The 61,564-nt window shown below is 42.4% G+C and overlaps 1 protein-coding gene and 3 pseudogenes across 1 annotated transcript; all 4 read left to right on the plus strand.

Annotated features, from left to right (window-relative positions):
- The first annotated feature begins 769 nt into the window (after positions 1-769).
- LOC115675712 (putative receptor protein kinase ZmPK1) lies at positions 770-13,749 on the plus strand (annotated as a pseudogene).
- Positions 13,750-24,455: 10,706 nt separating this feature from the next.
- LOC130139774 (putative receptor protein kinase ZmPK1) lies at positions 24,456-27,670 on the plus strand. Its single transcript, XM_056317463.1, has one exon. The coding sequence runs from the start codon at positions 24,719-24,721 to the stop codon at positions 27,158-27,160; it is 2,442 nt and encodes an 813-aa protein (XP_056173438.1). The 5' UTR covers positions 24,456-24,718; the 3' UTR covers positions 27,161-27,670.
- A 21,759-nt stretch (positions 27,671-49,429) lies between these two features.
- On the plus strand, positions 49,430-50,332 carry LOC130139748 (senescence associated gene 20-like; annotated as a pseudogene).
- Positions 50,333-51,275: 943 nt separating this feature from the next.
- Positions 51,276-53,781, plus strand: LOC130139730 (putative receptor protein kinase ZmPK1; annotated as a pseudogene).
- The last annotated feature ends 7,783 nt before the right edge of the window (positions 53,782-61,564 follow it).

Below are 61,564 nucleotides of genomic sequence, written 5' to 3' on the forward strand. Positions count from 1 at the left end.
GTCTCCATCCCCGTCCGCCGTTGATTGCCGTTTCCCACCTCAGCACCAGATTAGGTGGGATTTGAGCTGAGTATGGCGAGATCTAGCATTATGTAGACACATGTCGCGATCTCAAGATGGAGATAACAAATGGATGCACGATAGAAAATGATGAATATGCATCCTTGGCAAAACACTATTTATCTATATGGTTCAACTAAACTGCAATGGTGTAATTAAAACTTAATGTTGAACTACTTATTATAAAAGAAAGTTAATTACATGTTATAGAAGTTGTAACGCCGAGCAATTTGTTAAGCTACCATGCGAGTTCACTAGTTATTTGTCAATGTCATGCAAGTTGCCACATCAATTTTTTTGCGACACTCTATCAAAGCGAGTTGGTTGAAAACAAAATCAAAATCGAACTATCCATCGATAAGTTTAATCGCCAATTTAACAACGAGCATGGGTCTCCGGACATTTTTTTTTTTGGTCGCAAGGGTCTTCTCTTTGGACGTTTTTTTTGGTCGGGAGGGTCTTCTCTTCGGACATTGAACATTCACCATGTGGACAATACAATCACACGCAATGATTCGTTGGGTGAGATACTGTGCTTGGAATAACGATGGACGCCATGGTCAACGTTTATCGTAAAGGCGACGACAAACCTTTCTATTCTAGATGCGGAACCGTCGATACATCTGCATTTTCACACACTATCCATTCAACTGTATATATACCTCGTCCTTGGCCAGATGCACTGCACTCGTCTTCCGCCCGCCGCCGAGTCCTATGGCTCCTCCACCATTCTCGCTCCTCGTCCCCCTCTTCGTCTTCCTCTTCCTCCAATCTTGTCGGCTCTCCACCTCGGCGCTGCCCAGCCTCACCAAACGCGCGTCCCTCTCCGTCGAGAACCCCGGCGACGTCCTCGTCTCCCCCTCTAGCGCCTTCTCCGCTGGCTTCTTCCCCGTCGGCCACAATGCGTACGGCTTTGCCGTCTGGTTCAGCGACCCCCCCTGCTCCGGCGCCAAATGCACCCTTGTCCCGATGGCCAACCGTCAGGCCCCTGTCAACGGCCAAGGCTCCACCTTCTCCCTCCTCAACTCAGGTAACCTCGTCCTCGCCGACGACGGCCACGCTGGCGGCGAAGTCTGGTCTTCCGGCACCAGCTCCCCCTCCACCGCTGAGCTCCGCCTCAACGACACCGGGAACCTCGTTCTCACCGACGACAACGGTGTCGTCCTATGGCAGAGCTTTGACTCGCCGACCGACACCCTCCTACCTCAGCGGCCACTCACCAGAAACATGTTCCTGATCTCCGCTCGGAGCCGGTACAACTGTTCGACTGGGTTCTACAAGCTCCACTTCGACAATGACAATGTCCTCCGCCTCGTCTCCGACGGCCCTTCGATCTCGAGCGTGTACTGGCGCTTCCCTGTTGAAATTTTTAATCAAATAAGCCTAGAAAAGAAGACACTCAAAACTGAAACTTGACTACTTCAACACCCTCCCTTATGTTGGGAATCGTGCACCGATTCCAGAAAAAAAAATCGAAACAAACGATCCTCACTAGCATAATATAATAATAAAAGAACAGAATCGAAAGAACACACCAGAAAATTTGTTATCGAAGTTCACCCAAACCTGGGCTACATCTCCGCGCAGAGGCACTCTGCGAATCCACTAGACTTCGAAGAAAGTAGGAATACAATTATGATCTTCTCTCAAGATCGGAGCACAAAGAGATTGAGAACACTCACAAAGAAAAAAACTCACTTTTTTCTTCTCTCTTTTCTTTTCTCTCTATTTTCTTCTCAGCGCTTGACGGCTAACTTCTATCAATAGCTGATATATAAAGCGTAGCTTTTAACCTAAAAGCAAAATTAATAGAAAAGACAAAAAAGCCCTTAATAACAATATTTGGCTTCATCCTCCAACAATGTCCCACTTGAAGACAAATACACCTGATGCACCAAGCAACTTTGCATCCATCTACTTCAAAAGCTAGTAACCTGAACTTGTGCCTCTGCGATACTCATCATCAATTAACATGGAGTAATACCAATGGTAGTAGTACAGAGAATAAGTTTCTCTCTGTCTACTACCTTGGTAAACATATCGGCTGGATTCTTCAGGCCATCAATCTTCTGTAACTTTAACTCATTATCTTTCAATGCTGGCCTGATGAAATGATAACGCTTCTTGATATGTCTAGTTCTTGAGTGATAAGCTGCATTCTTTGCTAAGTGTACTGCACTTTGACTATCACTCCACAGTGTGCTCATTGGCTGCTTTCGATGTAGCTCCTCCATGTAATCTTGTAACCACATGATTTCCTTGGAGGCTTCCGTGATCGCCACATACTCTACTTCTGTTGTCGATAGAGCCACTACTTTCTGTAGTTGAGATACCCAACTCACTGCTGTACCTGCAACTGTAAAGACATATCTAGTGGTACTTTTACCACTATCTCGATCACCCGAATGATCTGCATCCACATAACCCTGCAACTTTAGAGATGTCCCTCCATAACAAAGAGAGTAATTTGATGTACCTGCTAGATATCTCAATATCCATTTTACTACATTCCAATGCTCTTTGCCCGAGTTCTGCAAAAATCGACTCACAACTCCCACTGCCTATGCAATGTCTGGTCTCGTGCTCACCATGGCATACATTAAACTTCCCACTGCTGATGCATATGGGATTGCCGCCATCTCATCTTTCAAAGCCTGAGTACTCGGACACATATCCTTAGAAAGTTTGAAGTGACTCGCTAGAGGAGTGGCAACCGGTTTTGCCTTATCCATGTTAAATCTCTTTAACACCTTCTTCACATAGTCTTCTTGCGACAACCATAATTTCTTATTTTTCCTGTCTCTGATGATTTTCATGCCTAAGATATTCTTGGCCTCTCCCAAGTCTTTCATAGCAAACTGCGATGCCAACATCTTCTTCACTTCTGCGATTCTCTTCATATTGGAACTAGCCACCAGTATGTCATCCACATATAAAGAGAGATATATGATATCACCATCGCTATACTTGCGAAAATAAACACAATGATCAGCTTCACAGTGTGCAAAACCTTTTTCTTCCATGAAACCATCAAACTTTAAGTACCATTGCCGCGGAGCTTGCTTCAAGCCATACAAGCTTTTCTTCAAGTGACATACCATGTGCTCTTTACCTTTGACCTCAAAACCTTTAGGTTGCGCCATGTATAACTCTTCATCTAGGTCCCCATGTAAAAACGCCGCTTTCACATCCAATTGCTCGAGATGAAGATCCTCAACCGCAACTATACTCAGCAAAACTCTGATCGATGTCATCTTTACTACCGGTGAAAATATTTCGGAGTAGTCGATTCCTTCTTTTTGAGAAAAGCCCTTAACCAAAAGTCTCGCTTTGTATCTGATACTACCATCTGCTTTATTTTTTATCCTGTACAACCACTTATTTAACAAAGCCTTTTTACCTGCAGGCAACTCTGTTAACTCCCAAGTTTTGTTCTGAAGTAACGAGCTCATCTCGTCTTTCATAGCACGCTCCCACTGCATGTGAGATGTGTCTTTCTTTGCCTTATCATAAGTCTCCGGTTCTCCCGAATCTGTATATAAGACATGGTTCATAACAATATTAGCTGACAGATCAAAAATTACCTTTGGCTTTCTCACGCATGTAGGCCTCCTCAAGACAGGTACTTTAGGGTCGTTAGTATGTTTTGGATCACTGCGTTCCTCTTGAACTCCCTGTTCATTGATAATAGGTTCATCTTGAACCTCCCCTTCTGGTACATTTTGATTCGCCGAAACTATTTTCACAGGTATTGTGTCCAGCTCAATATATTCTGGTTCTACTGCCTTCTCATGCTCCGTCTGATGATCCTTGTACATCTTTTCTTCATGGAATACCACATTCCGACTGCGGATGACTTTGTTATTTTCATAATCCCAAAGCCTATAGCCATACTCATCACCACCATATCCGATGAAGACGCACTTCTGGGACTTAGCATCAAGCTTCTTCCTATCCTCCCTATCAATCAGAGCATATGCAATACAACCAAAAACTTTTAAATATGAATAATCAATCTTTTTACCTGACCACTGCTGTTGCGGTATTTCTCCATCAAGCGCACTAGATGGACTCCTATTAATCAGATAAACAGCTGCATCAACTGTAGCAGCCCATAAGTGTAGCGGAAGACCCGCATGTAGCCTCATGCATCTCGCACATTCCAGAATTGTTCTATTCATCCTCTCAGCTACACCATTCTCTTGAGGAGTTCTAGGAACAGTCTTCAACCCGTGTATACCTTCTCGGCTCAAGTATTCTGCAAATTCCTTACTCGCGTATTCACCACCATTATCAGATTTTAGAGCTTTAATTTGATAACCTGTCTCTTTTTCTACTATGGCCTTCCACATTTTGAACATCCCGAATACTTCTGATTTTTCTCTGAGAGCATAGACCCAAGTCTTCCTTGTTGCATCATCAATGAATGTGACAAAATATCTCTTACCACCATAAGAGAGTTCCTGAGCCGGTCCCCACACATCCGTATGAACCAACTCTAATTTTTTACCTTTATTCTTTCGCCCATTCAACTGAAAACTGACTGCCTTTTGTTTTCCATAAATGCAACTCTCACAGAAATCTAATTCAACTTTCTGCAAACCTGGAAGTAACTTCCTTGAGTGTAACTGCTTTACACCCTTTTCACCAAGATGTCCCAAACGATAATGCCAAAGAGTAGACAAATTACCTGTAACCACTGTAGTTGCAACCATATCACTGATATTGTCTCCCTGGAGAAGGTAAAGCGTACCTGTACGTTTTCCCTTTGCTGCTACTCTTGCCCCTGAGGTTATCTTCCACTCTCCGCATCCAAAGGTTGTTACCAAACCTTCTTGATCAAGTTTACTAGTTGAGATCAGATTTTTCTTTAATTCTGGGATATGTCTAGTTTCATGCAAAACTAGACGTCCTCCACCTGAGATGTTCACAATCACAGTTCCTCTTCCAACAATTGGACACATATGGCCGTTTCCCACAACCACTTGCCCAAAATCTCCACTAGCATAATCAACAAATATGTCTCTTTGCGAGGTGCAATGGAAAGAAGCACCGGAGTCAATAAACCACTTGTCTGTCGTCAAGTCATACCCTGCAGATAAACACAAGTTCTCTAGCGAAGGTTCATCGCTAACCACATTAGCTCCTTGATTCTCATCCCGCTGCTTCTTTTTATAGGCCTCACATTGAAACCTCCGATGTCCAGTCTGGTGACAAAACCAACACTCATCTTTTGCGACCTCTCTCTTTCCCCTTGACTGTGATCTACCGCGCCCGCTGAATTTTCCTTTGCTTTTACTTCTCCCACGGTTCTCCACTGCTAGTGCCGTGGAAGATGTAGATGGCGAAAAATTATTTCCACCTGAGACTTTTCTTCGCATCTCTTCATCCATGATACTATTCACAGCATCATCCAGAGTCAAATCATCCTTCATGGTGCTTGAAATTCCCTGCACTGCGGTGTTGTAGCTTTCTGGAAGAGAACATAAAAATAATAAAGCTTGAAGCTTCATATCCAGATTTATGCCTGCAGATTCCAACTGACCTGTGACTTGCGTGAAACTATTAATATGCTCTGCTACGGAATCTCTATCAGATAACTTCATATTAACTAACTTCTTCAGCAAAAATACCTGATTTGATGTGGATGGCTTCTCATATATATTCGTAAGAATATCCATGGCTTCTTTTGCAGTTTTTGCTTTTGCGATATGGTACCCTGTCTTTTTCGTCAACCCTAGACGAATCGCACCTAATGCCTTTCGATCAAGAATTTTCCATCCTGATTCTGCTGTCGGATCCACTTCCGCTATTTCAGGTTTCCAACCCTCAAGTGGTGCATAGAGATCTTTCTGATAAAGATAATCCTTGATTTGGAGTTTCCACCATCCGAAATCCTGCCCGTCGAACTTATCAATCCTGATTTTATCTTCTGCCATATCGTTTGCTTTCAATCAAAAATCACCGAAAAACCCCTCGATGTTCTCGATTAACCAACCAAGCTCTGATACCAGTTGTTGGCAATCGTGCACCGATTCCAGAAAAATAACCCAAACAAACGATCCTCACTAGCGGAATATAATAATAAAAGAACATAATCGAAAGAACACACCAAAGAATTTGTTATCGAAGTTCACCCAAACCTGGGCTACATCTCCGCGCAGAGGCACTTTGCGAATCCACTAGACTTCGAAGAAAGTAGGAATACAATTATGATCTTCTCTCAATATCGGAGCACAAAGAGATTGAGAACATTCACAAAGAAAAAAACTCACTTTTTTCTTCTCTCTTTTCTTTTCTCTCTATTTTCTTTTCGGCGCTTGACGGTTAACTTCTATCAATAGCTGATATATAAAGCATAGCTTTTAACCTAAAAGCAAAATTAATAGAAAAGACAAAAAAGCCCTTAATAACAATATTTGGCTTCATCCTCCAACACCTTAAACTGATAACATCAGTTTGAAGGAATAAGAACAAACCCTCCCTTAATCTGGAGCATCCAACGAACAAACACCAAGAAGCTTTCTCAGCTTCTGAAATGTAGTCAATTTCAGAGGCTTGGTGAATAAATCAGCAAGTTGATCTTCACTCCTGCAGAAAACAAGATCTATCACTTTATCTTTTGTGAGATCCCTCAAGAAATGATATTGCACATCTATATGTTTGCTCCTCTCATGTAGAACCGGATTCTTTGAAAGTTTAATGGCTGAGTTGTTGTCACAATAGATTGCTGTTGCTTCTTGTTGTTTAAATTGAAGTTCTCCAAGAATCTTCGTTAACTAAAGAGCTTGACAAGCACTTGAGGTGGCAGCTACAAACTCAGATTCAGTTGTTGATAGAGTAACAATTGGCGGAACAAGGACACTACAAGTGCCAAAACTTATGTACGGCGCTCACTTTAGTACAAAAAGTTTCGAAACGATCACTTAAGTGCTATACTTTTTTAAAAACGATCACTTAAGTACCAACTCACCGGAAATCCGACGTGGCATTTTTTTTATTAATTTCTGAAGCTGATGTGGCTCGCCGGAGGTTTAGTTAGTATGTACACACCAAAACGACGTAGTTTAGCATGTACACTTGGATTTTTTAAATTTTTTTCTGATTTTTTTCCTTCTTTTCTTTTTTTCTTCTCTTTCTTCTTCTTCTTCTACCTCTAGTGACCGGAGGCCGGCCACAACCAGCTGCCTGGCCTCGCCCGCCACAGGCGAGGCCCGGCCGACCCTCGCCTGGGCGAGGGCGGGCGAGCCCCGACGAGGGTCAACCTTGCCTCGAGTGGGCGAGGGCGAGCCCCGGCGGCCTCGCTGTGCGTTGCCTGGGGGAAGACATTGCTCGGCGACCCTCGCCAGATCTGGCGAGGCCGGCCGTCGCCCGGGCCACGACTTCGTCGGGCATCGCCTTCCCCCAGGCGACGCCCTGCGAGGCCGCCGGGGCTCGCCCTCGCCCACTCGAGGTGAGGTCGACCCTCGTCGGGGCTCGCCTGCCCTCGCCTAGGTGAGGGTCGGCCGAGCCTCGCCTGTGGCAGGCGACGGCGGCCTCGTCCGGGCGAAGCCAGGCGGCTGGCCATGGCCGGCCTCCGATCACCGCCGGTGACAAGAGGTAGAAGAAAAAGAAAGAGAAGAAAAAAAGAAAAGAACGAAAAAAATCAGAAAAAATATTTAAAAAATCTAAATGTACACATGAAAATGTCACGCAGACTTATTTTTTTAAAAAAAATCCAACTAAGATTAAGATTTTAATTATAAAAGTCACGTATTAATTTGGCATGAATTTCTCGCTGTTGGCACTTAAGTGATCGTTTTTCCTCCGATTTGGCATTTAAGTGAGCCGGCAAAAACTTTTGACATTAAAATGAGCGCCGTACACAAGTTTTGGCATTTCTAGTGTTCTTCTCTCTACACCAACAATTGGCTGCTTCTTTGAAGACCATGAGACAGCCCCTGAACCAAGCATAAACACATAGCCATAAGTGCTTTTTTGATCATCCATATCTCCTGCATAATCGCTATCGGTGAAGCCAAGCAATTCTGATCTTTCTCCCTTCTTGTAGAACAGCCCAAAAGTTACAGTCCCTTTCAAGTAGCAAAGAATTCGCTTTGCAGCTTGCAAATCTTTTTCGGTTGGATTTTCCATGTATATGCTAATAAGGCTTACGGCATGCATGATATCTGGCCTTGTTGCTATTAAATACAATAGACTCCCTATGATTTGCTTGTAGAGAGTGCTATTTACCTTTCTTCCATCAGGATCCTTTGACAGCTTCAATCCAACCTCAGTTGGTGTGGTCACTGAATTGCAATGCTTCATCTGAAATTTGTCTAAAATCTCTTGAACATACTTCTTTTGAGAAACAAAATTCTAGCTGCATATTGAATCACTTCAATACCCAAAAAATAATGCATCAATCCAAGATCAGTCATCTCAAATTCATCCATCATAGGCTTCTTAAATGTGTCAATCAAGACACTATCATTCCCTGTGAAGATAAGATCATCCACATACAAACATACCAGAAGCAATTTTCCAACATCACCAACTTTAATAAACAGTGTATGCTCATATGGACATTTTGTAAATCCTTCGTTCAAAAAATAAGCATAAATCCTACTGTACCAAGCTTGCGAAGCTTGTTTCAATCCATATAAAGCCTTTTACAATTTATATACTTTATATTCACTACCAGGCTTCACATATCCAGAAGGTTGATCAACAAATACCTGTTCTTGAAGATCACCATGGAAGAATGCTGACTTCACATCTAACTGGTAGATGGGCCACGAATTCTGTGCTGCTAATGCAATCACCAATCGGATTGTATCAAGTCTTGCCACGGGCGCAATCACCTCTTTGTAATCCACTCCAAATTCTTGCTTGTAACCTTTTGCCACCAAGAGTGCCTTGTTTTTGTCAATTTCACCATTCTTATTCAATTTTGTCTTGTACACCCACTTGACTTCTATTGTTTTTTGCCCTTTAGGAAGATCTGTCAATTCCCAAGTATTGTTCTTCTCAATCGCTTCAATTTCAGCATCCGTTGCAACTCTCCAGTTTTTATTTTGCACTGCTTCATCAAAAGTAGTTGGGTCACTATCTGCAAACAAAGCAAAATGGATCAAAGGGTCTTCGGATTGCTCAACTCCTGACACTTCATAATCTTCCATCCATGCTGGCCTTCATCGGACACATTGTGGTTGTTTTCCAAGTTTTGCAGCTGCTGCGGAATTTCCAGCATTTTCTGTGGTGATTTGGCTCGTAGTAGGTTGCTGTTCTAGTTCGGTATCTTCTTGAAAATTTGCTGGAATTTGTTCATCACCATCACCACCATCTTGCTCACTCCACGACCAGAATCTCTCTTCATCAAAAATCACATCTCAGCAGATGATGATTTTCTTGGTTTTAGGATCATAGAGCTTGTAGGCTTTTGATTGATCACTAATGCCAAGAAAAACACATCTTTCTCCTTTGTCGTCTAGCTTCTCCCTCTTCTGGTCTAGAACATGGGCATATCCAATACACCCAAAAATTCTGAAGTAATCTATTGTAGGTCTTCGTCTGCTCCAAGCTTCTTCAAGTGTCATATTTAAAATAGCAAGGGTGGGACTTCTGTTCGAGAGATGGACGCTCCAATTGATTGCCTCTAGCCAAAAGCTCTTTGGAACTCTACTTGACGTCAAAAGGCTTCGCACCATATTCAGAATGGTGCGATTCTTCCGTTCGCAGATGTCATTTTGTTGTGGTGAATAAGCTGTAGTGAGTTGTCTTTTAACCCCATGCTTCGCACAGAAATCTGCAAATGCAGTCGAGTTGTATTCGCCACCTCAATTTGTGCGAAAGACTTTTATTGGATTTCCACTGTCCTTTTTCAACAAGTGTTTTGAAGTTCTTGAATGCTTCAAAAGCTTCAGATTTTTCCTGCAAAAAATAAACCCAAATCTTCCGGCTGTAATCATCAATGAAGGTGATGATATACCGTTTACCTCCATTGGAAACTGGAGATATTGGCCCATAAATATCTGAATGGACCAGTGCCAATGGCTTCTTTGCTCTCCATGCTTTTTCTTGTGGAAATTGAGCACGGTGTTGTTTGCTAACAACACGTCTTCACATATTTCGGACAGAGCAGTGATTGGGAAGTCCCTTCACAATCTTCTTTTGATGTAATGTCCGCAGCTTCACCAAAGTTGAGATGTCCATATCTCAAATGCCATACCCAAGCTTCTCTTTAATCTTGCGTAAATAAGCATGATCGGGAAGTGCTATGAAGATGTAGTGGGAACATCCGATTGGCAGTCATTGTAACTTGAGCAATCAGACCCAATTTCGCATCATGGATTTTGCAAACACCTCCTTTGAGTGAAATTTCATAGCCCTTCACTTGTAATTAGCCAGCACTTAGGAGGTTGGTCTTTAATTTTGGAACATAAAACACTTCTTTGATGGTATGTACTGAAGTCCCTTTAGGAACAATTGCAACCGTCCCTTTCCCCATGACTGACATAGTAGGGTTGTCTCCAAATTTTACTGTGGTGCGGAACGACTCGTCTAGTGTAGAGAATGCTTTCTTGTCTCCACACATGTGGTTACTACAGCCAGTGTCGAGATACCACAAGTTTGATGAAGTTTTCTCTTTTTCTTGACACACCATTAGGAGAGTTTCTGCTTCTTCCTTTTCTACTGCAAAATTAGTCATGTCCATATTTTGTGTATTTAAATTGGTTCGACATTCAGATTTGTAATGCCCCAACCTGTGGCAGTTAAAGCACTCCACTTTGGATTTGTCTTCTGACCTTGGTCTGAAATCAGTTGAGTGTCGACCTCCATGTCCTCGTCCTCTGCCTTGAGAATCACGAGAAAAATAGCAGTCAGATTTTTGATTGAAATTGCAGTGATCATTGGTTCCCCTTCCTCTGCTTCTGCCACTATTCGTTCTTGCTGCTGACGAAAAGTGATCTGCAATTGAGGCCTTCAATGCCTTCTCTTTTGGCTCTTGCTGTAGGAAATTTTGTTCATGAACCAACAACGATCCTTGCAACTCATCAATTGAGAGTTCTTCAATGTCCTTGGCTTCTTGTATGGAACAAACAACAAAGTTGAACTTTGGTGTCAAGGAACGAAGAATCTTCTCAACTGTTGAGACGTCTTCCGTCTTGTCTCCATGGATTTGCATCTTATTGACAATCGCCATTGTCTGGGAAAAGAAATCTATGATTGTTTCTCCCGATTTCATTCTTAGCAATTCAAACTCCCCACGAAGCGTTTGAAGTTGCTTCCTTTTTGCTCTTGCAGTTCCTTGATATTTTTTCTTCATGGAATCCCATATATGCTTGGAGGTGTCCTTGCAGAGAATTGTCTCTAAGATGGATCTGTCAATAGCCTGAAACAGATAGTTTTTGGCTTTAAGATCCTTCAATTTTGCTGCTTCCAGAGCTGTTCGTTGTACTGCTGTCAACTGAGCTCCTTCCTCTGGTTCGGCAATACCAGAAGTAACAACGTCCCAATACTCCTTAGACTTGAGGAAATTTTCCATCAACATACTCCAGTGGTCATAATGACCATCAAAATGAGGAATAACAGGTTGAACAAAGGTTTCTATGGCCATCTCAACTGCTACAAGACAGGCTTCTGCTCATACACGCTCCTTGTGATTCACTCTTTTTGTATCTCACAATTACTCTCGAGTTTCAACCCTCAAGACTCTCTTTTGAACACTCACTTTTCTCCCCTGTTGTTGCTCTGAAACCACTGTTGAAATTTTTAATCAAATAAGCCCAGAAAAGAAGACACTTAAAACTGAAACTTGACTACTTCAACACGTGGGCCCTGAGCTCTCAGCCCGGCCGATTCCTCTACAACAGCAGCCGCATTGCTGTGCTCGACCCGCTCGGCCGCTTCCAGTCCTCCGACAACTACTCATTCTACACCTCCGACTACGGTGTCGCCGCTATGCAGAGAAGGATGACCCTCGACTCTGATGGCAACTTGCGGGTCTACAGCCGTGGGCCGGGCCCGACAAGCTGGACCGTGACGTGGGAGGCGATCAGTAGCATCCCCTGCTTCATCCACGGCGTGTGCGGCAACAACAGCCTCTGCAGCTACGACCCGACCAAGGGCCGGAGCTGCTCTTGCATGCCTGGGTACGTCCCCAAGGTCCGAGGCGACTGGTTGGCCGGTTGCGTGCCCGATTTCGCATTCTCCGACGGGTGCGTTGCCGACGAGATCCGGTTCGTGAAGCTCCTTTACGTCGATTTCTATGGCTACGACTACAACGCCATCTTCAATACCACCCTCGTGAAGTGCCGGCAGACTTGCCTGAGCCTTTGCGACTGCCGAGGATTCCAGTACAGCGAGTCAATCTCCAGTGGCACGTTCGATTGCTACCCGAAGATCAAGCTCCTGAATGGCCACAATCTGCCCAGCTTCACCAGCGAGTTCTTCATCAAGGTCCCCAAGAACAAGACCACCACCGAGGACCAGTTGGTGACGAGGACTCGGTACACTTGCTCTCCCACCCCGGAGGTGAAGGTCTTGGACAGGAGCAAAAACGGGGGGATGAGCTTCATGCTCTGGTTCACCTGTGTGGTCGGAGGGATTGAGATCGTGGTGGTGTTCTTGGTGTGGTTCTTCCGATTGGGAACCAGCAGGACGTCACTTCTGCGCACCAGAGCTACCTCCACGCCACGACCGGGTTCAAGTCCTATGATGAGCTCAAGAAGGCAACGAGGAATTTCAGCAAGGAGATCGGGAAAGGCACAGGCGGGATCGTGTACGAGGCCCTATTGCCGGATGATCGGGTCGCGGCAGTGAAGGTGCTCGGCAATGCCACAACTGGAGAGGCCGATTTTCTGGCCGAGGCTAGCACGATCGGGAGGGTGAACCACGTGAATTTGATCGAGATGTGGGGTTACTGTGCCGAGGGAAAGCACAGGCTATTGGGATACGAGTTCATGGAATACGGGTCGCTGGCACAGAACTTGTCGTCACCCGAGGTCCATTGGAAGAGGCGATTCGACATCGCGGTAGGTACTGCATAGGGTCTAGCTTATCTCCACGAGGAGTGCTTGGAGTGGGTTCTGCATTGCGACGTGAAGCCTCAGAACATACTCTTAAGACTCTAATTACCAACCCAAAGTTGCGGATTTTGGGCTTTCCAAGCTAATGGACCGAGGGAAGGTGGATTCCGATTTCTCGAGAATCAGAGGAACCGAGAGTACATGGCTCCCGACTGGGTCTCAAATCTGCCCATCACATCCAAGGTGGACGTCTATGGCTACGGTATTGTCATGTTAGAGATGGTGATTGGAATTAGCCCGACACGAGTGTCCAGTCATTGGAGAGTGGAGGGGACGCCAAGCAAATCCGGCTCATCCCATGGGCGAGGAATAAGATGAAGGAACCGGGGAGGATGGGGTCCCGTTTGGAAGAGATGGTGGATCCCGTGCTCAAGGCGATTACAACCCAAAGGAAATGGAGATCTTGATCGAGGTCGCGCTCAAGTGCGTGGAGGAAGATTAAAACGCCAGACCCACCATGAACCAAGTGGTGGAAATGCTTATGAGGCATGAGAATGATGGTTAGATTAGGGTACGAGTGAAGTGGGATTGATTCAGGTGCTATTTCTCTGGTCACACAGGATGATTGCTTCTTAAAATATTTAAATCTGCAATGGCTTGGCATCATCTTGTTGCTTGAAGATATGAAGTCCAATGTTAACTTAGCCAAGGTTTACATTCTTGAGAATAACAGATTCTGTCCCCTTTTGTTGGCTGGGTCACAGAGATCTCCAAGCGAAAGTGGGCCCAATACTCTTCTATTTGTCCTTTGAAAGCGATTCATCACTAGCAATTTGTCTTTATTTTCTGGACTTGAGTTCACATGATCCGGTCCATCATAGTCATGAACATGAGTTTAATATTGAGAGGTATCCGACCTAATTGAGTCGAATGGTGACAAGTTTTTGCCTGTGGTGATTGTGTACATACAATATGTGAACTCACTCAATGATAGGCTAGAACTAGCTTAAGTAAATTTTTAGAAAAGTTGTAGATCTAGTGGATGCTGGCAGCTCTCTCTCTCTCTCTCTCTCAAGTCGACATTGTTATGTTTATGTGATAAAAGAGATGGCAATGGGTCGACCTTGGAGAAAGTGATAAGAGTGTCTTGGGTTTCCCTTCAAGGTAAAGTAGAACATAGAGGGGGCAACTAACAATTGATTGAGAGCGGCATTTTTTTTTGTCAAGACAAGTTGACGTAGAATCATTCAAATGGCACCTCTATCATCAATTGCTCAATGCTCACGGTTTCTTTCCTACGAATTTTATGTTCAAAGGTACCGATGGAGTTGTCCGCACAAGTTGACAATAAGCTAAGATGGGGTAATCACAAGAGGATGCTACAGCTATTACGTGAATCCGAAGTGACCTTGAAAAAATGCAGGATTTCATCATTTAAACGGTCTTGAGTGAAGAATAAGTATGCTTCCGACCCGAACATCAGGTCCCCTTTCATTCAATGAACCGCTTGTGCTCTTCTGGGTCTATTTCAGCAACACCATTCGCCCTTTCCTCATTCTTTACACAGGTCAGTTTCATAGTTAGAACGAATGCTAACTGTATGAGCTATCTATTTGTCAATTTTCACTGGACTTTTTATAACCATATGTAGAGCATAGTATTGCTAATAGTACGAAATCACGGCATAGGTACTAAGTTGAGTAGAAGCGTAAGCATGAGCCAAAAAAGTAGATTGAAGTAAAGAAAAGTCGAGTAACATTCAGCCTCCACCTGAAACTTGCAAATGGACAGCTTTGACTCAGAGCAAGGAAATGAGTGTCAAAATTCATTTGTTCCATCAACTCTCGTTTGGGAACGGATTTCAACAAGCCATGGAAACTCAGTATGCGAGACCAACCATATCAAACTTACCGGTGCACCCATCCTCTTCGTCTCTCTCTGTCACTCTCTCTCCCTGTGCCCCTGCCCACGCTATACCCTAATTTGGGGCTGGATGTGCAAGTGAATGGAGCAACTTCCTACGCCCTATTGAGACGCTATAACTATGAAATATAGGTCAAACATCTTTTTAAAAACTAACACTCATTTTGACAACTGTAATTACTATGGAAAAAAATATATCAAACATCTTTGTTATGGCTTCGATTGTATATGTATTCATGCATGGAGGAACTCGCAACAAAGAAGCATCATCATCACTAACTAGCTTTTCAGCTAATTAGATAAAAAAAGTCAGCCCATTCCCAACTCATTGATGTCTCTTGTCTCCACTTTTTTATTACTTTTGCTCCGAAATTAACATCAATCACCGAACTCCACATTTGTCCTTTTATTATTTTCTAAGGCTACGTTTGGTCGTCTGGATTTCTAGTCAGGATATGACTGAATAAGATATAATATGAAATCCAAAGGATTTGCTATATCCTATCTCTTATTTGGTGAATCGCAATAATAAAACCAGAGATTTTCACATCTTACCATGTCCATTATTTACTATGAATATCATATTAGTGTAAATAAACCTAAAAATTGTACAAACGGAGATGATAAAAATCTCTCGCGACACTCTTACCTACTTCATTTTTATATGCTTATTTTTTATTATTTTTCCCTCTCTTTTTAAATTAATTTCTTTTTTTATTTCTTTTTCCCCTTCCATCATTCTCTAATAAAATTTTATTAAATAGTAAACTATACTAATATACCCAAAATTTTTAATAAATATAAATACTAAATGTATTTATTTATATATATGAAATCTATATCATAAGATAGAAAGAAATTTGAATATTTAAATAAAAATAAAAATAAAAATAACAAAATTATTTTTATGTTTTTGTTATTTTGAATTTTTTATATTAAAATTCAAATATTATTTATGTTCAAATATTATTTTAATTTTATTAATTTAACAGTTTGTTATTCGAGAAAAATAACTTTTATATTATGGAAATTAGAAATCATATCCACTCTTATCCCACCTCTCACATGGGATAATTTTATCCGGGTTATATTCTTCCTATATCCGACTTTATTCTGTTTTAGGCAGACACCAAACACAGGATATGATAAAATATATCATATCATGAATTTTATCTTGACTACTAAACATAGTCTAAGTGGATTACAACTAACAAAGTTCCCCAATTTAACTTGTCACATTAAATAAATTAGGTTAGGGAGAGAATGTTGAAGCGAACAAAGGTCTACATCTCATCTTATATTTATCCTCCTAGAATTCGTTTTCCTTTTTAAATTTGGGTTTGGGATTAAATAAAAGTTCCCCAATCTAAGTGGATTACAACTAACAAAAATTCCCCAATTTAACTCGTCGCATTAAATAAATTAGTTTAGGGAGTGAATGATTTGCTTTAAGCAAACTACGGTCAACATCTCATCTTATATTTATTATTCTAGAAAATTTCTTTTTTTAAATAAAAAATTGGGTTTGGCACATGATTAGACTCGGGTCACGTCAGGAGAAGTCTCAATGTTCCAAATCTCACTTAATGGTTAAGAGTTAGTGCCAACTGCCAATCGCGTGACGGTAACTGGAAAATCAAAAATTAGATGAATTCATGACCCAGTAATAAACTATGTTCATTTAAACTTCGAAGAGCATTAATTTTTTTTAATGGAAATTATGTAATTCGATTTTACACTACCCATTGCCAGCTATGTCGATATGTTGTATACTTATAGCTTTAGAAGTTAAGGGAATATCAAAATCAGTAATAATAAAGGTGGCTAGCTGGGAAAAAAATACATGACTTGTATATTATCTAGATGATGTAAATGTTACGTGCATTGGATAGAGATAAATGTATATTGATAATTGAAGAGATTAACTCCTGTTTAACTATAATGACAAATTGAGCCCTTGAGTTGAGTTTTTCAATAAATCATTAATTATCTCCTGGTGATTTAATAGGACTACTTCTAATGGGAATACTGAACAGTAGTAGATGTGATCAATGAAGAAACGAGAGATGGAGTTGGACTTGGAAAACTGTCTGGTGGGTCAAAATCAAATCAAACGGGCTAACCAAATCCGATCCATAAGTTGGTGGGTCCAAGTCAAGTCGGCCCAATTGAATGTTTCCTGCCAATGCCAACTATCGACAGAATTATTAAAGGATGGGGCGTAAGTATCGGTATATACGTTCGAACCATTGTAGGTCCAGATTCACTACGCTTGCACGCATAAATGGAGTCACGCGCTACACATGGAAAACCGGTTTCGTTGATCGATAACGTCACCAAATAAGTGTTTTGGCAACATTCTCGAAAACATCATGTGTGCTTAGGAAATTAACTTACAAATGACTCGTGACTTAACCAAAAGTAGGGCCGTGGCACCGAAAAGGCGTCATGGGATGTTAATCCGTCCCATGCATGACTGACTCCTGGACTTAAGATCTCTAGATTGCCTTTAACCAATTCCTTTACATGTGCAATCAATTAGTTTGATTTTCCCTACGCTGATTGAATCCAATCGATCTAGGTTTACCTCTACTAATTAGTAGCGACTCTAGTATGGTATTTAAGTTCGTAGCCATATTGGATTTTGGAAGATCTTAGGATCTGAGGCGCCCTAACTAGCGACTCCTGGTTTGCACAATATAAGGTGCTACGTACGATTGGAAGAGAGAAGAGCTAGGGTCTTTGGTGATGGCTTATTAGCTGCTATATACATTTATCATTACCAAAATGACATCTTATAAATTACACAAAGACTCGTATCTAAATTGATTTGCACTTTTTGCTCAATGAAAATATTATGGATTATGCAATTTGATTTTTTTTTTAATCCGAGACACCTGAAACTTTTGTAATATATAGAAATTGATATGTAGATCATTTATATTTTATATTTTTTCATGACTTTTCAGCTAAAAAAAAGTAGAAATGGAAATCAACTGAAAATATCTTATCAGTGTCATCTACTATCATATATCAAAGTATTATCATTAATATTAATTATTCATAATCTCTTTTGATTAATACATGATCGGCCCGTGTCTCAAGGCTCTTGCCTAGGCCTAGCCTGCCCAATGATTCGGGTATCGAAGTTTTTGTCCACGCCCACCTCAGGTCCTAAACATTCAGCGTAGCCCTTCCCATTTTGCAAGCGCGCCCTCAGATTACCCGCTCGTTTGACGAGGTCTACCAACAATAATTGTAATATATTTCCATTCGATGTGCGTGGACGAGAAAAAAAGAATTGTCGCAAGCAATGTTTAGAGAGTGACTTGTATAGTACAGAGTCCTTTTCAGGTGGCAATTGCTATCATTATAAATTTTGCATTCCAACTTTGAAAAGTTCTCGAGAAGAAGGGTCAATACCTTTTATATTGGTATGTCCTTCGAATTTTTGAAGCATTTAATAAATAAAATCCAAAGACCAAACGCCACAATTGAAAAGTCAAGAACAATGCCCATGTTGTATAATTGGTTCCTACGATCATGAAATGTTCAATAGTTGGGGGCTTGTTTGATAACCCCCCTAAAATGCTGAAAGTCTCAAACTTTCTAATGGAATTATCAATTGGATTTGCTAACATAGAGTAAGGCATGACTAAAATAAACAGTTTGGGTGAAAAATCACTCGAAAACCTTAATTCGGCCGAACATACTTATTGACAGCGACTAGAATTCACATAGACCATAAGAAAGTTTAGTATTCTCCTAAAGGCTTTTTGTTCATATCTTCGTGCTATTTTAAAATATTTATTTTGTATTTTTATTATTTGCTGATCGAGACATCTTGTATCTCAGAATCTACCCAAATTTTCATAAAATTTGAACCCCGAATGAGTATATACATTAACTCCACTTCGATTTTCCGATAAATAACTAACTTATTCTCAATTGTACAAATAATTGAACCTTAGAAAATATACATCAAAACTCCATGTACAAAAACCCATATTCACTTTCGTTGCGCACTCTGATCTAATCCTTAATAGTGATCTTCGGAAGCGTTTATCTAATTCTCTTGAATTCCTAACCTAACAAATCTGTAAAATATTGGGTGAGCCTAAGCTCAGTAAATGAACTCTCCAGGTTTAAGATAGAAGATCATCTTACCACTCGATCCGGAAGCATCACAACATAATACAATTAATATTTCATCACAATACACTTATATGAAGCACTATAATTCAAGGAATACCTTTTATCGTTTATATAAATGTAACCGATTCCTTAATCAATCTTGTATTCAAAACGGAATAATTCAAATACTCGAGAAGGACTAGATGCATCATAAATGATTCAAGCACTTATCATCCAATCCAAATTCGATATATCAAACATTTTAATCTTCTATGAGCATGTATCATCGTATACATCAAAATTTACATCTCTAACTACATATTCGAATTAGTCATCACTTTTCCTCTTTAATAGCAAGGATATCAACAAAATAGCGTGAACTCAAGACGAGTACAGGATAATTATGTTCGTCAAGTGATGAAGTAACTACAATGCCTTTTCTATCATGATACGCCAATGAAAGTCATTAACAACATTGCATAATGTCATTCACTCAAATGCAAGCAGATGACATATTATTTCATAATACCACATTGTATTTAATCAATTTACACACGAGTTCTCATTCGTCACTGGCCAAGACTATTTTTATTCACGAGACATCTCGACTAATGAGGCATCGTCACCACCAACTCATGGGGGATGGAATCATTCATACCCTTTGCCACGCCTTGGCCCATTCATCACGGGTGTCCTCTTCATTAATAAGGATAAATATACCACTATACATCCGTGTGATTATGGTCATTTCTTAACACCATACACATATCATGACTACAAGAGCCATGTCATACCATGACTACACGAGTCATGTCATCACAAGATTTCATATCATCTCAATCTTGTAGAGAATCGTCTCATACGGTAGAACATCTGACTAACTTCAGAGTATCATCCACATACTCATGCAAGGGAATTCGCTCCATGGCATCTAGGCCATGCCAAAGGTCTTAATCACGTGACATCATTCACATATATTTCATAACAACATAACAATTGACATTTCTCACGCAATTAATGATAGATAATTAATTATGTGCACTTCAACAAATATATCATCATTTTTTCCATGCTAAGCCTTCATCATATAATCGGAAGCCAAGATAGGTAATCGGTAACTTAGGAGCTTATGCTTATAAATTGACCACGTGAACATCGACAACGTGAACATCGACATTGTGAACATCGACAACGCAAATGATTGACCATGTGAACATCAACAACTCAAAGAATCAACAGTATGAACATCGACAACTCAAAGAATCGGCCACGTGATTAATAGACAACACTTAGTCGAATTACAAAAATATTATTATCAAATCTAGTTTCACCATTTTCACACTTTCACTTAATCAAGCCATATTAATTAAATTAAACACCAAAAGCCATTTATTTTTCATCTAAAACATACGAGTATTTTATTTACACTATGGGCATGACACATATTTTATAAAATTGCCAAAACAGCCCACTTCCAAATTAATTACACAATTAGGTCCAATTTTGTATAGTTAGATACTTTGTCTAGATTAAGCAATGAACTCTAAAAATAACTTAACCACTTATCATAATAAGGTTCCTCCAATGTGAACAGTCCCCAGAAATTTCAGTATTTACAGATTCACCCCTCAACTTGGTGAAATTACAAATTTACCCCTAAAGCTTATAAACTCATTTTTTAAAACCGGTTTGATTTCCTTGAATTAATATTACTTAAAAACCCACTAAAAGACACTAAAAATCATAAAATAACAATGTTCACAGCCCCTCTCCATTTCTGTAAATTCGAAATTGCCCCATACCTTGACAAGAAAATTACCAAAGTACCCTTTTTACGCCTAGTTTTACCATTTTCTCATTCTTTCCCATCTAAGGTGCAACAAAACCATTTGGGTATTCTTTCAAACACCTTTTAGGCATGCATTAAAGATTTCAATATAGACAAGAAATCACTATAACTCTACTTGTAAATCTTGGAATCTATTTGCACTTAAGATCAAATTTAAACTAAACTAACAAACATAACCAACCAAATCAAGAGTACTAAGTAGATTAATCTAACTTAGCCCCTAGAGTTTTCACTTACCTTGAATGGGATCTTGAACAACCAAAGCCTTTAATCACTTTGTAAGACTCTTGAAAGTTGAGACTAAAATCACAACTTAATAAGATAGTTGGAGGTCGATCGAAACTTCGAATTGGAAAAAGTTGTTTCGTTTATGGAAGATGGGGAGATGAAGCAATTCTTGAAGTGCAAATTGAAGGGGGTGATGTCTCAGCCAAGAAAGGGGAAAGAGGATGTTCTTTTATTTTCTTTTTCTTAACTTCACTAGTAATGATTGCTACAAACCTTGATTAAGTTAAAATGTCATGAATGATGTCATTTTGATGACTAAGTTCAATGGCAAAAATACAAGCATGTGGGTTAAATACTAGGTCTAGAATCAAGAGAAGTGTTCAAGTGAAAAGGTGACAAGTGGCTTATTTTGGTTGATTAAAAAAAGAAGATATTTGATGTTTCGTCAAGATAGTTTGCAATTCAGTAAAGACACAAGAAAATCAGTACCCGTTCTAAATACCGATAAGTCAGAAAAATATTTTAAACTCAATGAAATTATCTACAAAAGCTATCGAACGTTAGGAAAATCTCAACTTAGTGAATTTTAACTTTGAAAATTATTCGATAATTATTTCAGAGCATATCGATCCCTGCCAACAATTACTATGGCGATGCGTGGTTCACCTCACTCTATATAATCAACCTATGTACGAATGCCCAGTAATTACATCCTAACGAAATCACATTCCAAAAGTCAGGTATACATAAATACATTTTGCTATCATGCATGATAAATTCGATAATTCAACTGGGATTTCTACTTATGACAATTATTGTCTTCATTTCCTACATATTAGTAATTGATGTAGGAATTTCGGATGTCACAGTATTAGTTGACAATGTTAAGTTTGATTGATTTTTCTATGAAACAATTGGATATGATTTTGGATCTTCAATTTAAATAACTGACACCTCTCAATTTCGCTAATACAATATGCACACGACCATAAAATTCCACATTAATTTCACTATTCCATGTCATTCGTTAAAAGTCCATTGTCATTAAGACGATTACTTACGTTGGTTATCAAGCGGTGAACGTAAATTCAAGATTTGAATATCGGGTTCTATCAAATAGATTCGACTTATATATTTCGGCATTTGCATTGTTCCGACACTTAACCTTGACATGCTTAATATTTTTCAGTGCTTAAAACTCAGTATCAACAAACAGGCTGTAAATAAACTATAACCTAAAACGTAAAAAGGTAAAAATTACTTCAAATTAACTAGATCATAACTATAAGAAAATTCCAAAAATGCCCGCAGCTCGAGAATGTCCTCTACATCAAATGGGCAAATTTATATATCGAAATCATATTCAAAACGTATAGTTTGCCTGAATAGTTAACAGCACCGTTTAATGAGACTTTCTTTTTTCTTTTTGGCTGTCTGCTCTTTGACGAGTTTAAAAAAATGTTTGAATAGGCTCTAATGTGACATTTCTCTGATTGATACTTAGATATTGCGTGTAAAGCAACCAACCAGACCAGGCCAATCTCAAGTAGTCGCGTTAGGACAAGCAACCACTTGTCAAAACGAAGATTTATTGCATGCAGAGTGTCCACATCAGATAATTGCCGCATTTTTTGACGCTAACTCGGCCTTTGTCCACCTCGGCCCATATGCCTGGACCTTCCATGAAAATCATTGCAGTTGTTACCCAACTTGCTGCCTTTACAACAAGCATATCGGTCTAACTTTTTAACTTATAAATCTCTCGAACTTTAGTTCTGCTTTCGATCAAATAAATCTAATGATGAGAAAGATGGAAAACCCATTTCAAATTTGATGTGGCAATCTAAGTGATTGATTTCAACATTTCTCGGGAAAATGCCAACAGGTATTATCAAGACACTTGTTAAGCATATTTAGTTTGGAATATTGTATTTTCTAAAACCATGATTACACATAACACGAAAACGATCCACGAAAACTGTAAAATTTCTTTAACAGAGAATAACAAAAAAAAAAAACATACTCAAATTTTCAATCTATGACATACTTGAGTTTTCATTCCATAACAAAAAAGTATATTTCTATTTTTGAAATACATCTTTCTAACCTGGAGACAAAACCCCACAAGAAAAATGCCAAATTACCATCTCTTTGGAAAATCCTCAACCCCCCAAATCCTTCACAAACCCTAGTCTCTTCCACGACCGATAACCATCAATCGTTGGCATCCGTCACACCTAATAGCCTTCCACCGATGTCCCACCTCAACACCTCAGTCTCTATCCCCGTCCGCCATCGATTGTTGTGTCCCACCTCAGCGACATTGATGCGCAGGGAGATGAAGAAAATTCAGAGATGACGGCGAACAGTGGCACGTCTTGGACGTGCAGCAAAGAGAGACATAATCCATAGAAAGAAAAGCCTGATAATTGAGATCTCGCCAAGCCTACTCTAGTTTTAACACCGGAAGAGAAATTTCAAAGGAAAAGAACAAAAGCAACGGGTCGTCCTCGTCACCGCAGTAGTGATCCATCCGTGGCGACGGCAAGTGGAGGCATGGAGGTTGGGCTCAAAAGTGGATGTGAGGGAGAGAGAGAGAGAGAGAGATGCTAGTTAGGATTTGGGGAGATTTGGGTTGAGTATGGCGAGGTCTATAATTATGTGGACACGTGCTGCAATCTTACGATGGAGATAGCAAATGGATGCAAGGTAGAAAAAGATGAATATGCATCCTTGGCAAAATCCTATTTACTTATGCAGGTCAACTGAAGTGCAATAGTATTTTTGAAACTTAATGTTGAACTACCTATTATAAAAGAAAGTTGTAAAGTTGAGTAATTTGTTAGGCTACCATGCAAGTTCACTAGTTATTGTCATTGTCATGCAAGTTGCCATGTCAATTTTTTTTGTGACACTATTAAAGCGAGTTAGTTGAAAATAAAATCAAAACGGAACTAATTATCGATAAGTTTAATTGCCAATTTAATAACGAGCAAGGCAAACTAAAAGCGAGTTAAAACTGGGAGCGGCATCCCTCGTAGTTCTTCCCTTATTCTGGACATGGTGATCCATGTTTCACGATAATCAGCCAGCTAGAGATCAATAAAAAAAATATCCTTTTAAAGATGGTCTCGAATTTTCTCTCTCTCATTCCGGGGTAGGATGGATGGAGCATATTTATATTGATTCCTATCACGGCCCGTGTTATTGAGTCGTGACCAACTTATAACACGCATGGGTCTTCGGACAGTATTTTTTTTTTCTTTGGTCGTATGGGTCTTCTCTTCGGACATTGAACATTCTCACCGCGTGGACAATACAATTACAATCACACGCATGTCGTTAATTCGGTAAGTGAGATATCGTGAGCAATGGTCAACGTTTACCATAAAGGCGACGACAAACCTTTCTAGATGAGGAACCGTCAATTCATTTTCCCAAACTATTCATTCAACTGTATATACGTCTCGTCCTTGGCGAGATTCACTGCACTCGTCTTTCGCCGCCGAGTCCTATGGCTCCGCCATCCTCGCTCCTCCTCCCCCTCCCCCTCTTCCTCCAACTCTTCCTCGTCCTCCAATCTTGTCAGCTCTCCACCTTGGCGCTGCCCAGTCTCGCCAAACGCGCGTCCCTCTCCGTCGAGAACCCCGACGACGTCCTCGTCTCATCCTCTGGCGCCTTCTCCGCTGGCTTCTTCCCCGTCGGCGACAACGCCTACGGCTTCGCCGTCTGGTTCAGCGACCCCCCCTGCTCCGGCGCCAAATGCACCCCCGTCTGGATGGCCAACCGTCAGGACCCCGTCAACGGCCGACGCTCCACCTTCTCCCTCCTCGACTCGGGCAACCTCGTCCTCACCGACGCCGGCGAAGCTGGTGGCGAAGTCTGGTCTTCCGGCACCAGCTCCCCCTCCGCCGCCGAGCTCCGCCTCAACGACACCGGGAACCTTGTCCTCACTGACGACAGCGGCGTCGTCCTGTGGCAGAGCTTCGACTCGCCGACCGACACCCTCCTACCTCAGCAGCCACTCACCAGAAACACGTTCCTGATCTCCGCTCGGAGCCGGTACAACTGCTCGACCGGGTTCTACAAGCTTTACTTCGACAACGACAATGTCCTCCGCCTCGTCTTCGACGGCCCGTCGATCTCGGGTGTGTACTGGCCGTTCCCGTGGGTCCAGAGCTCTCTGTTCGGCCGATTCCTCTACAACAGCAGCCGCATCGCTGTGCTCGACCCACTCGGCCACTTCCAGTCCTCCGACCACTACTCGCTCTACACCTCCGACTACGGCGTCGCAGCTATGCAGAGAAGGATGACCCTCGACTTCGATGGCAACTTGCGGGTCTACAGCCGCGAGCCGGGCTCGACCGTTTGGGCCGTGACGGGGGAGGCGATCAGCGGCATCCCCTGCTTCATCCACGGCGTGTGCGGCAACAACAGCCTCTGCAGCTACAACCCCGTCAAGGGCCGGAGCTGCTCCTGCGTGCCTGGGTACGTCCCCAAGGTCCCAGGCGACTGGTCGGCTGGTTGCGTGCCCGATTTCACATTCTCCGATGCATGCGCCGCCGACGAGATCAGGTTCGTGAAGCTCCTGTACGTCGATTTCTATGGCTACGACTACAACACCATCTTGAACACCACCCTCGAGAAGTGCTGGCAGACTTGCCTGAACCTGTGCAACTGCCGAGGATTCCAGTACAGCTGGTCGACCCCCACCCGCACGTTCGATTGCTTCCCGAAGATCGAGCTCCTGAATGGCCACAACCTGCCCAGCTTAATTGGCGAGTTCTTCATCAAGGTCCCCAAGAACAAGACCTTCACCGAGGACCAGCTGGTGAAGAGGACTCAGTACAGTTGCTCTCCCACCGCGGAGGTGAAGGTCTTGGACAGGACTTACTCCAAGAAAGGCAAAAACGGAGCGGTAAGCTTCATGCTCCGGATCGCCTGCGTGGTTGGAGGGATCGAGATCGTGGTGGTGTTCTTGGTGTGGTTCTTCCTGATTAGGAACCAGCAGGACGTCACTTCGGCGCACCAGAGCTACCACCTCGCCGCAGCTGGGTTCAAGCGGTTCAGCTATGACGAGCTCAAGAAGGCAACGAGGAATTTCAGCGAGGAGGTCGGGAGAGGCTCGTGTGGGATCGTGTACAAGGCCCTATTGCCAGATAATCGGGTAGCGGCAGTGAAGATGCTCAACAATGCCACAACTGGAGAGGCCGATTTTCTGGCCGAGGCCAGCACGATCGAGAGGGTGAACCACATGAATTTGATAGAAATGTGGGGTTACTGTGCCGAGGGAAAGCACAGGCTATTGGTGTACGAGTTTATGGAACACGGGTCGCTGGCACAGAACTTGTCGTCACCTGAGCTCCATTGGAAGAGGCGATTTGACATCGCGGTAGGTACTGCAAAGGGTCTAGCTTATCTCCACGAGGAGTGCTTGGAGTGGGTTCTGCATTGCGACGTGAAGCCTCAGAACATACTCTTAGACTCCGATTACCAACCCAAAGTCGCGGATTTTGGGCTTTCCAAGTTAATGGACCGGGGAAAGGTGACGAATTCCGATTTCTCGAGAATCAGAGGAACCCGAGGTTACATGGCTCCTGAATGGGTCTCAAATCTGTCCATCACATCCAAGTCGGACGTCTATAGCTATGGGATTGTGATGTTAGAGATGGTGACGGGGATTAGCCCGATGACGAGCGTCCACTCATTGGAGAGCGGAGGGGACGCCAAGCAAATCCGGCTCATCCCGTGGGCAAGGGCTAAGATGATGGAACCGGTGAGGATGGGGTCCCGTCTGGAAGAGATGGTGGATCCGGCGCTCAAACGCGATTACGACCTGAGGAAAATGGAGATCCTGATCGAGGTCGCGCTCAAGTGCGTGGAGGAGGATAAAGACGCCAGACCCACCATGAGCCAAGTGGTGGAAATGCTCCTGAGGCATGAGAATAATGGTTGATTGCGGTGCAGAGTGATGTGGTGTGGATTCCGGTGCTGTTACTACTGAGTACGGTATCTGGCCCAAGTAAAAGAAAAAAATTAAGAGCTGCAAACATAAGATAGTACAAAATTAAAATCATATGAGCAGAGATTTAAATGTTAATTGAGAAGTTCGGCTTAAAATGATGAAAGTTAAAAGAAAAAAAATTGTTAGATTGTAATTGATATTTTTATTTTAGCGTTTACACAACTTTACAAGTAAACGAATTTTTGTCAATGGAGCAAAGGGTAGTTTTGTGAATGAGTTATTGAATTCGGTTTCGGATAACATTATCTATTAAGTAAAATTTAAAAATCATCTAAAAATAAAAATAGAGCTTCGCAAAGAATCATATTTTACTCTATTCCTGGTTGGAGGGTCGGCAATGTATCCATTTATACTCTTATCTGGTTGGGGGAAGCTTTACCGATCAAATATGAGGGAAAACACACCTCTTTAGTAAATAAGGATACGAAACTATTTTGTAAACTGATAATACATTTAAAAGTTCAAAATTTACCAAAACAGTTATTATTAGTACCCGCGTTTGTAATCCATCAATTAGATATGCTGCAATCGAAAATAAAGAAAAACACGGCTCTTTATAAGCACGTAAAACCATTTTGCGACTCAAAATGCATAATCCATTTAAAAGTTTAAAACCTATCGATATGGCGGCCCTAGAAATCCGATTAACCCATTGATCGTCCGAGGGAGGTTTCAGGGTTGGCCGAGATCCGAACTTCAACAACGTGGATCAGAAACATTATGTACCAAAAAAGAAGAAGAAAGAATTCTAACCCTAACTCCGACTCTATGCGCAATTTTGAGTTTGTTTCTTCTTTCTCATTGTCGATTCTTTTTCTTGTATATGGTCGATTGCTTTCTTTTTGGACAAGCAAAAGTAGAGGGAACTTTCCGGAATTTTTAATTGGACCCCTTTAGGAAATTCATATATTGAATAATACAATACCATTTTATTGGATATTAAATGTGATCTACTAGATCAAACTATCGATCCAATTTTCCATGTTACTGAAAGTGAACATATCAACATATGATTGTTTTTTTATAAATAAGATCCATGGATATTTGGATCTGCGGGTGCACATGCCATCTAGTCCATGGCAATTTGACATGCGCTAGATGTATGCACGTGACTTAATTTTTCTTTGGTCGGAACTGCGCAAAAAAAAACTAAAAATATACGAATCGTTCGTGTTGTTTTCCAGGCCATTCATAATGAAAAAAAACTGAAATTGGAGGGTACGGTCAAAGATTATGTCCTATCACTTTGTGGCCGTTGATTGCGGAAAGAAGATTGTGATCACACAGGAGCCAAATGGATCAGATCGAGGATCCCCTTCTTTGTGACGAGGCTTGAAGGTCAAACGCACCGACCTAGAGAGAGCGCCCTCACACGGCAAAAAAAAAAAAAGCACAGAGTCACGTAGATTCTCAATTCACAATTGGATACACCTAGTTTGCACTTTTATCATATTTATTATACAATCAGAGATTGACAACTTTTCTTTTTTTTTTTACTAAGATAAAGACGATTGCATGCGCCACAACTTTCGTTCAGCTGAGTGTCGCAACTTATTCCATAAAGAAATAGAAAATGCTTGCTAATAGAATAAAATAAGGAAAAAAAGAAAAAAAGAGTCAGGTATGGGCGAGTGGTGATAAGAAGAAGAAAAGAAGGGTTAGATTATGCGAACCCGAGATGAGCAAAAGAGACAAGTACAGCAAATTGAGATCTCCACCTGTTGACACCCAAAATTACCCCTGGTGGGAATGGGCCATCCACGAGCTACAAAAGATGTAAAGCACGGCCCACATGGCAAAAAAATGAGAAATGCCATAAATCAGGCCCAGAGGCAGTTGTCGACAGGACACGTCGTAAAGGTGTCGACAAGTTTAAAGTCACGAGCTCTGCACGTGATGTCGACAAATTTAAGCCTTGCATGTGACGTCGACGAATCCCAGATCACGAGCTTTACATGTGGCGGCGACAAAGTTCAAAATAGCGAGTTTTGCGCGAAATCATGGCAATACGAAATGAAAATTCATTTACACGTGTCAAAAGGTAAAGACACGACCGTGGACATCAAGAATGACAAGAGATAAAGTGACACGTGGAAGGAAATTGGTTACTACGTGATGCCCAAGGAGCGTAAGCAATATCGACAAGTCAGGAAACAGTTAAAGCACGAAACGTAAGGAAGTGGAAAACGACTTTCAAGGAACGGTTGTCAGGCTGCTCTATAAATACTCAAGGACTTTCAACGTAGAAAAAAACCATTCTTCAACAACATAATGCATCCTTTATTTAGCCTTTATCTTTAAGCACATTAGGAGTAGTATTAGTCATAATCTTCAGATTCTGTGTCGTAGATTTAATTCCGACGAGAGTCTTTATCAGGTTCAGCATTGTTGATTAAATTCCAGTGTTGAGCCACTAGCTCAGTGTCGTCGATTAAATTCCGGCGCTGTGTTTGGAATATAGCTGTTGATTAGATTCCAGCCGTATTCATTCAAGTCGCGTCATTGATTAAATTCTGACGTACTTTGAAGTTGTGTCGTCGACTAAATTCCGGCATAGCTTAATTTCAACATTTGCAAGTTGTCATTTCATGGTCAGTATTGTCGAGTTCGACATCATATCAAGTTAGGGTGTAAGATCTACATTGGATTAATAAATGCATTTGACATTCTCTGTCCAAGCTTGACTCAAGACCCTAGTCTCCTCTAATAAAATCCGAAACGCAGCGTTCAGTGAAAGATTTTTCGACGGAGTGACAAACCGGCGAAAACATCTTTTTGGCACGCCCGGTGGGACAACTATTGAGTTAAGTCGAGAGAGTGCTACGCCACGCACCCGGAGTAGAAGCAACTCGAATAATACTACTGACGAGCACGCTGTATCGATGGCGAAAGATAATAACCGTGCTGAGACATCATCTGCCCAGTTTCTTCATGCCGAGGTGGCGAATCAGTCTCGAGAAGAGGTCGCCGACATATCGAGGCAGGGTGTTGATGAAAGAAGGCAAACTGAACTCACACCAGTTGTGCTTTCTACCATGAGGCGAATTATTGAGGAAACTCAGAACGAGCTTGCTGATTATGTGGTAAGGCGTATGACTGAAGTGGTTAAACCTTTGATCATTAACACTTATCATGAATGCACACAAGGTCAACATGGAGGGTCCATTGCACCAACCCAACTGAGAACAGGGTCCCCATCAGCACTGGGGGGGTCCCGCTATACAGTTCGGAACAGCGATGCAAACTACTTCTACAATTCCACCCATTCGTATATTACCAAGGGGTGAAACCTTGCCAATAGCAACCAACGGAGGATTACTACACGTTAGCGCAGACCAGAATGGAGTAATTGCTCGACAGCCGGTGATAGACGAAAACCTCCAAAGGGGACATCAGGTTGCTCAGATACAAGGCCCATCTGCTATCCAGGTAAGTCCTCTACCGGTAGTCCCAGATGCTTAAAATCTTATAGCACCATTCCCTAGGGGGCAAGAACAGATCCAACAGGTGAACATCCAACCACAACGTCAGACACCACAGCCCGTGGTGCCTAACGTGAATCAGCAATTTCCTCCTCCTATCGGTCCAAATGTTCAGGTCCAGCAACCATTGCCGGCATAGTTAAATCTACCGGTTAATCCACCTCTGGTTGCTCATAATAGACCACCCCAACAGCAGCCCCAGTTACCATAGCAGCTGTTCTACCAATTACCTCATCAAAATCTGAATCCGCCATTGCAACCAAATTATATGGTAGCTCCTGCACCTATCGCCGGTCCAGCACGAAATCAATTAGTAATGGACCCTGTAATGAGGGGATATGGCTATGATGCGGGATACCTCCAAAACATTTATAGAAAACCATATTCTGATTGGATGGATACAATACCATATCCAAGAGGTTTTAAAATGCCAGAATTTACATTGTTCACTGGAGAGGAAGACCAGTCTACTTTTGAACATGTTAATCGTTTTCTGGCTCAATGTGGTGATGCGGCTCATGCTGATTATTGGAAATTAAGGTTATTTCCTTTGTCCTTGTCGAAAACCGCTTTTACATGGTATACTGCTTTACCTGCGAATTCGGTTACATCATGGGAACAAATGGAAAGGTTATTTCATTGTCAATTTCAAAGGGCTGTGCCAGATTTGTCTGTAGCTGATCTCTCGACCATGAAACAGTTAGCTAATGAGTCTGTTGATCAGTTTATTTCCAAATTTAAGAGGGCAAGGAATAAGTGTTTGATCCCTTTACCTGAAAAGACTTTTGCGGACCTCGCTTTTAATGGATTAAAGTTTGAAATCCGAGAGAGAATGGTTGGACAACCATATTCGGATCTGTTCCAGTTGTCAACCATAGCTACCAAGCATGAAAGTCTCCTCCAGGAAAAAGACAAAAGGTATGGCCGACAGGGTGAAGTTCGTTGGGCCGATGCTAATGAGAGCGAGGATGAAGCCGAATCAATAGATATAGTAGATATGGCTCTCGCGAAAATGGTGATTGATAAGCCGTACATCTGCAAAGCTCTAAAACCAGCAAGAATCAGAGAAAAATCTAACCTCATGTCAAAGGCTAAGGAACCCGTTTTTTATTCTTTCGACATCAACAAGACAGACGAAATATTTGATTTATTATTAGCTGACAAACAGATTAGGCTAACGGAAGGACAGGTTTTACCCACCAAAGAAGAATTAGCCGGAAAGAAGTATTGCAAGTGGCATCATTCATGGAGCCATGCCACTAATAACTCGCCTCATATTTAAAAGAAACGCCCAGAAGCTATTAAACAAGGGAAGATAAAATTTTCTCAAGACAAAGGCAAGACCCCAATGGAAGTAGATGTTGATCCTTTTCCCGTAATATGGTGAATGGTGTCATTAAGGACAAACGCCGGGGGGCATCAGCCACGCTCGTTTTTTGCGAAAAGTGTAAGCGACTTTTGGAACAAGAGAATCATCACTCCAGAAGTCGAAGACTTTTGCCTAGAAAGGTTGTCGATGAATTTCGTGATTTGGCCCTCATTGATTCATATGATAAACAAACTCCTTCTAAGGGTACTAATCATCATAGAGGTCGTCGAGGCCATAATAAGGCTATTAAGTCATTTAAGTAAAGGTATGAAGAAGGTGATCCGACTATTGGTACCTTGGGAGAGCCTAGCGGTAAATATGATTATTATGTAAGTTATGCTCAACCACCTTCATACAATGCGAAGATCGAGCCAAGTGGATGGGGTCCTGATTTCCCTGATCGGGAAGATCTTCACACAGACTCTCATCCACCATATCGACGAACTCTGAAGGTGCCAAGAGACCCACTTGTAAGTCAATGGTATGAGGCCAGCCAAACTCGAAATCACAGTACAAACCTAACGCGGACTCAAAAAAGGAGAATGTTGCGGAAAAGAAAAGAATATCAGCTCCAGCAACGAGTAAATCAAGTTCACGTCAAGCAGGTGAAACCAATCTTGATCGCTAAGCAAAAAGCCAGGCCGAAAAATCCTAAGCGTGGAAATTTAGTCTGGAAACGGAAATCAGAAATTCAAGCGTCGACATCTTGTCAACCTCAGCAATCTTCACCAAAACAAGATATTGAGTCTGCACGGTACGAACCACAACAATTGTCAAGATCAATCTCGTCGTTGAGTTCTTGTCTGGTTCGAATATGTCTTCCATCGAACCTTCAAGTAATGACGATGGAGTCAGATCATCCGGCAGAAGGTACAATGGAAGAAAAAGAAAAAGCAGAATTCCACTTTGATATTGATGATGTAGTGGAATTTGAAAAACCTTCACCCAAGGGTTCTAGTCATTTAAGGGCTCTGAATATCAACGCAAAAGTTAATGGTCGACCGGTATCTAGAGTATTGGTGGACGGGGGATCTACACTGAACCTCATCCCATATCGTTTCTACAAGAAACTGGGAAGACGAGATGAGGAGATTATTCCGTCGAACATTCAATTGTCCGACTTTACTGGAGAAATCTCTGAAGTTAAAGGTATTTTCATAGCCGACTTAACCGTGGGTACCAAAACTTCCAGAACCTCCTTTTGCGTGGTTGATGCAGATGGATCTTACAATTTACTATTGGGCCGAGATTGGATCCATGGTAATCAATGTGTACCATCAACCCTCCATCAAATGCTAGCATTTTGGAATGGGGATAAGGTAGAGTATGTCAAAGCAAACACCAAATCACAGGTAACATATGCACATGCATCTCCAATTCGTCAATTAGCGTTGGAAGATAGTATATCCATTAGCAAACCACCTCTCGTTGACCCCAATAGTATTGCATTCTGCCGTTTCGACAAAGGGATCGTTGAATGGGTCCCAAAAAGTCAACTGGCAGCACAATTAAATGAGGTTGTCTATGGAGAACCTTATATTGTCAAAAGACCTCACTGAGAGGTATTCGGCCTATCAGGCCGAACTAGCAGAACAATCCACAGAGGTTGTCGACGGAATCCTTGAATTCGAAGAGTCACCCATGAAAGAAGCTGAAAAATCAATTGAAGCTCAGGATCCTTTACAGGAAGTCGACCTTGGACTAGGTAACGAGCACCGTCCTATTTATATAAGTTCATTGATCGATGATAACTTCAAAGCTCAATTGGTAAGACTCTTGAAGAAGTATAAGGATTGTTTCGCCTAGGACTATAAAGAAATGTCAGAATTAAGCAGAGATATCGTCGAACACCGACTACCCATTAAAAGGGGGTTCAGGCCTCATAAACAGCCGCCCAGACGATTCGCCCCGGAAGTAATCCTTAAGGTAAAAGAGGAAGTCGAGGGATTGCTGGCAGCAGGTTTTATTAGGACGGCCTGGTACGTGGAGTGGTTATCTAATATGGTCCTAGTAAAGAAAAAGAATGGGAAGCTGCGTGTATGCATTGATTTCAGAGACTTGAATGCAGCTACCCCCAAAGATGAGTATCAGATGCCAATGGCGGATATGCTAGTTGATTCAGCTTCTGGAAACGAAATTATGTCATTAATGGATGGTCATTCAAGTTACAATCAAATATTCATTGCTAAAGAAGACGTCCATAAAACTGCATTCAGGTGTCCTAGGGCTATTGGTACTTTTGAATGGCTCGTCATGCCATTTGGACTAAAGAATGCAGGGGCAACTTATCAAAGGGCCATGAATTTTGTTTTTCATGACATGATTGGAGAATTTATGGAAGTCTACATCGATGACATCATTGTCAAATCAGACGAGGTATGTCATTTAAACTATTTAGAGCAAGCTTTTATTAGGATGCAAAAATTCAACCTAAAAATGAATCCATTAAAATGTGCTTTTGGAGTAAGGGTCGGCAACTTCTTAGGGTTCCTGGTTAGTCGAGAGAATTGAAATCGATAAGAATAAAGTTAAGGCTATCTTAGAACCGCCTACCCCCACGACCAAAAAGCAACTTCAAATGATTTTTAGGGAAGATAAATTTTTGTGTCGATTCATCGCTAACCTGTCAGGAAAAGTTGAAGTGTTTTCCCCATTGTTGAAGTTGAAAAGTCATGAGGAGTTTGTGTGGGAAGACAAACATCAACATGCTTTTGATCAAGTCAAACGGTATTTGGTTAATTCGCCAGTCTTGATGTCGCCAAGAGCAGGCCAACCATTGAAATTGTACCTGGCCGCTACCGATACTACCATCGGATGTATACTGGCGCAGGAGAATGGTGAAGGCAAAGAGCAAGCGGTGTATTTGAGTCGGATATTGAATGATCCTGAAACAAGATACACTGCGATAGAGAAGCTATGTTTGCATTGTTTTATGCATGTACAAAATTGCGTTATTATATGCTGCCGACTACGGTATATGTGATATGTAAAACGTACGTGATTAAGTACATGTTGACTTCAGCCTATTGTTAAAGGGCCGAATTGCCAAGTGGGCATTTGCTCGATCGAAATAAATCTGGTCTATATGCCACTTAAAGCAATAAAAGGACAAGCCATAACAGACTTTATTACGGAATACCCTGGAGCTCGAAATGAAAGTTGTGAGAGATACGTTCACGTGGTCCCATGAAAGCTTTACTTCGATGGATCCAGTACCCCCGGATCTGCTGGGGCTGGGATCATGATAATATCCCCTCATGGACAGAAAACGAAACTTATGTTCAAAATGAATTTTGAATGCTCCAATAACCAGGCCGAATATGAAGCCTTAATTGTCGGCTTAAATATATTTTCCAATATGAAAATACGTTTCGTCAAAGTTATAGGAGATTCTCAATTGGTGATAAAGCAATTATCTGGGGGAATACCAGTGTCTTAACGAGAATATTATATCTTATTATTCACTGGCCAAAGAACTCCTAAATCACTTTGACGATTTTGAGTTGATCCATATTAAAAGAGAGCATAACACGGAAGCCAATGATTTGGCACAAATGGCTTCCGGTTACAAAATATCAAAAGAGCTTGTTGACCACATGATAACTCAGACCAAGGTCTTGCCATCGATGGACAATAGAGTCATGTTTTACAGTCGACAGAAATTCTTGTCGACAACACAACTGTCGACAAAATGGTAATCCAAGATTGGAGAACCCCATTTATAGAGTATCTCAATAACCCGGTCTCTACTGATAGAAATTTCAAAAGAAAAACCTTCAATTATTTAATGATTGGAGACGAGTTATATCGTAAGACTGTGGATGGGCTATTGCTCAAGTGTTTGGGACGACAAGAATCTGTAATAGCAATGGCCGAGGTTCATGAAGGCATATGCGGGGCCCATCAATCAGAGATAAAAATGAAATGGTTACTCCGTCGACATGGTTATTTTTGGCCAACTATTACCCGAGATTGCATAAGTTATGCTAAGGGGTGTGAAGCTTGCCAGAAGTACGGACCTATTCAACATGTTTTGCAGCCGTGATGAAACCTATTATCAAACCTTGGCCGTTCAGGAGCTGGGCTATGGATATAATAGGAAAAATCTACCCCCATTCGTCAAGAAAACATAGCTTCATTCTGGTTGCTACTGACTATTTCACCAAATGGGTTGAAGCGCCCTCATATAAGAATATAACACAAAAAACAGTGAAGGAGTTCATCGAGGAGCGTATTATTCATCGATTTGGCATTCCAGAATCTATAACTACGGACCAAGGCACGGTTTTTACTGGGCAAGAGGTGATTAGTTTTGCCAAGTCTAGAGGCATTAAAATGATTCATTCAACTCCTTATTATGCCCAAGCCAATGGTCAAGCTGAAGCTTCCGACAAAGTTATCATTGCATTAATTAAACGACATCTGGAGGATAATCCCAGAGAGTGGGATGTGTTGTTATCAACTGTGATTATGGGCCTATAGAACGTCCAAAACGATCAAGCACGGAACTAGTCTATATATCCTTACTTATGGACAAGAAGGTTCTCCCCGTCGAAATTACGATCTCGGTCTTTACGAGTCGACTTCGAATGACTTGGCCAAGGAGAGTATGACGAGTTAATGTTTGCCAACGTCGATGAATTGGGGGGAAAACAGAGTGATTGCCCTAGAAAAGCTAATCCTCAGTAAAGATAGGTCGCCGTGAGCATATAATAAACATGTGGAGTGTAAAACGGTTTGAAATTGGCGACTTAGTATGGAAGACCATTCTACCGATAAGTTCGGACAAGCGAAAAGTTTGGTAAGTGGTCACCAACTTGGGAAGGACCATTTATGGTAACCGAAGCATTTGTTGGAAATGCTTATCGACTAATGCATATTGACGGAAGGAATTTCCTCGTACTATTAACGGCAAGTATTTGAAGAAGTATTATCCTTCTATATGGGAAATGCGAGATATGAAGGAAGAAGAGACTGAAAATTCTCAATAGGTTTCATTCATAAAGCCAAAAACATTTTTAAAAAAAAAAAAAAAATCCTACGTCCATCTTCTTCTTTCTTTCCTTCCCTTCTTTTTCTTCTTCTTCTTCCTTCCTTCTTCTTCTTTTCCCTCTTTCCTTCCTTCTCTCCTTCTTCCCTTCCGAACCCGGACCGCTAGCCACCTTCACTCTCCCTGTGCCGAGACCAACGTGCTCTCTAAAACGGACCACGAACTACCGCATCCGCTCTTCTAAGCGCCGATTCGCCACTTCGGCCCGCTCTTTGGCCTTCTCGAGTTTGGGGAGCATCTCCTCCCAGGTTCGATACCGCTTGTTGAGCTTTCGGATAACTTCAAGGTGGGACTCCACCAGCTCATCCACCTTTTCGGCCATTCGCCCAAGGATGTGGAAGCGGGAGGTGACCAAAGTTTCGGCAGCCGAGAATCCATCGAGACGTCCATCTCGAGTTCATCCTTTTCAGACCGGGAACTCTCGCCTCGGCTTTTTTTCTCCGCTCCTTGGATCCGCTCAACAATCGGCTCCCGGTATTTGTTAAAATGTTCATGGGAAGAGTGAAGTTGACCCTGCACGTCACAAAGTGTGTTGTATACCACATCGGCATGCTGGGCTTCCTCCTTGATGCTCTCGGACAAACGGTCCATAACAAAGTAAAAATGGATAGCCTTCCCATTGTCCTGGAACTGGGACACACCGTGCTCGAAAATGTACCACGAACTCTTCATAATTAGCCAGGAAAGGATGATCGTGAGAGCGATGTTATTGGGTCTCCTCATAGGCGCCTTTCGACCTTGGCTACCGCTCGGGGTTTGACCACCGGAGCGGCGTAGGTTAAGGCTCGGGTAGAGATGATCTCCTTCCATAAAGCCTTGAAATTCCGAGCACCTGTGCTTGGTGACGAGGCACTCGGATTCCATCGATGATCGGCACGACGAAAGAAGGGGATTTTTCAAGGGCTGGGAATTAAAATTCGAAGTCGAATGGTGAAGTTCTGATCACAAATAGACGCACTATTTATAGCCCACAATTGGAGTCCCGAATCATCACGAATCAAAGACTGAAGATGGATGGGACGTGACGAATATCTCGGAGGGCACGATCATATCCGATTGATCGCCCAAGATACGTGGATTGGAACGCTGTGAGTAATAGGCATTTACTTCCTTGAAGGTTACGGAGCGAGATTCGAGGAAAACGTGCCGATAATTACTTATGTGTACGCCCGATGATTTACACGTGTACCGATGGATTCAAATATTTACTCGATGAATATCCATACGTGGCAGAAGTAAATCACACCGATATAAAGTGATTACGCATCGTACTTGGTGTTGAGAGTGGGATGTACCGATTCATTAAATGCAAGTACGTAATATCGTGCATGTACGTCATTTCGAAGATATAAAGTAAGGGTAGTTCGGTCGCAATGCCATAGCTACATGTCATCAAAGCAAGCGTAGACTATGATTATTCGGGGATAAAGAGGAAAAGCTGAGTAATAAAGATATTTACATCAAGGCCATTCTCGGCATTAATGACATGGGAAAAGAAAGCAACAGATGGCACCAGTCATAAACTAAGTGAAATGCTGTTCAAGGCCCCAGACGGCTTCGCCATGAAGTTGGACTTCCCGTTCTCACGGGCTTTAATTCTAAGATTTCGTCCTTTCCGGCTTGGTCTGCCCTCCATCTCGTTCTCCGTTGCTTTATGGTCACTTCGAGGTTCAATATAGCCTTGCTTTGATCAAAGAGCGTCGACGGAGAAATATTTTCATCGACACGAATACCTCAAAAACCTTACGAGCTTCGACTAGTTCTTCTTTTGAAGACTCAGGGCTTTCTCTTTGCCTTCGGACGAAATTAACATATTCAAGCCCCGCCCTAAAAGCCTTTATAGTCACATCAAATGAATCGCCGAGAATTCATGGAGTGCAAAAGTGTTAAGCTCGACAATGTAAAGGGTATGGTCAAGTAGTCGATAGTCAAGCAAGGACTTGACTTTGCTTTTTCGATTTCCGGGACGTCGCAAATGACGTCATACCCTTCCTTTAGGAGCTCACAAAGTTGAGCCCCCTTCGAGCGGACTTCATCATGATTGGCAGGGTGAGGAAAAGAGTTTAGGCTTACCAAACGTTTACCTCCGGGGACTCTAATATTGTTGACTTGAGGAGTTTTAAAGGAAGAATGATCCATAGTAGAGCTCACTTCATCCATCGATTCACCTAGAAATTCATCCACGTCCAGAAAGATAATGATGGCGTGTTCGGAGATAAGGGTATATTCGATTTAAGGAAACCTCCTGAAAGGATGAAGCAACCCCTTTGGGAGCGAGGGTTATCCTCGACAAGGTAGAATCCAGGCCTTCGGGAAAAATCAAGACCTTGTATTCATCCCACCATTGATTAAATGATGTCGAACCATGCCGGAGTGGCCGGAAATTGTCGACAAGCTTGAACTGCCCCAGATATATTTGGCAACCTCATTGTGGCATGACGTAGTATCACTTCGCTGGGAGACGGAAAATAAGAAAAGTTCATTCTGAGTGAATATCTATTGGCGCAGGAATACTCCTACACTAATCCAAACTGACTTTATATGTAATGAGGTTGTATCTCAAAGCCATATTGTAGGTTTTCTCAAATGTGGATTCCAATGGGACATCGACAGGAACAAGAATGCTTGCCCAAAATATTGAGGTATCAAGTGTTGAACGGTCTATGGATCACACACAAAGTTCACGCTAAACCTATGAAAAGAAAAGTCTTCTGTTGCAAGGCATTACTGTAAAAAGTATTCTAAGACCGGAAGTTCTCCCAATTGGCTGGAGGAAAATGCTACGAGAACTTCCAAGGTCCAAAAATGGGGGCCCAATGGGTTAAGCTTGCGATATCATGCACTGCCAATGATTCGGGTGTAGAAACCCATAAGATGTGAACAAATGAGGAAAATATGATCGAACCCAACCATGTAATATCCACAATGACCAATGAAAGGGCAAATACGATGTGCTTCCAAATAATTTAAGATTGTGCATCAGCTAGGCCTTTGCATAAGGCGGACATGGCCATTCGACCTAACCCCACATCAACACCCCCGAGTAAGGACATATGGCATGTCCATAAGTTCGCATGATATTGAGGTAGTAATAACAAAGACGTATCGATAGAGCCAACAAAGGTGAATGCAACATGTTCTCGAGGGGCATTACGGGTCCGTCTGGCTTGCTAAATTTCTTGATGAAATCAGAAATGAGAGATCAACGAAAGATGAGCCATGGAAATCCTGGATGCGCATGACCACGACTCTTTGATTATAAAATTCCACAAAGGTGATAGTCCATCCAATGACCACATATCAAGCGAGTAATGGTCACCGGACCAAGATGGTGAAAAAGCAGCTTGGTCGATGGTGACCAAAGACAAAGAAGAGCGCCGATAAGCCCATATCTCCATTGGTGGGATCTATGGAAAGACAAATTTTTAATGACAAGGCTTATTCTATCTTTGCCGCTTTCCAATGCTTGCCATTTTTTGGTTTCATTCTTTCCGTACCACCGAGAAAATTGTTCATCACAGCTAACGGATACAAGTTGAAGCTAGAATTTGGTGTTGCCTATGCAGTAGATGCTATTTCGAGATCGACTAATAGGAAGCATCTCTTTGTAATGACGTGGAAAATGCTCTGGTGAAGATGGATGGTGGGGGTGTTGATTTGAGATGCCGACCAGTGCATCACATGGTGAGCTTATGGGCCGGAATCCATAAAGGATAAAGAAAAAGTACGCCCTTGCCTGCTCGAAATTCCAAAGCTTCTCAAAAGTCAGTTTAGACGAAGGAGAGCTTGAGCATTGGTTGGGGAAAGGAAAGTTAGCCATTATGATGAGCTAAGTGATGAAACTTACTAACGGCTATCGAGTATTTATACTAATCCATTTGGCCGACGAGAAGGCCTGTCTAACTCGGTGACGTGCACATAAATGAAGGCGCCATGCTCGGGATCCATTATCAAAATTGGTTATAAAAATGATCGTGGCACACGTAGAACACTCAAGAAAGATAAAGATATTTTATCAAAGAGAAGATTTATCCGACGTAAAAGTCGTGAATCCCTTCGCTGGAGCAAAAATATAGTTGGGATTCTAATCTACTCATCCTCTGAAGCACATGCGCCTTTATTTTGGTGGCGTTCTATTACTTGAGCTTCACTGATCATGATGTGGCTCATGTTGTTTCAAACTCTTCAAGACACCGACATGGTGACGCTAGCTTCTTGTTCAATTTCCGCTCAAGGACGAAGCATCACCTCCACGCCTTTTAACAAGCCCCCTTCGAGGATTTCCGTAAGACGCCTTTCCTCCTCGACAAGGACACTTATTTCATCCAATAGTCCAAAGAGAGACTCACGACGAGTGCTTTTACTGCTTCTACTTCAGCCTTTCTTCACAATATCACTGCCTCTTCATGTATTTCCCTGGCAATAGACGCCTAGGGGCAAGGCCCAAGAGTTGTTGATACTTACAGATAGCCGAAACTCCGGGAGAAACCTCTTAGTCGTTTCTCTTCGAAAGTCAAGGAAGAATAGACACAACTTCTACGTATCAGCCCCTAGAAGCTCAATGAGGAGTTTGAATTGCTCAAAGGCATCGCAGATCATACGACATCCTCGCAAATCCTCCTATAGAGAAGTCTGTAAAGCACATTGCCAACTCCATCTTCTTCTTTGACAATGGCCGAGGTGAGATTGACTATTAATGAGGCGATAAATCATATGGATTAAATGCCAAAATAAACCCAGTCTTTGCTTATAGCGTGTATTGCCTGCCCTGAGAAGTTGTAGTGCCGCACCCCATGATCGTGAGTTGGAGAGAGCAGATTGCCGCGATGGGTGCTTCCTCGCAGCAGCTAGTAGTGGAAAGCGTGGTCACTTAAACACCGGAGTAGATGTCACGGAGAGACTGTAGGAAGGATTAACCACAAGCTGGTAACGGAATGCAGTGGTCTGCTGGAACTGGTCACTTGTCGACTTTAATTACGGCGTCAGAAGATCATATTGATATCTCAAAGATTTCAAGATTAGAATTGGAGACAAGGTAATATTTGGAAAGACATATACCAAATTTTAGGTATGAATGTCTCCACGTCCAACCACATATTAAGAGCTACCAAGGTCCTTGCAAAGGGAACTGGAAGACTTGGAGTGTAATGGAAACAATAGCTGAAAGAAAAAGAAGATCAAAATAAATCAAGTAAACAATACTGTTAACAAACTTTACAACAACAAAAGCATACCAAGAGTCATAAGAGTAGATGAACCAAATAGAAAAGAGCCGTACTGGGATGCTATCGAATCAAAGTAACAATGTTGCTGGAGGTACCAAGGAAGTAGCTGTGGGTCATGCAAAGTGTTAAAAATGCATCACTGGATGAACTCAGAGATTGGGATAACTGCCTCGACGGAGTAAAGATCCAATAGATGCCTAGGATGGTACGGTAGTCTAATAGAAACTAGATGTTATCCCTTGGATTTTTATCCAGAAGCAAATAGCTCAAGGAATAATATTTCCCATGCGACCGACTTCTAGCAGCATTTGCCCGAGTGAGATAAATGCTGGATTCTTCCTGGGAGAAAGATGCAGAGAAGATCTTTCTCCTTTCCCTTTCAATAATGGTACAATCTCTTCCAATATGTCTTCTTCATTTATCCCAGAGACAAAAGGAGCAAGACCTTATGGGCAACCAACTAACACAAAAAAGGACAGAATGGGATAACACGCAGAAACATGCGTAGAGATTTACCATCGCAGATTTTCTCAGGAAGATTTCAACATCCTCTCCAGGACAGTCTTCTTCTATTTCGAATTGAAGAGATGAAAGGTTAGAAGATGCAATTCGTAGTGAAATTGAATGGGGACATAGAGTGACGATGTCCATACCGTGAGCAATCGGTTTCAGAGAACCACTCCGCTTCTAAGCACGACCAATCGCAACCGGGAGTGCCTCCTCTTCGTGCACTCTCTAACTTAAAGGAATACCAAATGCCAAGTCTACCATTCACAAGGTGTCCCGGATTTGGCTCAAAACATTAGAGAGGTCCGTACTATAATGGGTACGCATTGTGTTGGCAATTTTAATACAACGAGAGAAGTCAATTCTAAATTCGAGAGAATATTCATTTTCTTCTTCGTTCCTTCCGAGAAGCCCATCGAAAAAGGAATGGGCAATGGAATTGCTGCTGCTGAGTCCAAATTGCCTAGCACAATATTGTGGAGAATATATCTCAAACCTCAGATAGAATCGACCCTTCAATGAAGTCCATATGGGAAGATCTACTCCGCAGACAGAAAGCACAAGTCTAGAAGCCTATACGGAGTTGAATCGAAATGGATTCAAACAAATAATCAAATTCTCAATAGCCATATTTAAAGAAAATATCTAAGGCTATGATTCAAGTTCAAGAAGAATCAAGATAAAAGATAAAAGGAGGCGCTAAAGAAAAAATATGTCGAGGAGAACGACTTAGCAATCGATGTAAATTTTGCAAAAAGGTAAAGGTATAAGTTGTTTATACCCTTCACAGATAAATAGGGAAGATGACGAGTGTTTTTACCAAAAAAGAGAAGGGAAATACAAAGCCACCCATGCTTCAAAGTATCCAAAAGCGCCTGAAATGGTTCCGTAACTCCCCAAACTTCATTGCTCAAGAGGCATGGGCAAAGCTCTATACAAAACTCGCAAGAACAAGAGGTGGCCAAGGCAAGACGTTGTCCCGTGGCTAGTGGGCCGTCCGCAATTTGCAAATAGTCCTTACAAACTTTAAGGGCAAGATCAGAGAACATCATATTTTGATAGCCAAAAGAGCAAGAAAAGAAACGAGGTCATCTTGGAGTAATGTGGACTAAGCTCGATAAAATCGACAAGAAATTGCTATATGCCAAAGCCGCTTTCGTAGATGAAAGGAGGGACAAGACGTGGCAATCCTCAACAAAACACTAACCGACCCGAAGCCCGCTATGGCAAAGACATCGAGCACAGTGTGATGGGACATGTGGCTCCGAAGGGAAAAGAAACAATTAGTTTGACGAGGATCGTAAAGTGATGGCGGGATTCCAATAATCCACGCTCTAGGTCATAAGATGACATACTGAATCTCTCAAGAGCGATGTCGATTTCAGCAGCTTGTCCATAAAAGTCGAGTTTCTTTGGTCAGCCTTCAAATTTCGAATAAACCATTTGTGAATATCCTCTTCGTAAGAAGGGAAACTTCAAATCGAGAAGACCTTGTGACTCACATCCGCAATAGAAGAATGCTGCAAGAGCCAAGGTCCACCTGTGTTTATACAAAGAAGTGAATTGGAGATTCACAGTATATTGGAGATGGTCCAAGAAACCGGGACCCGCAGAGAAACAAGTGTATTCACCATCGATGCTCTTTTAGTAAATGAAAGAAGCAATTGCTAAGATGTGGATCAAGCCTTTAAACTTATCAAAAGTCGCGATGTAATCGGGATGAATATTCGACTTTTTCGACTCCATGAGAAGCGATCGAAAAGGTTCAAGAAAGGATTTTTTTAGGGTTGAAAGAAGAAGATAATGTTGGAACAAGGTGTTTATAAGAATAAAAGATGAAGAGTGACTGCATTGGAAAGCCAAAACTTTTCGAGGAAGATACGAGGTGATGTGTCTAATGGGTATTGGATGAGGAATTCGTAAAGACTGTTCTACAAAGCACATCAAACGACGCGTAAAAGGCATGATCACGCCTAGGGATTGTGACACTGTACAAGGTACACATTTAAAAGAGATAAATTCAAATTTATCTCTTGTAAAAGGGGGTATATGTTGACACCAAAATTACCCTGGTGGGAATAGGCCATCTAAACAAGTTACGTATGATGTAAAGCACGCCCACATGGCAAAAATATGAGAAAGGCTGACAAATCGTGCCCAGGCAATGTTTAACAGACACGCTAAAGGTGTTGACAAGTTTAAAGTCACGAGCTCGCACGTGATGTCAACAAATCTGTGCTCGTACGTGACGCCTACGGAATCCCGGTATCAATGAAAGCTTTACACGTGGCGCTTACAAAGTTCAAAATCGCGAGTTTTGCGTGAAATCAAGGGCAATACTTAAATGAAAATTCATTTACACGTGTCAAAAAGGTAAAGATAATGAATCGTGGGCATCAAGAATGACAAGAGATAAAGTGACACGGGGAAGGAAATTGGTTACTACGTTGATGCCCAAGGAGCGAAGCAATATCGACAAGTCAGAAATGCTTAAAGCACGAAACGAAGGGAAGTGGAAAACGACTTTCAAGGAATGTCGTCAAGCTGCTCTATAAATACTCAAGGACTTTCAACGTAGCGAAAAACCATTCTTCAACAACACAATGCATCCTTTTTATTTAGCCTTTATCTTTAAGCACATTAGAGTAGTATTAGTCATAATCTTCAGATTCTGTGGTCAGAGATTCAATTTCCCGACGAGGGTCTTTATCAAGTGTTCAGCATTGTTGATTAAATTCCAAGCGTTGAGCCACTAGCTCTAAGTCGCCGACACCCGGCTACTGCGGTTTGGAGTATAGTCATGGATTAGATTCCAGCCGTGATATTCATTCAAGTCGCTAGCCATTGATTAAATTCTGACGCATTTGAAGTTGTGGCCGCCGACAAATTCCGCATAGCTTAATTTCAACATTTGCAAGTTGTCGCTTTCATGGCTCAGACACGAGTTCGATACATCATACTGTTAGGGTGTAAGATCTACACGGACACAAACGATTTCGACATTCTCTCGTCCAAGCTTGACTCAAGACCCTGCCTTCTCTAATAAAATTCAAACGCAGCGTTCCGGGTGAAAGATTTTTCGACGGAGTGACAAACCGGGCGAAACACCACCGATTAATCAAGTTGGCATAATTGGCCTTTGATTGATCGTGGGAGCCAAAGGAGCGGCTCCGTTAACATCAACATCCGTCATTGATATTAGTGCGAGCAATGATTGTTTCTCGCGCACTGGTATTCAACAATTTGCATGGTGTAATAAGTTCCGAGTGAAGTACCACGAGTTAAACCTTACTGATGCGAATACGACGCTTTTCGAAAACGATCTTCTTTTAGCATGATATTCATATCGATAGTAGCCGATAAATCATTCATCGTGTACAGAAAGTTTCGGCTGTTTTTACGAGAAATTTCTACCCGAACTTGAAAAAAAAGGCCAGAATTGCGGAGACTTATATTATAATCTTATGGACCATTAAAATGTTTAAAAAATGAGCTTTCCGATGACATATTATTAACTTTTTTGAAGGTCCGCAGAACATTTTGTAAATTCTATAAGTTTGGGCCAAATCTATAAGTGAAGAATAAGATGCCGGCATAAGCAGCCTCAGCGTAGGTGGCAATACGCGTGCCACCACGGGTAATGACATCGTGAGACATGGGATAGGATCAACATGTAAGCGTGACATGGGCTAATCGCATGATCACATCACACGTGTGGCGACAAATGCTGCTCCAGTGGCTAAATGGCTTGCTCGCATGTGCGCGCATGTTGTCAACCACGTGGGGCGCATGGGGCCTAGTCCTGGACATCGTTTTGGTCTCCAGAAATTCTTGTCATGATTTATATTAATTTGTGGATTACTTTATTTTCATATAGTTGTTTATGAAAATTAAATAGATTCTATGTCTTTTAAAGTTGAATGATCAGAATAATATGTACAGATTGAAGTACATGTACTTTTCATTTCTTTTTCTATACTTTACTTGATACAAATGATAGAAGATATTGGTGATGTGATAAATTAAATTTACCTGCAATCCACGAAGCTTGTTGGGGAGCCAGACAAGAAATTTTAGTTTACACCGACTATTTAGTCTATTTGCTTTTGAGATTTCGAGTAAATCATAGAGTAAGGCACGACTAAAATTTAACAGTTTAGGTTAATAATCACTCAAAACATTAATTGGGCCGGACCTACTTAGTGACAACGACTAGAATTCACTGAGACCATCATGTCCCTAATCTTTATGCTATGATTTATCTTGTATTTTTATACGTTGCTGACCAAGACATCTCGTATCGGTTGATAATGTTGAGTTTGATTGATTTTTTTATGAAATAATTGGGTTGTGATTTTGGATCTTCAATTTAAATAACTGACGCCTTTCAATTTTCCTAATAAAATATGCGTATGACAATAAAATTCCATATTCACTTTACTATTCCATGTCATTTGTTAAAAGTTCATTGTTATCATAATGATTACTTGCGTTGGTTATCAAGCAGTGAACGAAAATTTTAAAATCGGAATATCGGATTATATCAAATAGATTTGACTTATATGTTTCGGCAGTGGTGTGTTCCGACACTTAACCTTCACATACTTTAAATTTTTTAGTGCTCAAAACTCAGTGTCAACAAACAGTTCCTAAATAAACTATAACCTAAAACGTAAAAAAAGTAAAAGTTACTTCAAATTAGCTAGATTATAACTATAATAAAATTCCAAAATGCCCGCAACTCAAGAATGCCCTCTACATCAAATGGGCAAATTTATATATCGAAATCATATTCAATGAGTATATTTTATCTGAATAGTTAACGGCACCGTTTAATGAGACTTTTTTTTTCTCGTTTTGGCCGTCCACTCTTTGACGAGTTTAAGAAAATGTCTGGATAGGCTCTAATTTGACATTTCTTTAATGGTACTTTTATAAAATAGGGGTGCGTTTGCTTAATCATTAATTTAGCTCAAATCGATTCTACTTGCAGAAATGATTCTTCTTTTTATTCCGTGCCTAACAATTTCTAAATATTTGAAGGCGTTTAGTAGCGGCCCAAAATTTCTATTTTTGAAATAGAAAAAGAACAAAAATATGTTTGGTAACTGCATAAATTTTTTTTTATTAATAATATTTTGAATTTGTTTTTCTTCCCCTTCCTCTTCCTTGGTCATGGCTAGGTCGCCGGTGCTAGCGATCGGCCACAAGCTAGCCGGCACCGGCAAGGTTAGCTAGCTGGCGAGCGCGGTCGCCCATTCCCACGGGGGGCGCCATATCCGGGAGGGCGGGCGGCGAGGTCATCCATGCTGATCCGGTGGAGGCGACTTCACCCAAACAAGGAGGGTCTAGCTCTCGCTGCCCACTGAGAGGCACAACACCCTCCTGGCCTATGGCCACTTGTTGGTGGCCGACGGCCGGCCACAGCCAAGGAAGAAGAAGAAGAAGAAAAAGAAAAAAAATTTCTTTTCTATTTTTATTATGTTTCAAAGCGATTAAGACTTAATTTTTGTAAATTTGTGTACCGGGAAAAAATATTCTGCAACAGTTTACGTTAAAATTGATTATGTGAGCAAAAGAATAAAAATAATTCTTGTTGTCATGCAGTTTTAGCCAAACGCGCCCTAGATATTGCGTGCATAGTGCAACCAACCAGACCAGGCCAATCTCAAGTAGTCGCATTAGGACAAGCAGCCACTTGTCAAAACAAAGATTTATTGTACGCAGAGCGTCCACGTCAGATGACTGTCGCATTGCTTGATGCTGCCCTGGTCTTTATCCACCTCGGCGCATATGCTTGGACCTTCTATAAGACATTGCGGTTGTTTTGTTACCCAACTTGCTGCCTTTAGAAGAAGCATATCAGTCCAACCTTTTAACTTATAAATCTCTCAGAACTTTAGTTCTTCTTTCAATCAAATAAATCTGATGATGAGAAAGATGGAAAACCCATTCCAAACTTGACGTGGCAATCTAAGTGATTGATCTCAACATTTCTCGAGAAAATGTCAATAGGTGTTCTAGGGATACATGTTAAGCATATTTAGTTTAGAATAGTGTATTGTCTAAAACCATGAGTATACGTAACACGAAAACGATCCATGTATTGAGAACTGTAAATTTCATTAAGAGAGAATACAAAAAAAAAAAACTCAAATTTTCATTCAAAGACATAATTGAGTTTTCATTCCATACCGAAAAAGTATACCTCTATTTTTTTAAGTCCATCTTTTAAGCCTGGAGGCAAAATCACACGAGGAATATGCCTAATTACCATCTCTTTGGAAATTTCTCAAGCCCCCAAATCCTCCTCAAACCCTAGTCTTTCCAATAATCATAAGACCTAATTCCCTAAAAAACCCCTAACTTTAGGTTTAGATCCAAATCTATCTCAAACTTTTTATTGTCTCCTAAAAAACCATCAACTTCTAATGAGTTCCCAAATTTACCCCACAGTTAGGTTTCCGTCGAATTTACACGTTAAAGTCCACATGTAATTCCACCTGTCTAACTTTCTTATTCTTTTTTTCATTTTCATTTTCTGTCCCCTCACCCGCGCCCAAGTCCCACATCCATTGACTATTAGAACTCTCTATCTTCTCCCAAAGCAAAGGCTAGCAGAAAAATTTCATTTTCTTCTTCAACATGCGGAGGACCATGAGCCCACAAATCGGACGGTGGTCCGCACCCTGTACGAGGCCCTCCAATTCTGGGACTGCGATGCCATCCACCGCATACTCGCCCCAACCTCAAGTGATGGTTCCATCCCCCAAGCTCTTGATGCGCCTCCTCACCGGCACCTCCACGATGTTGGACGGCACCTTCCTCTTCGTCCCCGACTCCGTCACCTCCTTTGGCTCCACCGTGATCACCGAGGGCTTCGACTCAGACCCGCTCAACGCCTGGACGGTCTCCTCCAATGGGATGGTCACCCAGGTGAGGGAGTACTTCAACACCTCGCTCACCGTCACGCGATTTGGCAACTCCCCACAATCGGATCTGCGATGGCTGAGATCGCCTCGCTGCGTTATTGCCAGTCGCTATGAGAGAGCAGCGCATTTAGTCGGATTGGAAAGTCCATGCCCGGTTTAGTTCTCGCCGGACCTGGCGGCAGCAATGGCCTCGGAGATGTGGTCCTCGTTGATGGGTACAACTTTGTCATTGATCTCGAGGTAGAGGTTTAGGCGATCGGAGTATGGGCTGTCTTGGAGTCGCATGATGGGACGGATTCGCGTGCGAATGCCCTACCTCATGGCAGGTTGATGCTGGCGAAGGACTCGAGGATGCTCAACTTGTCGGAAGACCAGTTGTCGACGATGATGATGCTGGGGGGCTGGATTCCCTCCTCCATGACCAAAAGGTGTGGAAGCTTGTCGAGCAGGGGGGAATCTGGGTGTTGTAGGGGAGAGGGAGAGGGAGAGGGAGAGGGAGAGAGAGCTCATAACACACAGAAGGGATTAATGGGGGACAGAGAGAAAAAGAGTCACAAAGAGCCAGAGTCCTGACAAAAGTGGACTTGGGAGATAGTGAGGAAAGAGAAAAAGTCAAATAAAAAAATAAAGTTTGATACGTGCCACAACAGTGGACTTTAACGGTATACATGGGATGGAAATGTAACAGAGGGCAGATCTGAGAATCTATTGAAAGTTTGTGATTTTTTACGTGATAAAAAAAAACTTTAGAATAAATTTGGGTTTAGACTTAAAATTTAGGATTTTTTAGGAAATTAAGCCATCATTTTAATAGCCTTCCATCGATGTCCTAACTCAGCAACCCCGTCTCCATCCCCGTTTGCCATTGATTGCCATGCCCCACCTTAGCACCAGATTATGTGGGATTTGAGTTGAGTATGGCGAGATCTAGAATTATGCAGATACATGTCGCGATCTTAAGATGGAGAGAGCAAATGGATGCACGATAGAAGATGATGAGTATGTATCCTTGGCAAAATACCATTTTTTTATACCGGTCAACTGAACTGCAATGGTGTAATTGAAACTTAATGTTGAACTACCTATTCTAAAAGAAAGTTAATTACCTGTTATAGAAGTTGTAAAGCCGAGCAATTTGCTAGGCTACCATGCGAGTTCACTAGTTATTTGTCATTGTCATGCAAGTCGCGATGTCGTCAATTTTTTTTGCAACACTCTATCAAAGCGAGTTGGCTGAAAACAAAATCAAAATCTAACTATTTATCGAAAAGTTTAATCGCCAATTTAATAACGAGCATGGGTCTTGGGACATTTTTTTTTGGACGTAAGGGTCTTCTCTTGGGACCTTTTTTTTTGGTCGGGAGGGTCTTCTCTCTTCGGACATTGAACATTCACCATGTGGATAATACAATCACGCGCAATGATTTGTTTGGTGAGATACTTTGCTTGGATTGACGGTGGACGCCATGGTCAACGTTTACCGTAAAGGCGACGACAAACCTTTCCATTCTAGATGCGGAACCGTCGACCAAGTGTATATCTCTCGTCCTTGGCGAGATTCACTGCACTCATCTTTTGCTGCCGAGTCCTATGGCTCCTCCACCGTTCTCGCTCCTCCTCCCCCTCTTGGTCTTCGTCTTCCTCTTCCTCCAATCTTGTCGGCTCTCCATCTCGGCGCTGCCCAGCCTCGCCAAAAGCGCGTCCCTCTCCGTCGAGAACCCCGCCGACGTCCTCGTCTCCCCCTCTGGCGCCTTCTCCGCTGCTTCTTCCCCGTCGGCGAAAATGCCTACGGCTTCGCCGTCTGGTTCAGCGACCCCCCCTGCTCCGGCGACGACTGCACCCCCGTATGGATGGCCAACCGTCAGGCCCCCGTCAACGGCCGACGCTCCACCTTCTCCCTCCTCCGCTCGGGCAACCTCGTCCTCACCGACACCGGCGACGCTGCCCCCGAAGTCTGGTCTTCCGGCACCAGCTCCCCCTCCGCCGCCAAGCTCCGCCTCAACGACACCGGGAACCTCGTCCTCACCGACGACAGCGGCGTCGTCCTGTGGCAGAGCTTCGACTCGCCGACCGACACCCTCCTCCCTCAGCAGCCACTCACCAGAAACACGTTCCTGATCTCCGCTCGGAGCCGGTACAACTGCTCGACCGGGTTCTACAAGCTTTACTTCGACAACGACAATGTCCTCCGCCTTGTCTTCGACGGCCCTTCGATCTCGAGCGTGTACTGGCCCTTCCCGTGGGCCAGCAACTATGAGCAAGGCCGATTCCCCTACAGCAGCAGCCGCATCGCTGTGCTCGACCCGCTCGGCCGCTTCCAGTCCTCCGACAACTACTCGCTCTACACCTCCGACTACGGCGTCGCGGCTATGCAGAGAAGGATGACCCTCAACTTCGATGACAACTTGTGGGTCTACAGCCGCGAGCCGGGCTCGACGAGCTGGGCCGTGACGTGGGAGGCGATCAGCAGCGTCCCCTGCTTCATCCACGGCGTGTGCGGCAACAACAGCCTCTGCAGCTACGACTCGGCCAAGGGCCGGAGCTGCTCCTGCGTGCCTGGGTACGTCCCCAAGGTCCCAGGCGACTGGTCGGCCGGTTGGGTGCCCGATTTCACATTCTCCGATGGGTGCGTGGCCGACGAGATCAGGTTCGTGAAGCTCCTGTACGTCGAATTTGATGGTTACGACTACAACGTCATCTTCAATACCACCCTCGAGAAGTGCCGGCAGACTTGCCTGAGCCTTTGCGACTGCCGAGGATTCCAGTACAGCCGGTGGGGCTCCAACGGCACGTTCAATTGCTTCCCGAAGATCGAGCTCCTGAATGGCCACAACCTGCCCAGCTTCACCGGCGAGTTCTTCCTGAAGGTCCCCAAGAACAAGACCTTCACGGAGGACCAGCTGGTGAAGAGAACTCAGTACACTTGCTCTCCCTCCCCGGAGGTGAAGGTCTTGGACAGGAGCAAAAACGGGGGGATGAGCTTCATGCTCTGGGTCGCTTGTGTGGTCGGAGGGATCGAGATCGTGGTGGTGTTCTTGGTGTGGTTCTTCCTGATTAGGAACCAGCAGGACGTCACTTCTGCGCACCAGACCTACCTGCACGCCTCGACCGGGTTCAAGCGGTTCACCTATGGCGAGCTCAAGAAGGCAACGAGGAATTTCAGCAAGGAGATTGGGAGAGGCGCAGGCGGGATCGTGTACAAGGCCATATTGCCGGATGATCGGGTCGCTGCAGTGAAGGTGCTCAGCAATGCCACAACTGGAGAGGCCGATTTTCTGTCAGAGGCCAGCACGATCGGGAGGGTGAACCACATGAATTTGATCGAGATGTGGCGCCGAGGGAAAGCACGGGCTCTTGGTGTACGAGTTCATGGAACACGGGTCGCTGGCACAGAACTTGTCGTCACCTGAGCTCCATTGGAAGAGGCGATTCGACATCGCGGTGGGTACTGCAAAGGGTCTAGCTTATCTCCACGAGGAGTGCTTGGAGTGGGTTCTGCATTGCGACGTGAAGCCTCAGAACATACTCTTTAGACTCCAATTACCAACCCAAAGTCTGCGGATTTTGGGCTTTCCAAGCCTAATGGACCGAGGGAAGGTGAAGAATTCCGATTTCTCGAGAATAAGAGGAACCCGAGGCTACATGGCTCCCGACTGGGTCTCAAATCTGCCCATCACATCCAAGGTGGACGTCTATAGCTACGGTATTGTCATGTTAGAGATGGTGACGGGAATTAGCCCGACGACGAGTATCCACTCATTGGAGAGCGGAGGGGACGCCAAGCAAGTCCGGCTCATCCCATGGGCGAGGAATAAGATGAAGGAACCGGGGAGGACGGGGTCCCTTCTGGAAGAGGTGGTGGATCCCGCGTTCAAGGGCGATTACGACCCGAAGAAAATGGAGATCTTGATCGAGGTCGCGCTCAAGTGCGTGGAGGACGATAAAAACGCTAGACCCATCATGAGCCAAGTGGTGGAAATGCTCTAAGGCATGAGAATGATGGTTAGATTGCAGTGCGAGTGAAGTGGGATTGATTCAGGTGCCGTTTCTCTGGTCGTTACAGGATGATTGCTTCTTAAAATATTTAAATCTGCAATGGCTTATTTGGCAAATCATCTCGTTGCGTGAATATGGAGTCCAATGTTAAAGTCTTAGCCAAAGTCTGCATTCTTGAAAATAACAGAGATTCTAACCCTGTTTGTTGGCTTTGGTCACAGAGATCTCCAAGCGAAAGCCGGCTCAATACTCTTCTATTTGTCCTCTGAAAGCAATTCATCCCTAGCAATTTGTACTTAGTTTCTGGATTTGAGTTCACATGGATCCAGGTCCATCGTTGCTGTTAACATGGATTTTATAAATGATCAGTTGATTGAGGAATCTGACCTAGTTGAGTCGAATGGTGACAAGTTTTTGCCGATGGTGCAATTGTATATACCATATGTGAACTCGCTCAATAATAAGCTAGAAACTATCGCTTTTTAGGCTGCGTGGTCAATTATGTCCATCTGTTCAAGAGCACATGCATGAACATACCAAGGTGGGGCTTGGAATAAATTTGGATTTTACCTCAGAAGAGCCGTAGGTCTAGTCAATGCTGGCAGCTCTCTCTCTCTCTCTCTCTCTCTCTCTCTCTCTCAAGTTGACATTGTTTGTGATAAAAGAGAGAGGCGATCGGTCGATCTTGGAGAAAGTGACCAGAATGTTGATGGGTTCCCCTATCGGATAAAGTAAATTATAATAGGCTGGGCAACTAAAAAATTTGAGAGCGGCACGGTCCGCAAACAACCGGTGTACGCGATTCTTTTCCGTCAAAGACAAATTGATGTAGAGTCGTCCAAATGCCATCTCAATGATCAATTTGCTCAAAGCTCACGCTTTCTTAACCTTACGAGTTTTGTTTTCGAAAGTACCGTTGGAGTGGTCCGCACAAGTTGACAATCAGCTAAGATGGGTATAACCACAAGAGGATGCTATAGCTATAACAACGTCATCCCTTTAATTTTGTATTCTTCGTCCAAATTCCCTTTGAGCCCTCTTGTTGCTCCTGTCATGGGTAGTTTCGCAGCACACGAATAAATCGAGTAAAAAGAACGTTAAAATAACCTGACACTCAAATTTACGCGCTTCGACGACGTGGCTGATTTACGCCCACGGGAGAGTCAAGGAACGGTTCCACTATGCATCAAACGATACAATCCGAGACATAACCACACTCGGACCACTCAAACACTCTCAGTCATTTCTCCTAAACCTCAATTACACCTAATAACTCACAGAAGGCTTAAATTCCATAATTCCTCACGAACACCCTTAATCTCACAAAGAATCATATACACAAATCTTATCACGCATTTACGCTGAACACTAATTCTTCTTAGATGTAATTCACGAACGAGAATCCATGGAAACACCCACCACCAAGCACTTACAAATGCGGCGCTTCCTCCTTCATGCACAATAACAGTGCTTCTTGTTCATTTGCACGGCACACCAAGCACTCTCATTAGGGCGCTTCAAGACTGCATCTGCGAGGACGTTACTTGCAATATATATTCCGCAGCAAAAGAACACACGGTGGCAGACTCAATGTGGAGAAGATTTTCCACGATTCGATCAACAAGTCCAAGTTTGGACTTTACTATTTCGTCTTTCTTTGGCAGACTTCAAGTAGGATTTTATTTCCTTTCTTTGACACAATTGGCCACAAGTCCACGATTTGCTTTCTTTTATAGTCAAAGTCCAACGTCCATTGGACTCCAAAGTGGACATAAAATCACTTACAACTAGTAAACGAAAATTGCCATATACTGAAATGCACGATTCGAACTTCAATAGGAAATCCAAATTTCCAATATTCATACCTCCACAAATAACGATTAATCTTGGGTTGAATTTGTCTATTGAATTCAAACTCGAAACATATTTTAGCAAATCTCGCTTGGCTCGACGGCGGAGCTAAGTCACAATCGACATTTGGAAGTTCGTATTCTTCTCGCGGCGTGGGCTCAACCGCCATAAAAGTCTTCAAGCTAGCCTTGCTTGAACTTTGTTATAACCGTGGACCTCTTCAGAACACCAACTCCATGTACACTTTGCAATCACTCTACAAAAATTTTTTCAACACAACCTCCTCAACATAAATAAAGCAATCTTATCGTTGCGTATGTATCATCAAGAGATGAATACGCATCATTTATTAGCAATTACAACAACTATTGGCTCTCTGAGGCTCCACCTACGCTATGAGCACCATCTTTGTCGAGCTACTCCGCTACTATTAGCTACCTCTGTGGAGTTTAAGGTTGTAACTCCATACTAGTAAACAATTCGAGATCAGTACCTCATGCTTATAATCACTCCTAGTCGAAATCTTTGAGACTCGTCAAATGTAACTTCTCCGTTGACAACATGTGAATTTAATTCTGGGTACCACAACTCATAGCCCCGCTCACCTTGTGCATAACCTAATGAAATGCACTTTCTTGCCCTTCCATCGAGTTTATCATCACTAACTCGAACATAACGGGCAACCAAATATTCTAATAACAAAATAATCAGCAACGTTACCTTACCATACTTCTTGAGTCCGACATCCAATTGCAATCGATGGGGATCTATTCTTCGGGTAGCTCACCGTATTAAGCGCATCCACCAGGAATTTCCTAGTCATATCGGCACTAGAGAGCAATTTATTGACCGTCTCTAGTAATGTTCTGCTCATCAATTCTGCAATATGTTGTGGTTAATTAGCACTAGTGCGGTATTTCACTATGCTTTCCTTCATGCAGAATTCATTTAACAGCTCAAGCAAAACTCCATGCTACTGCTGGGATTCGTACATGCTTGATCGTTTTACCAATCTCCTTTCCGATCAAAGCTCTCAACTGCCTGATCCTAACAACAGTATCAAACTTGTGCCTAAGCACAAACATCCATGTCTTCCTCGAGTAGTCATCAACAACTGTTAGTATAAAATCCGGCACTTTTCGTTGAAGGAAACCGCGACAACCTACAAACATCCAAGTGAATTAGTCCCCGCAATATCCGTGATTTCTCTAACAATCGTACCGAACTCCACTTTCCGCCGTTGATCTAAATCACAACACCTGCATACATTCAGTTCATTAGCCACATAACCACATAGTAAATTTCTTTCACTTAGAAGCTTCAGGCTTTTCTCGTTAATGTACCCCAAACGCATATGTCACAATTAGGACTCTCGAACATATGCATTCGACGTCTCGGAGGCGAATTCCATCACTTTCTCACCTTAAAATTCATACATGCCATTATACTTGATTCCTTTCATTATCACTAAGGCACCTCAAATAATTTTCAGAATTCAACATTCCAAAGTATACCGACACCTAGTTGAATCTAGCGCACTCAAAAATCAGATCTTTCTTTAACTCTGGAACATGCCTCACTTGGGTCAATGTCCACGATACCATCATGCATTCGATTCTAACACATCACCAACACCAATAACATCGCATTCAGAATTGTTCCCCAGCGCACTTTATTACTATCCGGTGCATTGATAAGTAGCAAATAAACCGGTTCTATTTGGTGTAGCATGAAAAGAACAATCATAATCCATAATCCATCCGTAAGCGATGGATTATTAGTAATGAGACAAGATAAAAGCAGCATTATCGTTGATTACCATCAGCTATATTTATGATACCATCTGCAAACTCAACTCTAATTCTCTAACCTTTTCAATCTTCAACTTAAGGCAATCCCTTTTAAGATGCTCCCTCTTGCCACAACTCCAACGGACAACACCAATCTTAGTACTAGGCGAGCTTCGTCTATTCATGTTTATATACTATACGCTAACACAGTACCAATTATTCCTCTATTTCCATCTACTAAAGCGGTAGATACATGTTCACCAGATTTTCTTCTATGAATGTCCTCACTCGAATTAAATCTCGAACACCATCAAATGTCAAACTTGTTGACCTAGAGGAATTACTAACGGCGATAATAGTAGTATTCTAACTATCAAGCAATGACGATAATAGAATCAAAGTACGTACCTCGTCTTCAAAGTCAATATCAATTTAACTCAATTGACTAACGATCACGTTGACTTCATTAATATGATCGATGGCCGAAACGCACATTCGCTTATCTTCAAGTTAAACCAGGCGTTGCATCAAGTAGACTTTATTGATCACAAAGGGCTTCTCGTACATGTCAATAGGACTTTCATCAAACCCCTTGAGTGGTTTTCTCATTCACGATGTTAAACGCAACGTTACGACACTTGTCGACGGATAATACCCAAAGCTCGTCTATCAGACAATTCCCAATCGGCTTGTTTCATCATCTACGGCTTTTCCCCAGACGGGGGCAAGTGCAATTTCATCTGATAGATGATCCCTCAATTTGCATTTTCAGGAAACCAAAATCCTTCCTATCAAAATCTATCAATTCTCACTTTTCCTTCTTCTATTGCCATCGATTCATTTCAACTCGTAAGCCAGGCTCGTACCAATTATTGTAGGCCGTCGATCGAACAATAAAATTGACAGAACAAAGAAAATAAATCGGACACCAAATTTCGTGATTCGGTCATAGTGAACTACGCCCACAAGGAGAGCGGCAACGAATTCACTATAAATTAAGAGATCTGACGGAGATTACGGTAGCATTCGAGTCAATCAAACACTCCGGTGTTTCCCAAGCCTCAATTACGCTGCGATAATTCATGAGTATTTGGCTCCATAATTCATTATGAAATAATTTCTCAATCTGCGAATAAATTATACACAAATCTTTATCACAAGATTTACGCTTGAACACTAATTCTTGTTGGATGTAATTCGCGAGCGAGAATCCACGAAAACACCCACTGCCAAGCACTCCCCGAATGCAGCTTTCTTCTTCGTGCACAATAACAGTGCTTCTTGTTCACTTGCACGGCACACCAAGCACTCGCATTAGGACTCTTCAAGACTGCATCCGTCACAACGTTCTCCGCAATATATATTCCGCAGCAAAAAGAACACAGAGTGGCCGACTCAATGTGAGAAGATATTCCACGGTTCGGTCAACAAGTCCAAGTTTGGACTTTCCTATTTTGTCTTTCTTTGGCAGACTTCAAGTGGGATTTTATTTCCTTTCTCTGACACAATTGGCCACAAGTCCACGGTTTGCTTTCTTTTATAGTCAAAGTCCAACGTCCATTCGACTCCAAAGTGGAAATAAAATCACTTACAACTAGTAAACGAAAATTGCCATATACTACATGCACGATTCCGAACTTGCATAGAAAATCCAAATTTCAGAATATTCGTACATCTAAATAATGATTAATCTCGGGTTGAGTTTTTCTGTTGATTATTTCAAAACGTATTTTAACGGTTTCTCTAATTTCCCGGTCCTTGCACTTCATTTCTCAAGCAATTTATATTTTCTGTCGTTTAGATCTAATTAGAAAAATCTTTTTCAAACTTTGCTCTAGGGAGCTGGCACTTCGTTATCCACGCACTTACAACTTGATCAATATTCGAAAAACTTGCTTTATGGAGAGCCGATGACTTTGTGGTCGAGCTAGAACCATAAACCAAACTTTTGTTTATTTTCTAATCGCCTGTTTGTCAAATTTTCTTGAGGTCCAGTCAGCACCAACCAGTACAAAAGACATAACATTATTCCTCGCGGGCAACATTTTCCTCCATCGCTTGCTTTTTCTACAGAAGGAAGCAAGTTGTATAAACAAAGATCGAGCGGTGATCGGTACATAGGGCAGTACAGAGTTGGTAGACAAATCACGCGAGAAACAAGATGAAAACAGCTAGAGGACATACCACTAAGGTACAAAAGTCCGGGGAAGCATGTTTGGAGAAAACTCAATCAATCTTTGCCAGTAATTCCCTTCAATCAAGTCAAGAGGCTCGATTGGGGCGTTAACTGAGATGCAACGATGAGCTTAGATATAAAATCCAATGCCTTAGCTCATAGTAGACCGTTGGGAAGTGCCTGAAATGCAGAACCCCATTGTCGTCCGTATCATTCGCTAAACCCAGGGATTCGTCTGCCACGGGCCTCCGGTCACTCCTCCACCTGCCTTTCCGGCTCGCCATCGTCCAATACATCGGTATTACAGCTTGAACCACGCAAAGAGGGGTTCGACCCATTGATTATAGCAGGATCTCCACTATAATCTTTCGGGGATAAACTTAGTCCATTAATTATTTAGGGATGCTAAAAGTTGTACACTTCTCAAATTTTGCATGTCATATTATACCCTTCATTTTGCAATGTTCTGGACATCCTTTGTCTATCTGCAAAATTCCATCGACTCTCATTTTTGGGGATGGATATCAACGAGCCACGAGAACTCAATGCCAATTGTATATCAAAAGTCAATGGTGCGCCAAAAAATGCCCGAAATAGAGAAGGCGTGAACAATATATAAGCCAGGATTCTTCTCCTAAGATAAGGCCTAAAAGCTGCATGAAACCTCGTAAGATGCTCCCGATGCTCACGATCATTCCTCAATGAAGCAGTCACTCCTATTTTCCGTTTTATTTGATCATTCAAAAACGTTGGAAATGCGTGACCAAAATAAATTCACTAGAGAACAACCTCCCTCTCAAAGTTGTGCAGGAACATTAGCAATCATGCATTCACGCGCTTTGCACATGGCCTCCAATGGCTCTCCTCTTAGGCAGCTCATGAGTCCCGTCTCCTCCAACAGGTCCACCTGGCTCCTCATAAACTCGTTTCCCCCTCGAAGCACTGAATGAGGGCTGCCAGAGCCAAACTTACCACTCTGCTGGCAAGGCCAACACCAGGACAACTCCTCCTCCCCATCCCAAGCGGGAGCAACAGATACGAATGATCACCTTCCAATCCCTCTCCACACCTCTCTGGTTTAAAACTTGTGGGATCATCCCACATGTTTGGGCCTCTCTTAATTGCCCGCATTCCCCGAGGACCATGGTGTGCCTTGAAGGCACGTCGAACCCGCCGACCGTGCAATCCTCGGTGGATTCATGAGGCACTAGGAGTGGCACCGGCGGAAGCAATCAGACACCTCATTGATGAAGTTTTCAAGGCAAGGCAGCTTGTGGGTATCTGCTTCATCAGCTAGATGTCTCGGCCAACGACGTCGTCTAGTTCTACTTGAGCTTTCTTCATGACGTCCAGACGGTTCAGTGGGAAAGGACATAGCCCATTCTATTGTCACCGCAATTGTGTGAGCCTGCACTTAACATTGTCTGCCACAAATTGTGTACGTAATTAACTAAGTGTATGCTCAGTTGTTTCAAAAAATGACGAAACTTGTTTTTGAAATTGAAGAACAATCAGTTCCAGAAGTCATAAGGAGGCAAATGCTAAGGAAAAGATTCAGTTTAAGTCAGTATCAATAATTGGCCCTTCTTATGAAGTCTTGCTCATGTGAAGTTGCAAACTTTGTCTGTTTCATGCACATCCCGTGGACATAGAAGTGTTTCGACTAGCTAGTGCCTGTCCTCCACGAGTTTTTCCTGATCAAATCATTTAACTTGCATTAATTTCCTAGTTGAGTCTATCAATCCCCAATTTCGATCAATTAGAGCTAATGTTAATCTCTGCCAGAGTATGGCACAGGCCTACATCTTCCTTCTATGGACAAGCCACAGTTGAAAATGAAACCAAACCAAATACAAAATAAATACCTAAAAGTGAGGTTCAAAGAAAATATATATGTTATAAGTATGTAGCAAGTTTATTTCTTAATCCAAATTTTTTTTTGCCTCCTAACGGCATG

Source organism: Syzygium oleosum, unplaced genomic scaffold (genome assembly GCF_021117445.2).
Source record: "Syzygium oleosum isolate NSW1041296 unplaced genomic scaffold, Sole_v2.1 Sole_v2.13, whole genome shotgun sequence".
In the NCBI taxonomy this organism is placed as follows: Eukaryota; Viridiplantae; Streptophyta; class Magnoliopsida; order Myrtales; family Myrtaceae; genus Syzygium; species Syzygium oleosum.

Bases quoted from the DNA above. Each gene is read 5' to 3' on its own strand.
- LOC130139774 (XM_056317463.1), top strand. From the start codon at position 24,719: ATGGCTCCGCCATCCTCGCTCCTCCTCCCCCTCCCCCTCTTCCTCCAA.